Source organism: Carcharhinus amblyrhynchos, chromosome 8 (assembly GCF_965287045.1).
Source record: "Carcharhinus amblyrhynchos chromosome 8, sCarAmb.v2.hapA, whole genome shotgun sequence".
Classification (NCBI taxonomy): Eukaryota; Metazoa; Chordata; class Chondrichthyes; order Carcharhiniformes; family Carcharhinidae; genus Carcharhinus; species Carcharhinus amblyrhynchos.
The window spans coordinates 120692481-120764569 of NC_137331.1; the positions used below are offsets into that span (position 1 = coordinate 120692481).

A 72089-nucleotide genomic window follows, 5' to 3' on the forward strand; every position below is an offset into this window, starting at 1 on the left:
AGTACACAGCTGTTAGGCAGCTATAGCTGAAATCTCCCATTCTTGTCCGCAGCTGGGATTTTCCAGTGTAGCTGGCAGCTAATGGGTTTGTGCCTGGAATGCCAAATTTTCCATTCTTGCTCGCAACGGGTTCCCACCATGGATGAGACTGGAGAATCCCACCCCGCATTCCCAAAATTTGATTCTTAGGTGGTGCTGGAGGATCGGAACAATAAAAGCCCCCCAGTCATCCACAGTTTGTCTTCACCATGGAGTGAGGGTGTAATGGATTTGGAACAATTATGTACAACGTGGACATTTCTGTTTCCTCGCCTAGCTGTCAGCCTTGTACACGTGATTCAAGATGTATTGCTGTGAAGATTGGAATTGGTGCATTTCATATGGGTGGCATGGGTGGTACAGTGGGTAGCACAGCATCAGGGACCCAGATTCGATTGCCCAGCTTGGGTCACTGTCTATGCGGAGGCTGCACATCCTTCCCGTGTCTGCGTGGGTTTCCTCCAGGTGCTCCGGTTTCCTCCCATAGCTGGAAAGACGTGCTGGTTAGGTACATTGGACATGCTAAATTCTCCCTGCGTGTACCCGAACAGGCACAAGAATGTGGTGACTCGGGGATTTTGACAGTAACTTTATTGCGTGTTAATGTAAACCTATTTGTGACACTTAAACAAACTTAAATCATACCTGGAATCATTTAGCTATCCTTTGAAGTGTTGCGTGTACTGTCAATGAACAACTTACTGTATCTTTCTTGTTGGCTCAGTTAATAAAAATGAAGGGGATGGATAGGGTAGAGGTAGAGAGATTCTTCCCGCTTAGAAAGGATAGCAGGACTAGAGGGCACAGCCTCGAGATAAAGGGGGTGCAGTTTAGATCAGAGTTGAGGAGGAACTTCTTCACTCAAAGGGTGGTGAATCTCTGGAATTCTCTGCCCGTTGAAGTGGTGGAGGCTGCCTCGCTAAATATATTTAAGTCACGGGTAGATAGGTTTCTGATAGACAAGGGGATTAAGGATTATGGGGAGAAAGCGGGAAAGTGGAACTGATCCACTTCAGATCAGCCATGATCTTATTGAATGGCGGGGCAGGCTCGAAGGGCTAGATGGCCTCCTCCTGCTCCTATTTCTTATGACACAGGAATCAAAGACGGAGTGCACAAGATTTATTAAACCATAAGTATTTACAGGAAAGCCTACATATACACAGACAAGTCTTTAGGAACAGTATTGCGATTTCATTCATTAATAATGAGGTGTACATTGTGCTAACAAGTGGTTCAGTTTCTGCTTTATTTAGCATTTATAAACAGCTTCTAACTGTTCGCAGTTCTGACCAATTCATGCGTTATTTTCGATCAGGGGATTAAATAGTTTTGCCCCTCGTGATTGATTTGAATGTTTGGAGTGTGAATAAACCAGGGGTGGAAAAATCAGCCTGGTGATGGAATATGTGCAAAAAAGTGAATAAAATTCAGAATCAAAGAAGATAAGAATAGAAACAAAATACATTTTAGCTTTGGCAAAGGGTCATCTGGACTCGAAACATCAGCTCTTTTCTCTCCGTACAGGTGCTGCCAGACCTGCTGAGGTTTTCCAGCGTTCTCCCTTTTTGTAACAGAGTTAATGTTTTGGGTCTGGGTGACCCCTCACCAGAGAGATAGAAAGGTGATGGATTTTACACTGTTGGAGAGAGAGGCAGTAGCAGGTGGGGCACAATAGAAGATTGATGGAAGTTCAGGAGAGATGTGACAATGGCGTGATGGGCACAAGACAGAGTGGTTAATGATGGTGTTAAAAGCTGAGACCAGTGCTAATAGTGGCATGAAGGTCAGATAGCAGGGTGTGTCCATAGCAAAGCAAGGGTCAACATTCTCTGGAAGCAAAACCTAACAACAAGTTATAGACTTTCCCTCTGGGAGGGGAGGGGTTACGGAAAAAAATTACATCAAAATGGAGGACAGAATTTGCACGGTGGCACAGTGGTTAGCACTGCTGCCTCACAGCGTGAGAGACTCCGGTTTGATTCCCGGCTTGGGGCACTGTCTGTACATGTTCTTCCCATGTCTGCGTGGGTATCCTCCGGATGCTCCTATTTCCTCCCATTGTCTGAAAGATGTGCTGTTTAGGGTGCATTGGCCGTGCTAAATTCTCCCTCAGTGTATCCAAACAGGCACCAGAGTGTGGTGACTGGGGGAGTTTCACAGTAACTTCATTGCAGTGTTACAGGATCATAGAGGGTTACAGCATGGAAACAGGCCCTTCGGCCCAACTTGTCCATGTCACTCTTTTTTTTAAACCCCTAAGTTAGTCCCACTTGCCCGCATTTGGCCTATGTCCCTCTATACCCATCTTCCTAATGTAACTATCTAAATGCTTTTTAAAAGACAAAATTGTACCCGCCTCTGCTACTGCCTCTGGCAGCTCATTCCAGACACTCACCACCCTCTGAGTGAAAAGACTGCTCCTCTGAACCCTTTTGTATCTCTCCCCTCTCACCTTAAACCGATACCCTCTAGTTTTAGACTCCCCTACCTTTGGGAAAAGATATTGACTATCTAGCTGATCTGTGCCCCTCATTATTTTGTAGACTTCTATAAGATCACCCCTAAATTTCCTACGCTCCAGAGAAAAAAGTCCCAGTCTACCCAGCTTCTCCTTATAGCTGAATGTAACTTAATGTTAATGTAAGCCTGCCTGTGAGACTAATAAATAAACTTAAATTAACTTTAATTCATGTTCTGAAGTTATTGAATTCAATGTGAAGACCAGAAGGTTGTAAAGTGCCTAATCGAAAGGGGAGGTGATGTCCCTCCGGTTTGCCTTGAGCTTCACTGGAACATTGAAGAACTCCGAGGCCAGGAATGTGAGGATGAGAGCAAGTTGGGAATGGCACGTGACAGGAAGGTCAGTGCCGTGCTTGCGGACTGAGTGAGGGTGTTGACAAAGCAGTCACCCAGTCTGCGTTTGCTCTCCCCAGTTGAGAGGAGATCGCGCAATAAATAACCAACAAATCTGCTTCACCTTGAGGGAGTGTTTGGGGCCTTGAGGAGGGAGGAGGGAGGAGGTATAGGGCCAGGAGCTACACCTTCTGCGATTCCCAGGAGGATGCTGTGGGAGAGGGACAAGGTGCAGGGTGCAATGGAACCAAGATGTCACGGAGGGAATGGCCCCTACAAGATGCTGACTGAGGAGGTGAGGGGGAGAAGTGTTTGGTGGTGGAATCACGCTGGAGTTGGGGAAAAAGGCAGAAGAGATTAGAGTAAGAATGCATGCTTGTCAAACTCTTCGACCTGAGACACTCCCAAGGACCTCAGGTTCACAACAGCCCATCAGCAAGGCCTTGGTTGGTTACCGTTAGAAGGACAGGCAGAGCAGATAGAGGAAACCAGGTTGCCTCTAGCTGGGAGGAGACAACCCTGTTTCTACAGCTCGTCAAAGGCCACCAGTGAACCTTTGCACGCAGAGGCTGGTGGGCTGAAAAGGAGAAGGATAAAAATAAATGTATTTATTTAAATATTCATATTTATTTAAATTTCCAAAATCGTGGAAAGTTTTGCTAGAATCACAGAATGCTACAGTGCAGAAGGAGGCCATTTGGCCCATCGAGTCTGCACCGATCACAATTCCACCTAGTCCCCATCCCCATAACCCCGTGTATTTACCCTAGCTAGTCCCCGTGACACTAAGGGGAAATTTAGCATGGCCAATCCACCTAACCCTCACATCTTCCGGACTGTGAAGGGAAACTGGAACACCCGGAGGAAACCCACGCAGACATGGGGAGAACGCGCAAACTCCACACAGACAGTGACCCAAGCCGGGAATCGAACTCTGGTCCCTGGCACTGTGAGGCAGCAGTGCTAGCCCACTGTGCCGCTCCTACAATGAAATAAGAAGGAACATTTTTCCAATGTTAGAAGGACTGCTTACAAGAGGTTATTAATTTGAGGCAACTGGTGAAGGATTGAAATGAGAGGGATCTTTTCTTATGAATGATAGAATTATAGAATCCCTACAGTGCACAGGGAGGCCATTCGGCCCATCAAGTGGGTTGTGATCTGGAAGGTGCTGCCTGAGAGGGCGGTGGAAGCGGATTCAGTAGTAACTTTCAAAAGGGAATTGGATAACTAGTCGAAGGGGAGAAGATTTGCAGGGGTGTAGGGAAGGAGTAAGGGAGCGGGACTAATTGGACAACTTTTTCAGTGTGCCAGCACAGGCACAAAGGGCCAAATGGCCTCCTTCTGTGCTGTTTGATTCTATGTCAATTGTACTCTAGGTGATGGGGTGGCACAGTGACACAGTGGGTTAGCACTGCTGCCTCTCAGCGCCAGGGACCTGGGTTCGATTCCCAGCCTCGGGTCACTGCTTGTGCGAATCTGCACATTCTCCCCGTGTCTGCGTGGGTTTCCTTTGGGTGCTCTGGTTTCCCCCCACAGTCCAACAGACGCGCTGGTTAGGGTGCATCGGCCATGCTAAATTGCCCCTCAGTGTACCCAAACAGGCCCCAGTGTACCCAAACAGTGGCGACTGGGGGATTTTCACAGTAACTTCATTGCAGTGTTAACGCAAGCCTATTTGTGACGATAATAAATAAACTACTACTAACCAACGACAGGTCAACGGTTGGTCCTTTGTAACGGGGAGGCAAATGCAAAATGTACAACAAAAATAAATTATTCACAATCACTGCAGCAAATCAAAATGATCTTCACATCAGCAAACTAGCTTCTTTGTAAAACACTGTAATATTCCTGTTTGGAATCAGAGAGTTCGACTCACTACAATTGTCTCCAAAACAGCAGGGAATGCTGAAAATAGGATTCAGAATTAATTTCGGAAACATTTCAAACACAATAGGGGATGATAAAACGTCGATAAATGTTCTGGAGCTATATTTCTGAAACGAGAAACCACGGCAAAACAGAAAAAAAACCAAATGGTATTTCTAGAAAGCTTCACTCGCAGAATAATGGAAATACTTCATGGAATGAAAGTATCTCTGGAGTAGTGTTTTTTTTGCTCTGATAGTGGGTGCAGGTTGCTTTGATTCTCATGTGGTTCTTGCTGTTACGATCTTTAAGCTGACATGTAAGGTGGAGGAGAATCTTTCGTAGGTATCATCATGGCTTCATCAGTGGGTGGCAAAAGGATCTATAAAGCAAACCAGAAAGACTGTTTATTATGAGAAAGGCCAGTGTTCCCAACCCTCTAGGCTCCTGTACCACTCTAATTGACTCCACTGAAGTTGGCCAACAAGGGGCTTATACACGCGGTGGGTCGTGCGAGGGCTGCTCTTGGATGTTGCTCCGAGAGTTGCCAAGTGCTTCACGTCCGCTAGTGTACGCTCAAACTGGACCATCTCATGGGCAACACGACAGCTCAGTGACTGTCACTGTTCGCTGTGCAGTTACAGGGACCCAGGCTGGAACTCCGGCTCGGATCAATGTCTGTGGGAGTTGGCACATTCTTCCTGTGTTTGGATGGGTTTCCTCCGGGTGCTCCGGTTTCCTCCCACATCCCAAAAACGTGCTTTTCAGGCTGATTGGCATCAATAAATTGCCCCTGAATTGCATCTCCCTTAATCTGGCACACATATAATTCCCTAAATTTCCACCCCCCTCTATTGTGGAGTTCCACTAGAGATAGACAGAAATGTCAAACAGCGACATAAGACTCGAATAAGACACTCACTGAATGTGTTAAAATGGGCAGCACAGGCTTGTAGGCCCAAAGATCCTGTTTCCTGTGCTGTTCCTTGTTCTTTGAAGGGTGGCACAGTGGGTTAGCAGTGCTGCCTCACAGTGCCAGGGACCCGGGTTCAATTCTGGCCTCGGGCCACTGTCTGTGTGACGTTTGTATGTTTTCCCCGTGTCTGCGTGGGTTTCCTCCGGTTTCTAATCATAGAATTCCGACAGTACAGAAGGAGGCAATTCGGCCCATCGAATCTGTACTGACCGCAATCCCACGCATTCAGGTAACCCGGCACGTTTACCCTGCTAATCCCCCTGACACCAGGTTCAACTCAGCACGGCCAATCAACCTCACCCGCACATCGTTGGACTGGGGAAGGAAACCGGAGCATCTGGTTGTGCAAACTTCGTACAGACAGTGACCCAAGCCAGGAATTGACACAGTCCACAATCCCACAGTCCAAAAATGTGCGGGTTAGGTGGATCGGCCGTGCCAAATTTTCCCTTAGTGGGATTAGGAGAGTAAATACGTGGGGTTATGGGGATAGGGATTGTTGACGTTACAAACTCGATGGGCCAAATGGCCTCCTTCTGTCCTCTCGATTCTATGATTCTACAAAGCAAAAACTTGCATTCCTATTGAGAATGTGTGCTGAGGGCTCTTCATGACCCCAGCACATCGCAAGGTGCTTTGGAGTGCACTCACCGTTGTAAATATTATTATTTTTTGTTAGTGTCACAAGTAGGCTTACAGTAACACTGCGATGAAGTTACTGTGAAAATTCCCTAGTCGCCACACTTGTTCACTGAGGGAGAATTCAGCATGGCCAATGCACCCACCCTGCACATCTTTCAGACTGTGGGACTAAACCGGAGCACCCGGAGGAAACCCATGCAGACACAGGGAGAATGTGCAAACTCCACACAGACAGTGACCCAAGCCAGGAATTGAACCCGGGTCCCTGGCGCTGTGAGGCAGCAGTGCTAACCCACTGTGCCACCGTGATGTAATAAATGTAGCAGTCAATTTGCACACAGTAATCTCCCCCACACACACAGTAACGCGATAACTTGGCAAACGTCCTTCAAAAGCACCTTCTAAACCTGCGGCTGTTCCCACAAGGGCAGCAGGCGTACCAGAATATCATCAGCTGCAGGTTTCTCTCCGTGCAGCGCCCTGACTTGGAAATATATCGGCCGTTCCTTCACTGTCGCTGCGTCAAAATCCTACCTTCCTGACAGCAGTGTGGGTGTACCTACACCACGCGGACTGCAGCGGTTCAAGAAGGCCCGCCTTCTCGAAGGAGGTTGGGTATGGGTAGTAAATGCTGGCCTAGCCAACATGGCCCACATCCAAACCACCCTCATCATCCTGAAAACAGTGTCAATTAGATCACGCACAGGAACCTGAGAGAATTGACAGGGCGTTGGTTTAACACCTCACGTGGAACTTGGCACCTCTGGCAGTGTGGCATTCCCTTGTTACTGGCACTGGAGCGTCAGCCTATTGTGCTCAAGTTTGTGAAGTGAGATATGAGGCCAGAATGTTTGATTCAGAGGCAGGACCGCTGGCCACTGAGCTGTGCCTGACCCAAGATTTACGGCATTCCACGCATTTTAGTTTCCAGACAGAAATGTTAATTTTTAACGATGTAAATATGGAAATACAAACACAACTCAAGAGACGCTTTCCACGGCCAGCGCTGGAGATGATTTAATGACAAATAGAACCAGTTTCCATCGGGATTCAGGTTGAACGAGGCAGAGAATATTTTACAAAGTTGTTGTGTAAAACTAATTGATTTCTTTGCACAGTAAATGGCATTGTTAAATTGATTTGTCACATTTATCGAAAAAAAACCTTTCAACCCAGAATGCACTGCCGGGGAGGGCGGTGGAGATGGGTTGCCTCACATCCTTTAAAAAGTATCTTTTTAAATTTATTTGCTAGTGTCACAAGTAGGCATACATTAACACTGCAATGTAGTTACTGTGAAAATCCCCTAGTCGCCACACTCTGGCACCTGCTCGGGTACACTGAGGGAGAATTTAGCACGTCTGACAAGATTCCTGCTTGAATCCCCTCTGAATCCTTCTAATCAAAGATCCACGAGCCCCCAACCAACAGGGACTGGGTCTTCCTATTCACTCAAACTGGACTCCTCATAACTTTGTTTGTTTCAATTCAATCTCCCCCAATCTCTTCTGCTTCACAACCACACAGACCATTAGGAAATAGGATGGCATGGTGGCACAGTGGTTAGCACTGCTGCCTCACAGCTCCAAGGAGCCGGGTTCGATTCTGGGCTTGGGTCACTGTCTGTGTGGAGTTTGCACGTTCCCCCCGTGTCTGCGTGGGTTTCCTCCGGGTGCTCCAGTTTCCTCCCACAGTCCAAGATATGCTGATTAGGTGGCTTGGCCATGTTCAATTAGCCCTTAGTGTCAGGGAGATTAGCAGGGTAAGTGCGTGGGGTTGCAGGGATAGGACTTGGGTAGGATTGTAGTTGGCGCAGACTCGATGGGCTGAATGACCTCCTTCTGCATTGTAGAGATTCCATGATTGTAAGATTAAACCCAAGGCTGGAATTGAACCCGGCTCCCTGGCACTTGAGGCAGCAGTGCTAACCACTGTGCTGTCCTATTTCCTTCTGTAATGGCGTAGGAATGCACAGTCCGCCTTGTTGTCCAACGAGGGGCAGGCACGCAATGGGTTGTGCGAGGGCTGCTCTTGGTTGTTCAAGAATAGCCTAGTACTTCACGTCGTTAGTGTGTGCTTAAACTGGACCAGATACTGGGCAAGACGACAGCTCAGTGACTATCGCTGATTGCTGTGCAGACACATGGATTTGGGTCGGTGTCTGTGGGAGTTTGCGCATTCTCCCCGTGCCTGCGTGGGTTTTCTCCGGGTGCTCCGGTTTCCTCCCACATCCCAAAGATGTGTTCTTAGGCTGATTGGAGGTAACAAATTGTCCCTAAATTAGTTTTCCTTCAATGTGGAATGCCATAAGCATAGATAAGGGTCATGGGTGGAGGGGGGGACTGGTAATGTTAAAATGGCTCGTTGGGCCAAAGGGCCTGTTTCCCGGGCTGTTTTGTTCTTTGTTCGTGTGTTTTAAACTGTCTCTTTAATTTGAGGTGAAACGGGAACGTGAGAGCAGACAGAGATTAAAGGTCAATGCAAAAGAACTTATTTCCAACAGTGCAATGCTCCTCCGGACTCTGTGTCCAGGACCCTGGCGCGGGGCTTGAACTCAATACTCCAAGAGCAGAGTGCTACTCTCTGAGCCACAACTCTCATTCGCTTTAACTACTTAACCATAAAATAATCTGTAAATGTAGAGGACCTTCCCATGCTGTGTGTAAATGGTACATTGTGCAGGTTGATCTAATTTTATTGACTTCACAAACTCTCCCCGTGCGATCTGGGAATACATTTCATTAGTGGAAACATTCTTTTAATCCAGTTTTAACCTCTGAAATCATTTATAGCTCCCAAAAATCACATTTCAGTTCAATGCTATATTTAAAAATAATCCCACTCAAGCCCATTCCTTGGCATAAAAATATTCTGTGCTGAATTCTTATTTGGCTTGCTGCACTGGAATAAGGCTTTAATGAGCTTTCAAAGTGATTTAACAGCATGGAAAAGGGGATTTGAGCAAACTGAGATACATTTCTGTTTATTTTCCGTACTAACCTGCTTTCAAAAATCCGTTTGAGGGATTTTGGATGCTGGGCCAGTATTTTTTGCTGATCTCTAGTTAGAATCATAGAATCCCTACAGCGCAGAAGGAGGCCATTTAGCCCATCGAGTCTGTACCGACCACAGTCCCACCCACACCCTATTCCTGTAACCCTCATTTATCCTAGCTAATCCCCCTGACAATTGTGTTAACTCAGCATGGTCAATCGAACCTAACCCATACATCTTTCAGACTGGAGGAGGAAACTGGAGCATCGGTGGAAACCCACACAGACACGGGGAGAGTGTGCAAACTCCACGCAGACAGTGACCGATGCCGGAATTGAACCCGGATCCCTGGAGCTGTGAGGCAGCAGTGCTAACCACTGTGCTACCTTGCCACTCTAGAAGGTGGTGGTGACTGCCTTCTTGAATCACCGCAGTCCATGAGGTGTAGGTACACCCGCAGTGCTGTTAAGGAGGGAGTTCCTCGATTTTGACCCAGCGACAGTGAAGGAACGGCCGATATATTCCCAAGTCAGGATGGTGAGTGGCTTAAAAGCAAATTAGTGCAGATGCTGGAATCAAAAGGGAAAATGCTGGAAAATCTCAGCTGGTCTGGCGACGTCTGTAAGGAGAGAAAAGAGCTGTCGTTTCGAGCCCAGATGACCCTTTGTGAATGGCCTGGAGGGGAGCCTTTCAGGTGGCAGTGTTCCCAAGTATCTGCTGCTCATGTCCTTCTAGATGGTCGCGGTTATGAGTTTGGAAGGTGCTTTCTCAGGTGCAGTGCAGGAGTTGCTACAGCGCATCTTGTAGATGGTACAGACTGCTAACACTGAGCGTCAGTGATAGAGGCAGTGAATATTGTAGAAGGGGTGCCAATCAAACAGTTTGCTTTGTCCTGGATGGCGTTGAGCTCCTCGAGTGTTGTTGGAGCTGCACCCATCCAGGCAAGTGGGGAGTATTCCATCACACCGGGAGTATTCCATCACACTCCTGACTTGAGTCTTGTAGATGGTGGACAGGCTTTGGGGAGTCAGGAGGTGAGTTACTCGCTGCAGAATTCCCCGTCTGTGACCTGCTCCTGTTGCCACTGTGTTGATATTGTTGGTCCAGTTCAGTTTCTGGTTAATGGTAACCCCAGGATGCTGTTAGTGGGGGATTCAGTGACAGTAATACTACTGACTGTCAAGCGGCAATGGTTAGATTCCCTCGAACAGTGGTTACACCTCAATTAAGTACTTAATTGTCTGTAAAACACGTTCTGAGCCATGATAGTACTATGTAAATCTTTTTTATTCATTCATTCAGGGGACACGGGCATCGCTGGCTGGCCAGCATTTATTGCCCATCCCTAGTTGCCCTTGGAGGGCAGTTGAGAGTCAACCCCATTGCTGTGGCTCTGGAGTCAGATGTAGGCCAGACCAGGTAAGGACGGCAGATTTCCCTCCCTAAAGAACATCAGTGAAGCAGATGGGTTTTTCCGACGACGGTTTCATGGTCATCAGTAGATTCTTAATTCCAGATATTTTCAATTGAATTCAAATTCCACCATCTGCCGTGCCGGGATTCGAACCCCGGTCCCCAGAACATTAGCTGAGCTTCTGGATTAACAGTCCAGCGATAATACCACTAGGCCATTGGCCTCCCCATGGGGGTGATTTTCCCAGCCCCCCCCCATGCCGCTCTAACATTGCTTCTCGCTGGGCACCACTGCCTCTGCCCTCTAGATTCCCCCCCCAGGCACTGCCCACAGGGCAAAGTGGCAATGGCCAGGGGGCACCTTGTAACTGCCCACCGGGCATCGGGCTGTGCCGAGGGGATGGAACCAGAGGGCGTGGGACCTCTGGGAGGTAGATTGGTGGGGCTGGGGAGGATCCCGTTGCCACCCTACACTGGTTGGTGATGGGGGGGTGGGGGGAGGCCAGCGACTGGGGCTGACCGTTGAGGTGTTGTCGGGGGGGGGTGCGGTGTCAGCCTGCAGGGGGGAGGGTGGGGGGGAGATCGGGACTGCACGGGGTTGGGGGGGAGGGTCGATGTTAGCCTGTCCAAGTCCAGAGGGCCAGCGGATGGGTCACTGGGGGGGCTCGGAGGGGCAGCAATGTTGGGGTTGCAGGGCTGGCCAGCGATCGGGAGGTCGGCAGTGTGGGGCCACTGCGCATGCGCTGTCCTTGGTGCTGACACTTCAGCGCGTGCACGGTGGCCCTCTCAGCGCTGTGCTGCCTGCCTTGTCCACGGGAATAATCCCCACCTACTGATTTTCAGTGTGATTCATACTGAGGGTCTCTGCGATGTACAGAGCGTGAGAGATTCTTTTTAAAAATCCCACTGTAAAAAAAAACCAGTGGGATTTACTCCAGATTTTACACAAATTCAACACTTAGAATTTTCTGGGGAGAGTCGCACCCCATATTTGAACTGAATTAAATTTCTAGTCTCACTCTGAGGGGTCAGACAAAGAAATATACCTTTAATCATTACCCTGAGACATTTTAATGAAGATACTAGGAGCCAATGATAAAAATACTTTTCTATTTTCAAATGTCCTTAACTTCATGAGAACAAACATTCATTGGTAGAATAAACGGGGACCAAACCTGCCTCGCTGCCTTTCCAAGAATATCCTAGTCATTTGGTGATACCAATCTTCAATATTGCTGAATAGAGACATGTTGTCGAAGCTTTTTCTCTGGTACTCATCAGGTCAAATACAAAAATACCAAATTTCAAAAGCACAATAATTTATACTGCAGGAGTGAAGGGTGCTGATTGGATGGCAACTTGGCTCTGACTGGCTGAGGCATTTGCATGAAGAAAACAAATGATAAGGCCCCCAATCTCCCAAGTAATTCAAAAAAAGGAGTGAGAAAGGCAGAAAATCCTGGCCTCAATCTTTCAGTGTCCTCGCCACACAAGCTGCTGGAAGCAGACACGGAGCTGAAGGCTGGAAACTTATTCCATTCACCTTCCCGTCCAAATCACAAGCTGCGATCAAAGTCCTCGCTCGCTGCTGCAATTAACTTGTCTCCTCAAGTGCTTGGCAACACCAAGTATTTCGGGTGCCGAGCATCAAATGAATTCACATATTGTAGCTGGCCAAAAATAATCTGACATTTCCTGCAAGTATTAATCCACATGTCATACACGAGACACAGGCTGCATTGAGACGGTATTGCTTTGAGATGGTTATATATTCAGAACAAACAGGGACAAATTGCCTGTCATTAATAAACTGTAAGGAGGGTGGATGTTTACATGACAATAGGGTTTAAGTAAAGTTTTAAATTTAAGTTCAAAGTCTAAAGTTTATTTATCAGTGTCACAAGTAGGCTTACATTAACACTGCAGTGAAGTTACTGTGAAATTCTCCTAGTCACCACAGCCCAGCACTTGCTGGGAGAGAGACTTTAGCGTGGCCAATGCACCTAACCAGTACATCTTTTGGACTGTGGGAAGGAAACAGGAGCACCCGGAGGAAACCCACACAGACACGGGGAGAATGTGTAGACCCCATACGAGCCAGGAATCGAACCTGGGTCCCTGGTGCTGTGAGGCAGCAGTGCTAGCACTGTGCTGTCCATGTGTTGTAAGGATTTCATTATTGGCAATGGGTCTTTCATCATTCTCAGTCCAGGTGTAACGGCAGATATCCTTAGCTGAAGGACATTAGTGAACCAGATGGGATTTTCCGACAATTGATAATGGTTTCATGGTCATCAGTACATTCTTAATTCCAGATTTTTTTTATTGAATTTGAATTCCATCTGCCATGGCAGGGATTTGAACCCAGGTCCCCAGAACATTAGCAGGGTTTCTGGACTTATAGTCTAGTGATAATACCATGAGGCCATTGCCTTCCCAAAGGACCATCTCAGGGACCAATCTAGTGAACATTTGCTGTGTTGCCTCCAACGCAAGTGTATCTAACCTTAAATATAGAAGCTAAAACTGCCCACACTACTCCAGATGTGGCCTCACCAGTTGGAGCAAGACTTCTTTATTCTTGAACTTAATTTCCCTTGCAATAGAAGTCAACATGCCATTAGCCTTCCTCATTTGGTGCTAATTTGGTGCATTCCTTGTAATGGCCACCAAAGCCTTTTTGAACATAACACTTCGAAGTTCCTCAACTGTTGAAAAATTTTCTTTTTTATTCTTACGACCAAAGTGAGTAACTTCAAACATCCCTTCATCTGCCGTCTTATTGCCACTCTAAGCTGTCTAAATATCTTTACAGCTTTTTCTTTGTCCTCCCCACACTTACCTTTTTTTGCTTGGTATCTCACTAATGGCATCCTTTACTATTAGAGCTAGCCCAGCCCCTCTGACATTCTGTCGCCCATTCCGAAATATTGTGCCCCCTCAAATGTTTATTTCCCAATGTATTATTTGAATGGGTGTAAATTGAGAGAGGTGACTACTCAACGAGACTTTGGTATTCTCATGTATCAGTCGTTGAAAGTAAGCACACAGGTACAGCAGGCAATAAAGAGGGCAAATGGTATGTTGGCCTTCATAGTGAGAGGATTTGAGTATGGGGATAGGGATGTTTTGCTGCAATTGTACAGGGCGTTGGTGAGGCCACACCTGGAGTATTGTGTGCAATTTTGGTCTCCTTATCTGAGAAAGGATGCCCTTGCTATAGAGGGAGCACAGCGAAGGTTTACCAGGCTGATTCCTGGGATGGCAGGTCTGTCATATGAGGAGAGACTAAGTTGGTTAGGATTATATTCACTGGAGTTTGGAAGAGTGAGAGGGGATCTCATAGAAACTTATAAAATTCTAACAGAGTTAGACAGGGTCGATTCAGAAAGAATGTTCCAGATGGTGGGGGAGTCCAGAACGAGGGGTCATAGTTTGAGGATGAGGGGGTAAGCCTGTTAGAACTGAGGTGAGGAGAAATTTCTTCACCCAGAGGGCGGTGAATGTATGGAATTCACTCCCACAGAATGTAGTTGAGGCCAAAATGTTGTCTGATTTCGAGAAGAAATTAGATACAGCTCTTGGGGTTAAAGCAATCAGGAATATGTAGGGGGGAAGGGGGGATCAGGATATTGAATTTGATGATCAGCCATGATCGAGATGAATGGTGGAGAAGACTCGAAGGACTGAATGGCCTTCTCCTGCTGCTAGTTTCTATTTAGTTTAACAGCGCAAGTTCTATCTTTACATACAATTACTTCCACCGTAAAACATACCCATTCAGACATGCAGCGGATCTGCTGTTCAATATTAAGAACAAGTGGTATAATTAAAATTGATTAAGCCAAGAGATGTGAATTGTGTTCTTGTGCTGGCGAATGCCTCCGATATTCAATCAGCCACCAATCGGAATTAATTATTGATGAAATCGCTCAGAAGTGAAATCATTGCTGTATTATATTTGTTTCAGTCAACTAATTAAAGATTAAAAATTAATTAAATGCAGGATTTGATCTCCTTTTTCCACCCACTTGTCCACACTGATAATTCTGATCCTGGCCAACACTTATCCTTCAATCAATGTCACAGAGAAACAGATTAAATGATCATTAACTTATGGCTGTTGGCAAGAGCTTGCCAAATTGGCTGTCAACTGGGGAGGCGATAGCCTAGTTGGATTATCGCTGGATTATTAATCCAGAAATTTACCTAATGTTCTGGGGACTGAGGTCCAAATCCCGCCACTGCAGATGGTGGAACTTGAATTCAATAAAAAAATCTGGAATTAAAGTTTATTTATTACCGTCACAAGTAGGCTAACATTAACACTGCAATGAAGTTACTGTGAAAATCACCAAACTCCAGCGCCTGTTTAGGTACACTGGGGGAGAATTTAGCACAGCCAGTGCACCCTAACCAACACATCTTTCAAACTGTGGGAGGAAACAGGGGCACCCAGAGGAAACCCACGCAGACATGGGGAGTACATGCAGATTCCACACAGACAGTGACCCAAGCTGGGAATTGAACCTGGGTCCCTGGCACTGTGAGGCAGCAGTGCTAACCACTGTGCCACTGTGCTGACCTCTGATGACCATGAAACTGTTTAGATTGTTGGAAAAACCCATCTGGTTCACTAATGTCCGTTTAGGGAAGGAAATCTGCCGTCCTTACCCGGTCTGGCCTACATGGTTTGGTACAGACAAGAAGGGCCAAAAGGCCTGTTTCTGAGCTGTAATATTCTACAGTTCTATGTGACTCCAGAGCCACAGCAATGTGGTTTGACTCACAACTACCCTCAGGCTACTAGGGATGGGCAATAAATGCTGGCCAACCTGAGATGTCCACGAATGAATAAAAAAAAGTATTTATAAACTCCTCTTTGAGTTTGGGTTCCAGCTGGGCCTCTCAGACCCAGCCATGGTCCAAAAATAGAAAAAAATAGAGCTGAACTCAAGACTAAGGTGAGGTGAGTGTGATTTCCCTCAGGATCAAAGTGTGTTTGACTACATTCGGTATCAAGGGGAGCGAGCAATGAAGTTAGTGGGAGTCAGGAGAAAAGGCTCCCCTCGTTGGAGACATACCATCACATGGGAAGATGGTTGTGGTGGTTGGAGGTCAATCAGTTCCAGGACATCTCTGCAGGAATCCCTCGGGGAAGTGTCCTACGCCCAACAATCTTCAGCTGCTTCATCAATGACCTTCCCTCCGTCATAAGGTTCTAATTGCTCAATGTTCAGCACCATTCACAACGCCTCAGCTACTGAAGCAGGCTGTGCCCAAATGCAACAAGACCTGCACAACATGACTGGCAAGAGGCATTCACACCACACAGGCAATGACCATCTCCAACAAGAGAGTATCTAACCCTTGACCCATGATAGTCAATACCATTACCATTGCTGATTCCCCCAATAACAACATCCTGGTGGTTACCATTGACCAGAAGTGAACTGGTCTAAGCCATATAGATATTGTGGCTGTAAGTGCAGGTCAGAGGCTGGGAATTCTGTGGCAATTAACTCACCTCCGCACTCCTCCAAAGCCTGTCTACCCTCTGCAAGACAGAAGTATTAGGATATGGAACTGGCTACCAGAGCGGGTAGTTAAGGTGTGTAATGGATAAGTGCAGCTCCAAAAACACTCAAAAAGCCCCAAGCCTCCTTTCCCAGCACCTTCCGTGACCTCTCCCATCTAGAAGGACAAGGGCAGCAGACGCCTGGGAAAATCGCCACTTGGAAGTTCCCCTCCACAAGTCACTCACCATCCTGACTTGGAAATATATTGGCCGTTCCTTCACTGTACAAGCTCAAAAGGAGTTGAGGAGGAACTTCTTCACTCAAAGGGTGGTGAATGTCTGGAATTCTCTGCCCGTTGAAGTGGCGGAGGCTGTCTCGCTGAATATATTTAAGTCACGGGTAGATAGGATTTTGGTAGACAAGGAAATTAAGGGTTATGGGGAGAAAGTGGGAAAGTGGAACTGATCCACTTCAGATCAGCCATGATCTTATTGAATGGCGGGGCAGGCTCGAAGGGCTAGATGGCCTACTCCTGCTCCTATTTCTTATGTTATGTAAAATCCTGCAACTCCCTTCCTAACAGCACGGTGGGTGTACCTACACCACATGGACTGCAGCGGTTCAAGAAGGGAGCTCACCACCACCTGTTCGAGGGTTGGGGATGGGCAATAAACGCTGGCCAACCCTCGATGCCCACATCCCATGAAAGAAAAAAAGATTTCCCACGTTGCATGGAACGATAGGAACATCTCTGCCAGTTACCAATGAGATGGATGGAGTTGATGGCTAATGATGCAGTTTGGGGCAACACCAAAGCTAATGATAATTTCACAATGAAACACCCAGAGCACAAACAACATTGGGCAGAATGGCACAAGGTAAATTATTCTCATTTTAACTGTGTGGAAATTAATTTACAACAAAAGCAACTCTGTCAACAAATATGGAAACAAGATCTCATTGAGGTCAATATCTTGCATATTCAGGAAAGAGACTATTCTAACCTTGAGTCAGTTTCATAAACACTGCATTCCCAATCCTGGCCACAGGATGAAACAAAGACAAGTTACCGTGACAGATACCAAAAAAACAAGCTACATTAGGAGTCGGTTTTCTATTGGATAAGAAAGGGCAAAAAGCTATGCTCTGATTGGTGGACAATGTATGCAAATGAAGAGTTAGAAAGTTGCTCATTTCTCATTGGCTGTAATTAACTATAAATACTAATCATCTGATGAATCGACAGAACAGCTAGCGGTGCACTGTGCTGCATGTGTGTGCTCCTTGCTGGAAAGTAATAAAACTTTGAAAGATTGAGTACTCACTGAGTATTATCTGGTTAATCCTCACAACTGCTGCAAAGGAGAAATGAACCCTGATTCTATCTCCAATGCGCATCCTATCCAATGGGCGAGGGGTTACGCTGGGGGTACAGGCATTGAATACCTGAAAAAATTATTCGGGATAGGATTTATAGTTATTTGGAGAGTAAAGAATTGATTGGAGATAGTCAGCATGGTTTTGTGGCGGGTAGGTCGTGCCTTACTAACCTTATTGAGTTTTTTGAGAAAGTGACCAAAGAGGTGGATGGGGGTAAGGCAGTGGACGTGGTGTATATGGATTTTAGTAAGGCGTTTGATAAGGTTCACCATGGTAGGCTTCTGCAGAAAATGCAGATGTATGGGATTGGGGGTGATCTAGGGAATTGGATCAGGAATTGGCTAGCGGATAGGAGACAGAGGGTGGTGGTTGATGGTAAATATTCATCATGGAGTTCGGTTTCGAGTGGTGTGCCTCAGGGATCTGTTTTGGGGCCACTGCTGTTTGTAATTTTTATTAATGATCTGGATGAGGGTATAGTTGGGTGGATTAGTAAGTTTGCTGATGACACCAAAGTCGGAGGTGTGGTAGATAGTGATGAAGGGTGTCATAGTTTGCAGGAAGACTTAGACAGGTTGCAGAGCTGGGCCGAGAGGTGGCGGATGGAGTTTAATGCGGAGAAGTGTGAGGTAATTCACTTTGGTAGGAATAACAGATGTGTCGAGTATAGGGCTAACGGGAGGACTTTGAATAGTGTGGATGAGCAGAGGGATCTAGGTGTATGTGTACATAGATCCCTGAAAGTTGGGAGTCAAGTAGATAAGGTTGTTAAGAAGGCATACGGTGTCTTGGTGTTTATTGGTAGGGGGATTGAATTTAGGAGTCGCAGCGTCATGTTGCAACTGTACACAGCTCTGGTGCGGCCGCACTTGGAGTACTGTGTGCAGTTCTGGTCCCCACATTATAGGAAGGATGTGGAGGCTTTGGAGAGGGTGCAGAGGAGGTTTACCGGGATGTTGCCTGGTATGGTGGGGAGGTCCTATGAGGAGAGGCTGAGGGATTTGGGGTTGTTTTCGCTGGAAAGAAGGCGGCTAAGAGGGGATCTTATTGAAACATATAAGATGATTAGAGGTTTAGATAGGGTGGATAGTGATAGCCTTTTTCCTCTGATGGAGAAATCTAGCACGAGGGGGCATGGCTTTAAATTAAGGGGTGGTAGTTATAGGACGGATGTCAGGGGTAGGTTCTTTACCCAGAGGGTGGTGAGGGATTGGAATGCCCTGCCTGCTGCAGTTGTAAATGCGCCTAGTTTGGGGGCGTTTAAGAGATCCGTGGATAGGTTTATGGACGAGAAGGGATTGGTTTAGGTTAGTGGGTCATTGTTTTGTAACTGGTCGGCGCAACATCGTGGGCCGAAGGGCCTGTTCTGCGCTGTAATGTTCTATGTTCTATGTTCTATGTTCTACCTACATGTTCAGGTATCTCAACATCCTGCTGTGTTTCAGTGGGATTGCAGATGGTATTGGAGGGTCTCTGATTGAAGAGGAGGGAGGGAGCACATGGATTCAGGTCGTGCTGGAGCAGGAGATTTCCATTTCCTGTTCCTCTTGACCCACAAGCAGTGCTGCAAAGTCAGTGACCCGCTGAATTCAACTCCTCTCCTCTCTTTTCGCCTGCTGGGTTTCCTAAGCCCAGGGACCACCAAAGATTAAAATAAAGTCATAGAATTCATATGGTGCAGAAGGAGACCATTTGGCCCATCGAATCTGCACCCACTCTCTGACAGACTATCGTACCCAGGCCCTCTCCCTCACCCTATCCTCATAACCCCACAGGCTAAACCATCTGACCTGCATATCTATGGACATCAAGGGACAATTTAGCATGGCCAATCCACCTAACCTGACATCTCTGGAGGAAATCGGAGCCCCCAGGGGAAACCCACGCAGACATGGAGAGAACATACACAGGCCGGAATTGAACCTGGGACCCTGACGCTGTGAGGCAGCAGTGCTAACCAAAAATCGGAGGCACACAGCCTTAATTATAGTATGTAAATGAACAATCTGTCTGCTTTGAGCTGATTGGTCACCATCTCTCCCCCTGAATACCAGGATAGAGGGGTGACGTGGTGGCACGGTAGTGCTACACTATTGCTTCACAGCACCAGGGACCCGGGTTCAATCCCAGCTTGGGTCACTGTCTGTGTAGAGTTTGCACATTCTCCCCGTGTCTGCGTGGGTTTCCTCTGGGTGCTCTGGTTTCCTCCCATTGTCTGAAAGATGTGCTGGTTAGGGTGCATTGGCCAGGCTAAATTCTCCCTCAGTGTACCTGAACAGGTGCCGGAGTGTGGCGACTAGGGGATTTTCATGGTAACTTCACTGCAGTGTTAATGTAAGCCTACTAGTGTCTAATATATACATTTTAAACTTTGTTCACTCGTGGCGTCACTGAAACCGCCCCTTTCCACCTAATAAATAACCTGTACTTGGATACAGGCCGAGTAAGGGCAGAAGCTTTTTTAAGGGCATTGTGATCAGCACAGACTTGGAGGGCTGAAGGGCCTGTTCCTTTGTTGTACTTTTCTTTGGTCTTTGTTCTCTTTGCATCCACTGAAACTGGAGCTGGGCATCTTTCACGCGGACCAGTTTGAGGGCTTCAGATTTTTAACTTGCCGCTCAAACCAAATCCATGTTTTGGTGGGGGGGGGTTAAGATCAACTATGAGCTGCCACTGAAGTATAGAGAACTATACCAGCAGTTTTGGTCGCCGTACTTACGCAAGGATATTTTGGCCTTGGAGGGAGTGCAGAGGAGGTTTACTAGGCTGATACCGGAGTTGAGGGGGTTGAGCTATGAGGAGAGGCTGAATAAACTAGGCTTGTACTCGTTAGAGTTTAGAAGAATGAGGGGAGATCTCATTGAGACGTATAAGATGATGAATGGGATGGATAGGATAGAGGTGGAGAGACTCTTCCCGCTCAGAAAGGACAGTAGGACTAGGGGGCACAGCCTCAGGATAAAGGGGGGGCAGTTTAGAATGGAGTTGAGGAGGAACTTCTTCACTTGAAGGGTGGTGAATCTCTGGAATTCTCTGCCCGTTGAAGTGGTGGAGGCTACCTCGCTAAATATATTTAAGACGCGGGTTGATGGGTTTTTGATAAGAGAGGGGATTAAGGGTTATGGGGAGAGGGCGGGAATGTGGAACTGAGCCACGACAGATCAGCCATGATCTTATTGAATGGCGGGGCAGGCTCGAAGGGCTAGATGGCCTACTCCTGCTCCTATTTCTTACGTTCTTATGTACTACTAGGTCAGCTGGCCTGGAAGCACTCACACACAGGATACGTGACAGTATCCAGTGTCAGCACTAGTCTAGTTTGTTTATGTAAGGCGAGACTGCGAATCGATAAATAATGCAGTGGGAAACTGTCACGTTCCTTTTTTGCCGGAACATTCCACGTGCAGTCGATTGTTGAACGCGGCAGGAACGAACACAGAAAATGCTGGAAAACCTCAACGGGTCTGGCAGCAGCTGCGGAGAGAGAAACGGAGTTAATGTTTCGAGTCCGTGTGACTCTTCCTCAGAGTTAAAGAGAAGGAGAAACGTGATGAATTTTTAAATGATGCAGAGAGACGGTGGAGCGAAATAGATGGTCGGGGATAAGTGGATGTTCCGGATGGATTTGACAAAGATGCCATGGACATAAGGCAAAGGGAATGTTAATGAATGGGACAGTGGCACAGTTCCGCTGTCTCACAGTGCCAGGATCCCAGATTTGATCCCTGGCTTGGGTCACTGTCTGTGTGGAGTTTGCACATCCTCCCCATGTCTGCGTGGGCTTCCTCCAGGGGCTCCGGATTCCTCCCACAATCCAGAGATGTGCAGGTTAGGTGCATTGAACCAAACAGGTGCCAGAATATGGCGACTAGGGGAATTTCACAGTAACTTCATTTGCACTGTTAATGTAAGCCTTCCTTGCGACTAATAAATAGACTTTAACTTTTTTTTTAGAGGGATTAGTGGGGCAAATGTGTGGAGTTACAGGAATAGGGCCTGGGTGGGATTATTGTCAGTGCAAACTTAGTGGGCTGAGTGGCATCCTTCTGCACTGTAAGGATTCTATGGTAGTGTTAAAGGCTAAGGCAGGTGTTAATAGTGGCATAAGTTTGATGAGACAAATTGGAACCGGGGACAAGGACATCTTGGGGAGTGGGTGAGTCGGGGCTACTGGCGAGAGAGGTTGAGTGTGTACATGTGGCAGCACTTAGCATTCAGAGTGGAGTGTGGCAGGTCAGTGAGGAAGTGGTCAATAAAGCACAAGGAAGCTTGGGCCTTGTAAATAGGGGCATGGTGTACAAAAATAAATGTTATGGTGAATTTTCATAAATGGTTTGGTCTCAACTGGAGTATTGTGTTCAATTCTGGGCACCACACTTCAGGGAGGATGTGAAGCTCTAGAACAGGAGGTCACAGGTATAGGTTGAGAGGCAGTAGGTGTGAAACTGAGATGAGGAGGAAATACTTCTCGCAGAGGGTGGTGAATTTGTAGAACTCGCTGACCCAAAGCGCGGTGGAGTCTGAATCATTGAATGGTTTCAAGAAGGAGATAGATATATTTCTGATTTAAAAAAGGGATAAGGGGATATGGGGAACAACTGGGGAGGTATATTTGAGACCAGGGAGAGATCAGCCATGATCTGATTGAATGGTGGAGCAGGCTCGAAGGACTGAATTTGTCGATTTCTGTTCCTAATTCCTATCTTCCTAGATTAGAGAGGGCGCAGAAAAGCTTTATTAGAATCTTATGGAGCTCCTAAACTGAGAATCTAAAGACCAGTTGTGATTTGTGGAGACAACACTGGTGATTTTTAACATTCTTTCAAGGGATGTGGGCTTCGCTGGCAAGGTTAGCACTTGTCGTCCATCCCTAACTGCCCTTGAGCTCAGGGGTTGCTTGGCTATTTCAGGGGACAGTTAAGAGTCAACTGTGGTTGACTCCTCACCTGCTGTGGTTCTGGAATTTCAGAAGGCGTTTGACAAGGTGCCTCACAAGAGGTTATTACAGAAGGTCAGGGGTCATGGAGTTGGGGGTAGGGTGTTAGCGTGGATAGAGGATTGACTGTCAAATAGGAGGCAGAGAGTGGGGGTCAATGGGTGCTATTCGGATTGGCGTTTGGTGACTAGTGGAGTGCCCCAGGGGTCGGTGCTGGGGCCTCAGCTATTTACCATTTATATAGATGATCTGGAGGAGGGAACCGAGTGTATGGTGTCGAAATTTGTTGATGACACCAAGATTGGTGGAATGGCAAATTGCGCGGAGGGTGTGGAGAGTCTGCAGAAGGATCTAGATAGGCTGGGCGAATGGGCCAGGAAATGGCAAATGGAATTTAATGTTGGCAAATGTGAGGTGGTCCACTTTGGTAGGAAGAATGGTAGGAAGGACTATTACTTACGTGGCGATAAACTGCAGCATGCGACGGTGCAGAGGGACCTCGGGGTCCTTGTGCATGAGTCGCAAAAACCCAGCCTGCAGGTGCAGCAGGTGGTCAGGAAGGCGAATGGGATGCTGGCCTTCATAGCGAGGGGGATTGAATATAAAAGTAGGGAGGTCTTGCTGCAGCTGTACAGGGCACTGGTGAGGCCGCAGCTGGAGTACTGTGTGCAGTTTTGGTCGCCGCACTTACGCAAGGATATTTTGGCCTTGGAGGGAGTGCAGAGGAGGTTTACTAGGCTGATTCTGGAGTTGAGGGGTTGAACTATGAGGAGAGGCTGAATAAACTAGGTTTGAACTCGTTAGAGTTTAGAAGAATGAGGGGAGATCTCATTGAGACGTATAAGATGATGAATGGGATGGATAGGATAGAGGTGGAGAGGCTCTTCCTGCTCAGAAAGGACAGTAGGACTAGAGGGCACAGCCTCAAGATAAAGGGGGGGCGGTTTAGAATGGAGTTGAGGAGGAACTTCTTCACTCAAAGGGTGGTGAATCTCTGGAATTCTCTGCCCGTTGAAGTGGTGGAGGCTGCCTCGCTCAATATTTTTAAGACGCGGGTTGATGGGTTTTTGATAGGCAAGGGGATTAAGGGTTATGAGGAGAGGGCGGGAATGTGGAACTGAGCCACGACAAATCAGCCATGATCTTATTGAATGGTGGGGCAGGCTTGAAGGGCTAGATGGCCTACTCCTGCTCCTATTTCTTATGTTCTTATGTTCTTATGCTCTTACATGTAGGCCAGACTGGGTAAGGATGGCAGATTTCCTTCCATAAAGGACACTAGTGAATCAGATGGGTTTTTTACCCATCTGGCGAGCGGGGCCAGCATCTACACATCATGGCTACCACCGACACCGTAAACCGCCGGCTCAAAGTGGAGAGGATCTCCAACAAGATTGCTTATGTCAACACAGACATCAAGCATTTACAAAGATGCAAGAAAGCAGACAAGATCCTGAAATCTCCACTCACATTGTCTATACCTGTAGAGACTTGACTACCTGTAATTACTCACATTTCCATCATTGTCTTGCAATTGCGTCTCTGTCTATATATGCCGTGTTTGTGAAACCCAACTCTCCACTCACCTGATGAAGAAGTAGCGCTCCGAAAGCTGGTGATTCCAAATAAACCTGTTGGTCTTGAACCTGGTGTTGTGAGACTTCTTACTGAGCCCACCCCAGTCCAACACCGGTGTCTCCGCATCATTTTTACAGGTGTGAGGCATCCCGCCTCCACCACCCTCCCAGGCAGCACATTCCAAACCCTCACCACCCTCTGGGTAAAAAGGTTTTCCTCAAATCCCTCCTAAACCCTCCTGCCCCTCACCTTGAACCTATGTCCCCTCGTAACTGACCCTCCAACTAAGGGGAACAGCTGCTCCTTATCCACTCTGTCCATATCCCTCTATACCCGTCGTATCCATGTAACTATCTAAATGATTTTTAAAAGACAAAATTGTACCCGCCTCTACTACTACCTCTGGCAGCTCGTTCCAGACACTCACCACCCTCTGAGTGAAAAAATTCCTCCTCTGGACTCTTTTGTATCTCTCCCCTCTCACCTTAAACCTGTTCCCTCTAGTTTTAGACTCCCCTTACATCCGGGAAAAGATATTGACTATCTAGCTGATCAGTGCCCTTTATCCTCCTGTGGGATGTGGGTGTCGCTGGCTGAACCAACATTTATTGCCCATCCCTAATTGCCCTTGAACTGAGTGGCTTGCTAGGCCATTTAAGAGGGGCAGTTAAGAGTCAACCACATCGCTGTGGCTCTGGAATCACATGTAGGCCAGACCAGGACGACATGTCCTTCCCTAAAGGACATTTACCTGATGGAGGTTTGTACGATCATCGATAATAGTTTTATTACTGAGATTTGCCGCGTGTTCCAAATTCATTCATTGAATTTAAATTCCATCAGCTGCCCTGATGGGATTTGAACCCGTGTCCCCAGAGCATGAACCCGGGCATCAGGAGCACGAATCTCGTGACATTACCACTGTACCATTACCTCTCTCTGCATTACCTCTAACTTGGCTGCATAGGTACTGCTCCAAGGGATTGCGCCACTGGTTCTTTGAGGTGTTGCCTCCTCTCTTTGGCAAGGCAGTGGCAGCTCCCATCATGGCTGCCATCTACCGTTGCCACTGGCAACAGGCAGGCACCCCCTGCATTCTGGAGACGCTTTGCACTACGCATTGGGCCCATGCTCGGTTAGGCCATTTACATTTCAAAATTGCATCTCAAGAGCAGCACAGTCGTGGCGTGGGGTCGGGACCCAAGATTCTCGGCCTTGTTTTGAAAATCTGGCCCGTGAAATGTAACCGGGCAAATTGTCTGAAGTTCATCCAATGAAGTGCCCCCTGGGGGGGGTAGCTGTGATTCACTTTGCCTTCTAAACTAAGAGAAGGCAGAGATCAGACAAACCTTCTCCTGGAGGAGAGGGAAAACATCGCAAAATGAAAAGAAATGGAAGTCTGTATGTTAATGCCTACCGCAGTGTCGTTGGTGACGTAGACTAAAACGTCTGCCGATTGTCTGCCGTTGATGTACCTGTAGCAGTTCCAGACGCAGCCAATTAGATACGCCTGGAAAATACAGAAGATGTATCTTTACATTCCTACTTCAATACGGAAAGATTGTCCACATGCTGCTGTCACACAACTACAGGACGGCACGGTGCCACAGTGATTAGCACTGCTGCCTCACAGCCCCATGGACCCTGGGTTTGATTCCCGGCTTGGGTCACTGTCTGTCTGGAGTCTGCACGTTCTCCCCATGTCTGTGTGGGTTTCCTCCAAATGCTCTGGTTTCCTCCCACAGTCTGAAAGATATGCTGATTAGGTGCATTGGCTGTGTTAAATTCTCCCTCAGTGTACCCGAACAGGCACCAGAGTGTGACGACTAGGGGATTTTCACAGTAACTTCATTGCAGTGTTAATGTAAGCCTTACTTGTGACACGAATAAACAAATTTATACTTTTACTTTAATTCTGACAAAGCCACTGAAATAAGAAGTCAAAATCCTATATCAAAGTGTGTTCAACATCTTAGGCTCTTTCCATCAAGTTGTTCCCTATTTATGTTTGTTAGTGAAATAACTTCTTCCATGTCCCTTCACCAGACTTAGATATATTTAACTAGTCAGTAACACTCAGACAGATATCTCCTCGTACAGAGTATAGACCCCGAGTGCCAGTAACCCTGACACTCCACATTACCTACACACACAGGGCTCCCTGATAGGACAAATCATTGCCGCCTTAATCTGGGAGCTCGTATTCTAAAAGGTCCACATCATGGGTCTTGTTAAAGTCATTATGGTGTTTTTTTAAGACATTTATGTGTGGGACATGGGTGTTGCTGGCTGGCCAGCATTTATTGCCCATCCTGAGTTGCTCGAGGGCAGTTGAGAGTCAACCACATTGCTGTGGCTCTGGAGTCACATGTAGGCCAGACCGGGTAAAGACAGCAGATTTCCTCTGCTAAAGGGACCAGATGATTGACAATGGTTTCATGGTCATCAGTAGATTCTTAATTCCAGATTTTTTTAATTGCATTTAAATTCCACCACCTGCCGTGGCGGGATTCGAACCTGGGTCCCCAGAACATTAGCTGAGTTTCTAGAGTAAGAGTCTAGTAATCCCACTGGGCCATCACCTCCCCATGGATGAGAAAGTCTGCTTGGTTTTTCTGAGCATGGAGTGTCGGTGCCAGAGACGGGGGTTTTAGATTGGAATGGTTTCCCTGACAGCAGGTTCTGGGAATGATAGTGGAGAAAGCTACACCAGAAATACTGTGATTAATAGAGGGGGGGGCAGTTTGCTGCCTGGTTTGGGGATTCCCTGTTGGTACACAGCTGGCAGGATGCCTTTCCTCTATTATGTTGCCTGGCACATGGAGGCAGACTCCTCTTTTGCATCCCTCCCCTCGTCCTGCCTCATTTACACCTCCTCAAGACCTATGTTTTGTTTCTTTATCCCTCGCTTTAACATCCGCTTCTGCTTTGTACCGTCAATCCAATTCTCTCCTGCCTTCCACCTTATCACAGGCCTTTCCTTTGTTTCCCTCCTCCCCTCTCTTCCCTCCCACCCCACACTTCCCCTGCCTCCGTATTTGCTTAAAGAAAAACTGTTTGTGTTTTCTCTTAATTCTACGCAACTAATCACCACGTCAACTGAACCCTACTTGATCTGTTAGCATCACTGTGGGTCTTAGATGGGGATGATAGAGCCTGCTGGAGGGTAATTTTGCCTTTCATTGAACATTCTCCAATGTGCAGTGCAAAAATGAGGATGTGGCTCGACGTAGAACCTCATACTCTCGTGATGTGATCTTACGTCACTCAGGATATTGGCTGTCGAATAGCATCTTCAACCCTTTATACTTCACGCTTGCCATTGTGGAATTAAACCCACAATTCTCTGTGTACCAACCCAGACCCACACCCACATCCCAGATCATATACACTGTGATTAGCACTGTTGCCTCACAGCGCCAGGGACCCAGGTTCGATTCCCAGATTGGGTCATTGTCTCTGTGGAGTCTGCACATTCTCCCCGTGTCTGCGTGGGTTTCCTCCCACAGTCCGAAAGTTGTGCTGGTTAGGTCCATTGGCCGTGTTAAATTCTCCCTCAGTGTACCCAAACAGGCGCCGGAGTGTGGCGACTAGGGGATTTTCACAGTAGCTTCATTGCAGTGTTAATGTAAGCCTACTTAAGACACTAATAAACAAACTGCAATAACTTTATAACATTCTGAAAAGAACAGAATTGAATGTGGAGAAGTTATGTATTGAATCGTGGCAAGGTGATAGTTAGGATTGCTGTGCACAGTTCCACTCACTGGATTTCAAAAAGGAAATTGATGTAATAAAGGATTTATAAAGATAATACCAGAACTATCGATCAGTAACAAATTCATTCATGAAATGTTGGTGTCGCTGACAGAGTATTTATTGCCCATCTCTTATTGCCCTCCCACTGTGTGGCTTTCATACAATCCATAGGATCCTACAGTACAGCCATTCGGCCCATTGAGTCTACACTGACCACAATCCTGCCCAGGCCCTCTCCCCGTAACCCCATGTATTTACTCTGCTAACCCCCTTGACACTAAGGGACAATTTAGCACAGCCAATCAACCTAACCTGCACATCTTTGGACCGTGGGAGGAAACCGGAGCGCCCGGAGGAAACCCACGCAGACATGGGGAGAATGTGCAGACTCTACACAGGCAGTCAGTCGCTTGAGGCTGGAATTGAACCTGGGTCCCTGGTGCTGTGATGCAGCAGCGTTAACCACTGTGCCACTTTTAAACCATTTATGAGTCTCTGGAGTCACATGTAGGCCAGACTGGGTAAGGACGGCAGATTTCCCTCCCTAAAGGGACATTAGTGAACCAGATGGGTTTTGACAACAATCGTTTCATGGTCATCAGTAGATTTCAGATTTTTATGACCCAGAATTTCGCCATGCGTGGTGGGATTTGAACACAGACCCCAGAGCGTTACCCTACTCCACTGCTTGCTCGTTTTTCTCCCAGATAGACTCTTAAACAGATTCAGAGAACAAAGAATAAAGAGCAAAGAAAATTACAGCACAGGAACAGGCCCTTCGGCCCTCCAAGCCTGCACTGACCATGCTGCCTGACTGATCTAAAACCCCCTACCCTTCCGGGGACCATATCCCTCTATTCCCATCCTATTCATGCGTTTATCCAGACGCCCTTTAAAACTCACTATCGTATCTGCTTCCACTACCTCCCCCGGCAATGAGTTCCAGGCACCCGCTACCCTCAGTGTAAACAAACTTGCCTGGTACATCTCCTTTGAACCTTGACCTTCGCACCTTAAACCTGTGCCCCCCTAGTAATTGACTCTTCCACCCTGGGGAAAAGCTTCTGACTATCCACTCTGTCCGTGCCTCTCATAATCTTGTAGACTTCTATCAGGTCGCCCCTCAACCTCTGTCGCTCCAGTGAGAACAAACCAAGTTTCTCCAACCTCTCCTCAGAGCTAATGCCCTCCACACCAGGCAACATCCTGGGTAAATCTTTTCCGTGCCCTCTCCAAAGGCTCCAGAAATGGTAGAATGGAAAAAGGGCATGGGGGCCTTTGTGTCTGGGCTAGCAGCCCCCCCACCCTGATCTGCTGAAGAGGGCAGACTCGCCTTGAGGATTTGAAGCTACTTCCTTTCTCCAGGGGTGCCGCTAGAATTAAGAGAACAAAGAACAGTACAGCACGGGAAACAGACCCTTCAGCCCTCCAAGCCTGCGCCGCTCATTGGTCCAACTAGACCATTTGTTTGTATCCCTCCATTCCCAGTCTGCTCATGTGACTATCCAGGTAATTCTTAAACGATCCCAGTGTGTCCACCTCCACCACCCTACTTGGCAGCGCATTCCAGGCCCCCACCACCCTCTGTGTAAAAAACGTCCCTCTGATATCTGAGTTATACCTCGCCCCCCCCCCATCTCATCTTGAGCCCGTGACCCCCTCGTGATCGTCACCTCCGCCCTGGGAAAAAGCTTCCCACTGTCCACCCTATCCATACATAAGAACATAAGAACATAAGAAATAGGAGCAGGAGTAGGCCATCTAGCCCTTCGAGCCTGCCCCGCCATTCAATAAGATCATGGCTGATCTGTTGTGGCTCAGTTCCACTTTCCCGCTTTCTCCCCATAACCCTTAATCCCCTCTCTTATCAAAAACCTATCAACCCGTGTCTTAAAAATATTTAGCGAGGCAGCCTCCACCACTTCAACGGGCAGAGAATTCCAGAGATTCACCACGCTTTGAGTGAAGAAGTTCCTCCTCAACTCCGTTCTAAACCGCCCCCCTTTTATCTTGAGGCTGTGCCCCCTAGTCCTACTGTCTTTTCTGAGCGGGAAGAGTCTCTCCACCTCTATCCTATCCATCCCATTCATCATCTTATACGTCTCAATGAGATCTCCCCTCATTCTTCTAAACTCTAACGAGTACAAGCCTAGTTTATTCAGCCTCTCCTCATAGCTCAACCCCCTCAACTCCGGTATCAGCCTAGTAAACCTCCTCTGCACTCCCTCCAAGGCCAAAATATCTTTGCGCAGGTGCGGCGCCCAAAACTGCACACAGTACTCCAGCTGCGGCCTCACCAATGCCCTATACAGCTGCAGCAAGACCTCCCTACTTTTATATTCAATCCCCCTCGCTATGAAGGCCAGCATCCCATTCGCCTTCCTGACCACCTGCTGCACCTGCAGGCTGGGTTTTTGCGACTCATGCACAAGCACCCTTCACTGTTGGAACTTTCCAGCATTTTCCGTTTTTTCCCCTTCCTGCTCTTCTTTCGTCCACCAATTCCAATGCTCCGAGCTTGGGAGTGAAAAGCAGCTCCTGGCCAGTCACCGCTGGGGTTTGAAAGATTCCAGCTTTAAAACGTTCTCCGACCGCCTGGCTGTGCACTCGGTTCAGCTGGCGGCGATATTTCAGCTCCCCGATATTTTAAGGGTTGGGTTTTTCACCTCGGTCCAGAGGGTTGACTCCTGTGTACTTCTCCCACTCCAGCGCTGGTAAATCAATCGCTAACACTGCTTAATGTAAACTCGAATCTGATAAAATCATCGTAGTCCACAGCAGGCAGCATAAGTCCTCAAATCCAGGCTCGGATCCAATCGCCAGGAGCAGAAAATACTAAACTCCGGCCAGCAATAATATTATCCCCTCAAGCGAGTGTTGATTCCAGATCCTTTAACATCAGTTTCCTCCATCGACTATGAATTTTCTTTGGCAGCTTGGAGCGTATTTATGTATAAACTTCCAATTGCGCAAACAAAACTCCTGCTATGACAGGTAGGGAGAATAAGACTGCCCGTTGTAAAACCCAGGAAGAGGCGACGGTTCAAAGTACACAGGAATGTGTTATTCCATCTTTTGAAAATTACAGTAGCCTTCCTGCTCCGTTTCCATGAATAACTCGAGAACCGAAAGCACACCCACTTCATTATCTACCTTCTCCGATGCACAATCGGTATTTGTGTTTAGAAGGTGCCACTTTATTGTATCGCAGCTTTCTGCGGCTCCTGCTCTGGCCAAGACCGAGGCACGGTGGTTAGCACTGCTGCCTCGCAGTGCCAGGGACCCGGGTTCAATTCCAGCCTCGGGCCACCGTCTGTGTGGAGTCTCCGCGTTCTCCCTGTGTTGGCGTGGGTTTGCTCCAGGTGCTCCGCTTTCCTTCCAAGGTCCGAAGATCATAGAATCCCTACAGTGCAGAAGGAGGCCATTTGGCCCATCTGATCTGCACCAACCATAATCCCAGGCCCTATCCCCGTAACGCCACATAATTACCTTGTTAATCCCCCTGACACTAAGGGGCAATCTAGCACGGCCAATCAACCTAACCCACACATCTTTGGACTGTGGGACGAAACTGGATCACCCGGAGGAAACCCACGCAGACACGGGGAGAATGTGCAGAATCCACACAGACAGTGACCCGAGCCGGGAATCGAACCCGGGTCCCTGGCACTGTGGGGCAGCCGTGCTAACCACTGTGATGTGCGTATTAGGTTGATTGGCCATACTAAATTCCCCCTTCGTGTCAGGTGGTCTAGGAGGGCAAATGTGTGGGATGCTGGGATAAGACCTGGGATTGTGGTTGGTGCAGGCTCGATGGGCTGAATGGCCTCCTTCTGCACAGCTGATTCTATGATAAGACACGACAAAGGTTTGTTAAAGTATCCCAGTCCATCACACAAACCAGCCTCCCACTCAGTTCACTCTGTCTACACTTCCCGCTGCCTCGGCAAAGCAGCCAGCATAATTAAGGACCCCACGCACCCCAGACATTCTCTCTTCCACCTTCTTCCATCAGGAAAAAGATACAAAAGTCTGAGGTCACGTACCAACCGACTCAAGGACAGCTTCTTCCCTGCTGCTGTCAGACTTTTGAATGAACCTACCTCACATTAAGTTGATCTTTCTCTACACCCTAGCTGTGACACTACATTCTGCACTCTCTCCTTTCCTTCTCTATGAACAGTGTGCCTTGTCTGTATAGCGTGCAAGAAACAATACTTTTTACTGTATACTAATACACGTAATAATAATAAATCAAATCAAAATACATTCGCTCTGTATGTTTTTTACACAATCTAGCCCATCTCCTAACCAGATATTTATCAGTATTTTGTTAAAGATGCTGAGTAATAGAGCCACTGGGCTGACGAATGGCAGATGGAGTTTAATTTAGATAAATGCGAGGTGATGCATTTTGGTAGACTGATCCAGGGCAGGACTTACTCAGTTAATGGTAGGGCGTTGGGGAGAGTTACAGAACAAAGAGATCTAGGGGTACATGTTCATAGCTCCTTGAAAGTGGAGTCACAGGTGGACAGAGTGGTGAAGGAGGCATTGGGCATGCTTGGTTTCATTGGTCAGAATGTTGAAAACAGGAGTTGAGAGTCTTGTTGATGTTGTACAAGGCATTGGTAAGTCCACACTTGGAATACTGTGTGCAATTCTGGTCACTCTATTATAGAAAGGATATTATTAAACTAGAAAGAAGAGATTTATTAGGTTGCTACTGGGACTTGATGGTTTGAGTTATAAGGAGAGGCTGGATAGACTGGGACTTTATTCTCTGGAGCATAGGAGGCTGAGGGGTGATCTTGTAGAGGTCTATAAAACAATGAGGGGCACAGATCAGCACTACAGGGATTCTATGAACTTCTTCATCCAAAGGGTTGTGAATCTGTGGAATTCCCTGCCCAGTGAAGCAGTTGAGGCTACCTCATCGAATGTTTTGAAGGCAAAGAGAGATAAATTTTTGAACAGTAAAGGAATTAAGGATTATGGTGAGCGGGTGGGTAAGTGGAGCTGAGTCCACGAAAAGATCAGCCATGATCTTATTAAATGGCGGAGCAGGCTAGATGGCTCCTAGTTCTTATGTTCTTAGAAGTATATTTCCAAAAATAGAACTATTCCATTTTCAACTCTAGTTTCCCACAATGTTCTTAGCTGGAGTGTTTCGTTGAAGGATTGCTTTCTTGAGAATGATGATGTGAGTCATTAATAAAAATGATGGATTATGGAGTTCACGGTGGAAATCACGAGTTAAATCCTGGTGCAAAGCCAAGGAACAAGAGTGACATCAATCAGGCATCACTCTCCCAGCTCACTTCAGTAAACATGAGGTCTGATAAAATGGGAGCTCGAACTTACCTTAAAGGCCAGGATGATACCGACAAAGGTGAGAACAATAAACACCAGGCATGTTGGGTTCATGGACATTATGTCCTCCTTGTGCGGGATATTACTCGGCTGTGGAAATGAAACGTAGAGAAATAATCAAACTCAGAACTCCGCCAATATTTATGCTCCACATGAACCCCCTCCCACCAATTCCATTCAACCCTAACAAGGATGGCACGATGGCACAGCGGTAAGCTAATTAGCAGCTACTGCCTCACAGTGCCAGGGACCCAGATTCAATTTTGACCTTGGGTCACTGTCTGTGTGGAGTCTGCACATTCTCTCTGGATCTGCATGGGTTTCCTCCGGGTGCTCCGGTTTCCTCCCACGCTCCAGTCGTGCAGGTTAGATGGATTGGCCATGCTAAATTGCCCCTGAGTGTCCAAAAATGAGTAGGTTAGGTGGATTAGCCATGCTAAATTGTCCCTTAGTGTCCAAAGATGTGTAGGTTCGATGGATTGACCATGATAAATGTGGGTTATGGGGATAGGACCTAGGGTAAAATACTCTGTCAGAAATCAGCACAGGCTTGATGGGCTGAATGGTCTCCTCTGTTATTTTAATAAATTTTGATCTCCTTTACCCCTCACGGTTTTCCCCGTTAATGTATTTAGTTCAACAATTTCTCTGTGGTAGCGATTCCACATTCTCACCACTCTTTGTGTAAAGAGGTTTATCTTTTTTAATTAGTTCATGGAATGTGGGCATCATCGGGAAAGCCCGCATTTGTTGGCCATCCCTAATAGCCCCTTGACTGGATCAAGAGTTAGCCACTGGGTCTGGATTTCCACGTAGGCAAGACTGGGTAAGGGCAGCAGATCTTCTTCCCTAAAGGTGACCAGAAGTGTATTTACAGCAGTAGACCATAGTTTAAGTGGGTGGCACAATGGTTAGCACTGCTGCCCCGCAGAACCAGGGACCCAGGTTCGATTCCTGGCTTGGGTCAACGTCTGTGTGGAGTTTGCACATTCTCCCCCGTCACAAGTTTTTTACACAGCGGTTGGTGGGTGTCTGGAACCCGTTGCCGGGGGAGGTAGAGGAAGCAGATACAATAGTGATTTTTAAAAGGCGTCTGGACAGATACATGAATAGGATGGGAATAGAGGGATATGGTCCCCGGAATGGTCAGGGGGTTTTAGTTTAGATGGGCAGCGTGACTTGGAGGGCCGAAGGGCCTAATCCTGTGCTGTAATTTTCTTTGTTCTACCTGTTTGGGTTTCCTCTGGATGCTCCGGTTTCCCCCCGCATTCCAAAGATGTTGGATTGGTTGCGTTAAGTTGCCCCTTAGTGTCCAAAAATGTGTAGATTAGGGGGATTAATGGGGTTACAGGCATAGAGCCTGGGTGGGATCCTGTGTTGGAGAGTCAGTGCGGAGCTGATGAACCCATTGGCCTCCTGCTGTCCTGTAGGGATTCTCTGATTCTATTGGTCACTGCGTAAATGTTCAAATTAAAAATGGAAACTTTTCAATTCCAGAGTTTATTCGTTATAATTGAATCTAAATTTCACCAGCTGACACAGTGAGATATGAACAGACACCCTTCCCCCCCCCTCTTTCTCCCACCTTTCAAAGCTTATGACTTCACACAAAAATTGCACATTTTGTACCAGCTGTCTCAGATAGTCCTGGATGTAGTTTGGATAGACGACCACGCTGATGACTACAAGGGCGTTGAGGGCAAAATCGAAGATCTGGTAACAGAAGAACGGGATGATCCAAGCGCTGAGTTGCTGGAAAACCAAGAGGAAACAAAGAGATGTCAGTTTTGCAGAGGTCGAAAACAGAAAGTGCTGGAAAAATCTCAGCAGGTCTGACAGCAGCTGGGGAGAGAGAATGGAGCCAACGTTCCGGGTGTGGATGACCCTCCGTCAGAGCTGGCCGACTTTTCCATTCTGAATGACCCTTGTGCCGCCCGTGTTTGAAATTCTGTTGGAAAATTGCTCCTGTGGGGATTTGGGGTCGTTTAATTAGGCTGAAGGCCAAATATAATTTAAGTTACTTTGGTTGTGACTCCCAAATTCCCGGGTATTCTGGAAAAGTCCCAGCGGAATGAAAAATCCCTAATGTAACAGCTCTGTTCAAGAAAGGAGGAAACCACAGGCCAGTCAGCCTAGTGCCTGTCATTGGGAAAATGGCTCAAATCCAATATCAAGGAGGCAATAGCAGGATATGTAGAAAATCGTAATACAATTAGGCAGAATTGACATGGGAGCTCTGACGAAGGGTCATGCAGATTCGAAACATTGGCTCTATTCTCTCTCCACAGATGCTGTCAGACCTGCTGAGATTTTCCAGCGTTTTCTGTTCTTTTATTTCAAATTCCAGCGTCCGCAGTACTTTGCCTTTATCCCTGTTCTGACACAGTTCGGCGAGATCCCACCTCGCTCATTTTTATTGAACCTGGAATCAGAAACAATGACAGTTTTATATACGCACTGCAGAACCGGAGACCTGGCGTCAGATTGTAAGCGCTGTCAATATTGCATCTCTGATCAATATCTTCCTAATTGATTTCTTGAACTGGGGCATGTCACTTCAACGTAATCTTGGCGGACTGTAACAGCGGAGCAATCGAGGGAACCTGTACAAGTTCACACCTCTTAACATAAAAGCCAAACACCGTCCATTAGACGAGTAATAAACTTTTCTAATATTTATTAAAAGAGGAGAGGGGAGTTCTATTTTTCGTGCTTTTGGTTCAATTCTCATCGAACAGGAGGTTTTAAAAATTCTTTTCTGGGACGTGGGTATCGCTGGTAAGGCCAGCAGTTGTTGTTCCACCCCTAGTTGCCCTTCAGCTGAGTGATCAATCAGCCAAGTTTTCATTTTCAAACTACGTTTGGCAGTTAACTGTCAGTCACCATGAACTGGTGCATTTTTGATAGCAATGTCTCCACCAGAGTCTGCTTGCCAACCAATCAGCACTCTCTTCTCATATAGTATAAAGTTGTTGTTTCCCCTGACGTTTTGCGATCAATCTGATAAGTGCAAGGCAAAAGCTTCGACAAAATGTCTTTTTTGAGCAATATTCAGCCTAGGGTATTAAAAGAAGTGGTTAGCAAGATAGTTGACGCATCGTCTTAAATTTTCTGAAATTCCCTGGATTCAGGGAAGGTTCCATTGGAAAATAGCAAATGCAGCTCCATTATTCAAAAAGGGAAGGAAACAGAAAGCAGGGACCTACAGGCCAGTTGGCTTAATATCTGTCATTAGGAAAATGTTTGAAGCCATTGTTAATAAAGAACAAAGAACAACACAGCACGGGAGACAGGCCCTTCGGCCCAACGAGCCCGCGCCGCCATTTCAACATTGTGAGTTCCCTCTTCCACCCTTGTCTACGCTTATGGTACTCCACATTGGAAACCTGATTGAGGGGAGACTCACTTAGGGACAATTTGTTACACCAATCAGCCTAACAGCACATCTTTGGGGTGTGGGAGGAAACCGGAGCACCCAGAGAAAACCCACACAAGCACGGGGACAATGCGCAAACTCCCACAGACACCGGCCCAAATCCATGTATCTGCACAGCAAACAGTGATAGTCACTGAGCTGTCGTGTTGCCCAGCATCTGGTCCAGTTTAAGCGCACACTAACAACGTGAAGTACTAGGCTACTCTCAAAACATCCAAGAGCAGCCCTGGCACGACCCACCGTGTGTGTGCCCCTAATTGGACAACAAGGCGGACCAATAATGATGTGATAGCAGGGCACTTAGAAAAGAATGAGGGTAATCAGGCAGAGTCAACATGGTTTCGTGAAAGGGAAATCAGGTTTAACCACATTATGGGAGTTCTTTGAAGAAACAACATGTGCTGTGGATAAAGGGGGACCAGTAGATGTGCTGTCCCTGTCTGTTCATGTACCTGCCAAGATGCAAAAGAAACAAATGCAATGTGAGAAGAATCTTTTCCAGTGAGTGGTTGGGGTCTGGAATGTGCTACCTGGAAGTGTGGCGGAGGCAGATTCAATCAAGGCATTCAAGAGGGCATGAGAAACAATGTGCAGGGGTATGGGGAAAAGGCAGGGGAATGGCACTAATGGTGATGTTCGTTTGGAGGGCCGGCGCTGACACAATGGGCCGAATGGCCTCCTTCTGCAACGTAACAATTCTGTGATTCTGTGACTAGCTCTTACTCTGTTTGATGAGATCACTGTTACTGAACATCTGACAATCCCTTTGACTTGACATAGATTCAAATTGAATTTGGAAAATGGGAAATCGAAAGACTTCTGTGGGCAATTTTATTTGATGTCAGAGGTGAGAATTTTTCACTTTCGCTTTGGACTTGCACAATCAGGTGTTCTAGGGGATTTTCCCTTTGACTCCTGACCAGCCTGGAACTTTCCAGATGTCAATCCTACAATTTGCGAAGGAAAAATTTCTGGAAAGCTTGAAACAAGTTCAAATTTCAATAGTTATAGTCTTGCCAAAATTGCAATTTACTTGCTCTGAATAGAATCTAGTCAAATGTAGAACAAAGAGATCTCGGGGTACAGGTTCATAGCTCCTTGAAAGTGGAGTCACAGGTGGACAGAGTGGTGAAGAAGGCATTCAGCATGCTTGGTTTCATTGGTCAGAACACTGAATACAGGAGTTGGGACGTCTTGTTGAAGTTGTACAAAATATTGATAAGACTTACAAGATAATGAAGGGGCTAGATAGAGTAGAGTTAGAGAGATTCTTCCCGCTTAGAAAGGATAGCAGGACTAGGGGGCACAGCCTCAAAATATGGTGGGTGCAGATTAGAACGGAGTTGAGGAGGAACTTCTTCACTCAAAGGGTGGTGAATCTCTGGAATTCTCTGCCCGTTGAAGTGGTGGAGGCTACCTCGCGAAATATATTTAAGTCACGGGTAGATAAGTTTCTGATAGACAAGGGAATTAAGGGTTATGGGGAGAGAGCGGGAAAGTGGAACTGAGCCACGACAGATCAGCCATGATCTTATTGAATGGCGGGGCAGGCTCGAGGGGCTAGATGGCCTACTCCTGCTCCTATTTCTTATGTTCTTATGACCACACTTGGAATACTGTGTACAGTTCTGGTCACCCTATCATAGAAAGGATATTGTTAAACTAGAAAGAGTGCAGAAAAGATTTACTAGGCTGCTACCAGGACTTGATGGTTTGAGTTAAAAGGAGAGGCTGGATAGACTGGGACTTCTTTGTCTGGAGCGTAGGAGGCTAAGGGGTGACCTTATAGAGGTCTGTAAAATAATGAGGGCGCAGGTAAGGTAGATAGTCAATATCTTTTCCCAAAGGCAGGGGAGTCGAAAAAGGGGTGTAGGTTAAGGTGAGAGGGGCGAGATACAAACATTTACAGAGGGGCAATTTTTTCACATAGAGGGTGGTGAATGTTTGGAACAAGCTGCCAGAGATAGTAGTTGAGGCAGGTACAATTTTATGTTTTAAAAAGCATTTAGACAGTTACATGGGTAAGATGGGTATAGAGGGATATGGGCCAAATGCGGGCAATTGGGACTAGCTTAGTGGCTGGAAACTGGGTGGCATGGACAAGTCGGGCCGAAGGGCCTGTTTCCGTGCTGTAAACCCCTAAATACATTGTGAAAATTAGTTACAATATCGTAATCAAAATAAAACCCAGCAAAATTTTAACTGCTGTGAATTGGATCACCATTTCTGTAATCAGGTTACCATACCTTGTATGCTCCATATGTAGCCATTCCACAGATCATTATCATAAGCAGGGAAATCGCAGTAGCAATACATATATCTGGAACAGAGAAATGGAAAGTGTTCACCCTATGAACAGCACATTATTCGTAGGTGTTATATTAAAGCAAAGAACGAGAACAGACAAACCTTAGGATGATGAGATTGTTCAAAGTAACATATTCTGTATTAATTGACATTTTTCTTACCTTTTATAGAAAAATAGGGACAGGAGTAGGCCATTCAGCCCATCAGATCTGCCTTTCAATATGATCATGGCTGATTGGATATGTCAATGTCTTTCATGCCCACTGGATGGCGCCAATGACCCTCAAGAAGCTTGACACCTTCCAGGGCAAATTACCCCAGCACGGTGGCACAGTGGTTAACGCTGCTGCCTCACAGCGCCAGGGACCCGGGTTCAATTCCAGCCTTGGGTCACTGACTGTGTGGAGTTTGTACATTCTCCCCGTGTCTGTGTGGGTCTCCTCCGGGTGCCCCGGTTTCCTCCCACAGTCCAAAGATGTGCGGGTTAGGTGGACTGGCCGTGCTAAAATTGCCTCTTAGTTAGTGTCAGGGGAATTGACAGGGTAAATACAGGCAGTTAGGTGGATAGGATATGGGGGGGGGGGGATTGTTTTCAGCGTAAGCTCGATGGGCCGAATGGCCTCTTTCTGCACTGTAGGATTCTATGATTGGCACCACATCCGCAAACATCCACTCCCTCCACCACCGACACTCAGTAGCAGCAGTGTGTACCGTCTACAAGATGCACTGCAGCAATTCACCAAAGATCATTAGACAGCACCTTCCAAATCCACAACCACTTCCATCTAGAAGGACAAGGGCAGCAGATACATGGGGAACACCACCACCTGCAAGTTCCCTTCCAAGCCACTCACCGTCCTGACTTGGAAATCTATTGCCGTTCCTTCACAGTCACTGGGTCAAAATCCTGGGATTCCCTCCCTAATGGCATTGTGGGTCAACCCACAGCACATGGACTGCAGCGATTCAAGAAGGCAGCTCACCACCACCTTCTCAAGGGGTAACTAGGGATGGACAATAAATGCTGGCCAGCCAGCGATGCCCCTATCCCGTGGATGAATACAAACAAACTTTCCCATAGCCCCTTACACTATTGTTAATCAGAAATCTGTCAATACTTGGTTTAAACACACACCTTTGGACTCCCAGACACCCAGCTAAAAGTTTCGAGGGAGCGCTGAGAGGGAGCGGTGGGAATAGCTTGCCTTGCGGACAATCACAAAGCAAAGAACGAAGATCAAAGAAAATTACAGAGCAGGAAAAGGCCCTTCGCCCCTCCAAACCTGCACCGACCATGCTACCCAACTCAACTAAAACCCCCTACCCTTCTGGGGACCGTACCCCTCCATTCCCATCCTATTCATGTACTTGTCAAGATGCCCCTTAAAAGTCACTATCATATCCGCTTCCACTACCTCCCCCGGCAACGGGTTCCAGGCACCCACCACCCTCTGTGTAAACAATCTGCCTCGTTCATCTCCTTTAAACCTTACCCCTCACACCTTAAACATGTGCCCTCTAGTAATTAACTCTCCCACTCTGGGAAATAGCTTCTGACTATCCACTCTATCCATGCTTCTCATAATCTTGTAGACCTCAATCAGGTCTCCCCTCAACCTCTGTCGCTCCAGTGAGAACAAACCAAGTTTCTCCAACTTCTCCTCATAGCTAATGCCCTCCGTACCAGGTAACATCCTGGGTAAATCTTTTCTGTACCCTCTCCAAAGCCTCCACATCCTTCTGGTAGTGTGGCGACCAGAATTGAACACTATATTCCAAGTGCGGCCTAACTAAGGTTCTATAAAACTGCAACATGACTTGCCAATTTTTAAACTCAATGCCCCGACTGTATGCCTTCTTGACTGCCTTCTCCACCTACATTGCCACTTTCAGTGACCTGTATACCTGTACACCCAGATCCCTCTGCCTATCAATACTCTTAAGGGTTCTGCCATTTACTATATATTTCCTATCTGTAATAGACCTTCCAAAATGTATTACCTCACATTTGTCAGGATTAAACTCCATCGGCCATCTCTCTGCCCAAGTCTCCAACTGATCTCTATCCTGCTGTATCCTCTGATGGTCCTCATCGCTATCCGCAAATCCACCAACCTTTGTGTTGTTTGCAAACTTACTAATCAATCCAGTCACATTTTCCTCCAAATCATTGATATATATTACAAACAGCCAAGGTCCCAGCACTGATCCAGCTTGGTGATTCATGAACACAACAGTTAATCCTCCAGTCCCTTGTCGATCAAAAATCTGTCTCCCTCAGTATTGAATATACTCACTGAGCCACCCCCCCAGTGCTCTCTGACTGACCATGGACTGAATCATTCTCCGAAAAGATAATCTCCTCATCCATCTTAAATGGGAAACTTTCTCATTTCGAAACTGTGGCTCCCCTAGTTCTAGACTCAGGGAGAAACACCCCCTCAGTGTCCATCGTCAGGATCTTCTAGGTGTCAGTGAGATCACTTCTCATTCTCCTGAACCTCAATGGATATCATAAAATCCCTGCAGGAGGCCATTCAGCCCATCGAGTCCACACCATCTCTTCAACAGAGCATTCCATCCAGGCCCTATCCCTGCATTTAGCCCACTAATCCCCCCTAACCTATATATCCTGGGACTCTAAGGGGCAATTTAGCATGGCCAATGCACCTAGCCAGCACGTCTCTTGGACTGTGGGAGGAAACCGGAGCACCCGGGAGAAACCCACACAGTCACAGAGAGAACGTGTAGAGTCCACACAGGCAGTGACCCGAGGCTGGTATTGAACCTGGGTCCCCGGCGCTGTGAGACTCAACAGCTCAAACTTTCCTCACAAGTAAATGTTTAAAGTTTATTTATTAGTCACAAGTCGGCTTACATTAACACTGCAATGAAGTTATTGTGAAAATCCCCTAGTTGCTACAGTCCGTTGCCTGGTCGGGTACACTGAGGGAGAATTTAGCATGGACAATGCACCTAACCAGCACGTCTTTCAGACTGTGGGAGGAAACCGGAGCACCCAGAGGAAACCCACGCAGACACGGGGAGAACGTGCGAACTCTGCACAGACAGTGACCCAATCCGGGAATCGAACCCAGGTCCCTGGCACCATAAGGCAGCAGTGCTAACCACTGTGCTACAGTGCTGCCCTAAGATAATCCTTCAAGAATCAGTTGAGTGATCTGTTTCTCGTGCAATTATATCCTTTCTGAGGTAAGGAGACCAAAATTGTACACAGTACTTCACATGTGGTCTCACCGCTGCTCTGTATAGCAGCAGAATAGCTTCCTACTTCTACATTTAATTCCCCTTACAACAAACACTAACATTGTCCTTACCTCCTTAATACTTGCAGTACCCACACACCAGTATTATGTGATACATGCACCAGGACACCCAGATCCCTCTGCGTCACTGAATTCTGTAACCTCTCTCCATTCGATGTTCCGCTGCCTTCCAAACTGGCCAGGGTCATATCGACACACATTATACTGCTTCTGCCAAATTTTTACCCACTCACTTCACCCATTTCAATTCCAAGTAAACTTCTTGGGTGAAACATTCCCATCCTTCTCGCCACGGGAATCATAGCAGGTAGGGGACAAACCTCACAAAGCTCTGTCGACCTCGGGTGGGTTCTTCCCAGGCGAATGTGGCCAGAAAATCCTGCTCTTTATGTCCTCTTGACAACTTAATTTCCTACCTAACTTTGTCCCATCAGCAAATTTAGATACCATACAATCCATCTCTTAATTCAAATCATTGATGTACATTGTGGAATGGTGATGCAGCGGTTAGACTGCTGCCTCACAGGGACCCGGGTTCGATTCCCAGCTCGGGTCACTGTCTGTGAGGAGTCTGCACATTCTCTCCATGCCTGCGTGGGTTTCTTCCGGGTGCTGTGGTTTCCTCCCACAGTCCAAAAGATGTGCTGGTTAGGCACACTGGCCGTGCTAAATTCTCTGTCAGTGTACCCAAACAAGTGCCGGAGTGTGGCGACTAGGGGATTTTCACAGTAACTTCATTGCAGTGTTAATGTCAGCCTACCTGTGATACTAACAAATAAACTTTAAAGTAACTGAGAGCACAGCACTGATTGATCCCTGTGGTTCTCCATCTGTTACAGTTTGCCAACTTGAAAATGACCCATTGATCCCCACTCTCTGCCTCTTGCTAGCTAACTAACCCTTTATCTGTGCTAATTACGTTACCTCTTACGTTAGCTCTTATTTTGTGAAGTAAATTTTAAGGTGAAGCCTCATCAAATGCCTTTTGGAAATCCAAGTACACCACACCTACAGGTTCCCCTCATCTATATTGTTTGTTATTTCCCCAATGAACTCGAATAAAATGGTCAAAGACAATTTCCCTTTCACAATCCCATTATAAACGCAAATTACTGCGGATGCAGGAATCTGAAACAAAAACTGAAAATGCTGGGAAATCTCAATTGTGGAGAGAGAATAGAGCCAATGTTTCAGGTCTGGATGACCCTTTGTCATAGCTACCATGTTGCCTCTGACAAATTGAATTATGATTTTTTGAATGTCCTGCTATTACCTCCTTGATAATGGATTTGAGCATTTTCCCAGTGACAGACACTAGGCTGACTGGTGTGTGATTTCTTGTTTTCTGTCACTTTCCTGTTACATTAGAGATTTTTCATTCTGCTGGGACTTCTCCAGGATACACGGGAACTTGGAAGGTCACAAACAATGCAGCTTACATTATATTTGGTCTTCAGCCGAATCAAACATCCCCAAATCCCCCCAGGAGCGATTTTCCAACAGAATTTCAAACACAGGCGACACAATGGCACTGTGGTTAGCACTCCTGCCTCACAGCACCAGGGACCCAGGTTCAATTCCATCATCTGTGTGGAGTCTGCATGTTCTCCCCGTGTCTGCGTGGGTTTCCTCTGCGTGCTCCAGTTTCCTCCCCCAGTTCAAAGATGTGTGGGTTAGGTGGGTTGGCCATGCTAAATTGCGCTACACTAAAATTAGAGTAAGGGGGATTAGCAGGTTAAATGTGTGTGGGATTACGGGAATAGGGCCTGGATGGGATTGTGGTCAGTGCAGACTCGATGGGCCGAATGGTCTACTTCTGCACTATAGGGATTCTATGAGAATTTGACTTGAAGCCATATGTGGCATGTTGGGACTGGAAAGAGGTTAGTTTTCAGGAGCATCATAAAGGAGGAGAGAGAGAGGTTGAGAGATTTGGGGAGGGAATGATAGAGCTTAGTGCCCAGGCAGCTGTAAGCACGGCCTTCAATTGTGCATCAGGGAAGCCGATGGCCTAGTGGTATTATCACTAACTCATTAATCCAGAACCTCAGCTAATGTTCTAGGGTTCCAGGTTCGAATCCCGCTACAGCAGATGGTGGAATTTGAATTCAATAAAAAATATCTGGAATTAAAAATCTACTAATTCTGTGAGATCATTGTCTGAAAAACCCACCTGGTTCATTAATGTCCTTTAGGGAAGGAAATCTGCCGTCCTTACCCGGTCTGGCCTACATGTGACTCCAGAGCCACAGCAATGTGGTTGACTCTTAATTGCCCTCCAAGGGCAACTAGAGATGGGCAATAAATGCTGACCCAGCCAGCGATACCCATGCCCCACAGATGAATGAACAAAAAAAAATCATTGAAAATTGGGGGAGGGTGGGGGTTGGCGGAATAGAGATTAGGAAATTATCGGGTTAGCAAACGGTAGAGACAGGAATGGGTAGGGGGCTTTGAACACAGAGGGGGCTATTCTGGGTGGCACAGTGGTTAGCACTGCTGCTTCACATCTCCAGGGTCCTGGGTTCGATTCCCGGGTCGGGTCACTGGCTGTGTGGAGTTCGCACATTCTCCTCGTGTCTGCGTGGGTTTCCTCCGGGTGCTCCGGTTTCTTCCCACAGTCCAAAGATGTGCGGGCTAGGTTGATTGGCCACACTAAAATTGCCCCTTAGTGTCCCGAGATGCATAGGTTAGAGGGGTTAATGGATAAATATGTGGGGATATGGGGATAGGACCTGGGTGGGATTCTGCTCGGTGCAGACCTGATGGGCTGAATGGCCTCTTTCTGCGCTGTAGGATTCTATGATTTCTATGACCGAGTTCTGGCTGTCATTTGAGATCTTGCTGCACAGTTGATATCTCGCGCATCGATGATTCCAGTGGGAAATTATTGTGGAGGACAAGAAATCAATGTGTCATTGTAAGTTTCTGTATTAGAATGGGGGAGGATCAAATAATCAGATGTGGTTAATAAACTTGACCTAACAGCCTTTGTGTTTACACAATAGGACACCCCACAGTCTCTTTTACGCTAACAAACTGAGCTCATTTACCAAGAAATATTCTGCCTGAATTACTTCAGCTTTTCGATATTTTATCCAATGGATCCGCTGAATCTATTCTTCTCCTTAATTTTGGAAGCTGGTTTGGTTTGTATCCTGGGGTCCATCTATACCAGAATGTGAACAAGTGTAGGCCCCAGCCCCCAGCCTGTAGAATGTAGAACATACAACACGGAACAGTACAGCTCAGGAGCAGGCCCTCGGCCCATGGTGTGCCGAACATGAACACCAAATTAACTGGTCCCCCCTGCCTGCCCTTGTTCCATATCCCTCTGTTCCTTGCACATCCATGTGCTTATCCTATCGTATCTGCCTCCACTGCCACCCCCCGGCAGCACGTTCCAGGCACCTACCAGTCTTTGTGTAAAAAGCTTGCCCCTCACATCCTCTTCAAACTCGCCCCCCCCACTTTCTCACTCATTCATGGGCAATGGGTGACACGGGCTGGCCAACATTTATTGCCCATCTCTAGTTGCCCGAGGGTAGTTGTGAATCAACCACATTGCTGGGGTTCTGGGGTGACATGTAGGCCAGACCGGGTAAGGACGGCAGATTTCATAGAATCATAGAACCCTACAGTGCAGAAAGAGGCCCTTCGGCCCATCGAGTCTGCACCGACCACAATCCCACCCAGGCCTTTCCCCCTGTACATTTTACCCACTAATCCCTCTAAGCTACACATCCCAGGACACCAAGGGGCAATTTTAACACGGCCAATCAACCTAACCCGCACATCTTTGGACTGTGGGAGGAAACCGGAGTACCTGGAGAAAACCCACGCAGACACGAGGAGAATGTGCAAACTCCGCACAGACAGCGCCCCGAGCCAGGAATCGAACCCAGGTCCCTGGAGCTGTGAAGCAGCAGTGCTAACCACTGTGCTACCGCTCCACCCTTCCCCTAAAGGCCATTAGTGAACCAGATGCGTTTTTTTGGCAATCGACAGCAGTAGGTTCTTAAGTCCAGATATTTTTTATTGAATCTAAATTCAACCATTTGCCGTGGTGGGATTTGAACCCAGGTCCCCAGTACATTAGCTGAGTTTCTGGATTAATACTTAGCAATAATCCCACTAGGCCATCGCCTCCCTGGCTTGCACGCCCCTAGTGCACCTGAAGTGCAAGCCCCCTATTGTCGGGCATTCCAACTCTGGGAAAAGGATTCTGCCTCATCATTTGATAGACTTCGATCAGGTCTCCCCTCAGCCTCTGCCGCTCCAGAGAAAACAACTCCAGTTAGACATTCAATCATGAATGATCTGGACCTTAACTCCATCAGCCCATTTTGGTTCCATAACCTTAATATCCATAGTTTATAGAAACATAGAACAGTACAGCACAGTACAGGCCCTTCAGCCCTCAATGTTGTGCCGAGCTATGTCCGAACACAAGATCAAGCTATCCCACTCCATATCATTCTGGTGTGCTCCATGTGCCTATCCAATAACCGCTTGAAAGTTCCTAAAGTGTCCGACTCCACTATCACAGCAGGCAGTGCATTCCACACCCCAACCAGTCTCTGAGTAAAGAATCTACCTCTGACATCCCTCCTATATCACCCACCATGAACCTTATTGTTTTGCCCCCGAGTAACAGCTACAACCACCCAAGGAAATAGTCTCTGAACATCCACTCTGTCTATCCCCCTCATCATCTTATCAACTTCTATTAAATCATCTCTCATCCTCCTCCGCTCTAAAGAGAAAAGCCCCAGCTTCCTCGACCTTTCCTCATAAGACCTATCCTCCAAACCAGGCAGCATCCTGGTAAATCTCCTCTGCACTCTCTCCAATGCTTCCACATCCTTCTTATAGTGAGGTGACCAGAACTGCACACAATATTCCAAATGTGGTCTCACTAAGGTCCGGTATAGTTGCAGCATAACCCCATGGCTCTTAAACTCAAACCCCCTGTTAATAAACGCTAACACACTATAAGCCTTCTTCACGGCTCTATCCACTTGAGTGGCAACCTTTAGAGATCTGTGGATATGAACCCCAAGATCTCTCTGTTCTTCCACATTCCTCAGAAGCCTGCTGTTGACCCTGTAATCCATATTCAAGTTTGTCCTACCACGATTTAACATTGGGATATACTACTGATAGTCGCTATATAACACTGGTGTACAGTACTGGTGTGGGGGTGATTTTACCGGTTCACCCCACCCATCGATTGTGAATTTGGATTTGTCCAAAAAATGGATCTGAAACCCTTCCACTTTCACATAAAATATTTCCCGTAAAATTCCTCCCTATGGATCTAAGTTTCAAAATGTTTGATTGAAACTTTTGTCCTACCCAGCCTTGAGAGAGGTTTGTGTTAGAGAATTCCATCCCCAGCCTGGTAATGGTTACACACCAGCCAGGTAAGCATGGCCTTGGTTAATGGCCAGTGAAGAACCTGATCCAACCCCCAGGTGCCAGTATTTTCTACGCGGTGGACAGAGGCCCGGCAGCGAACATGTCACAGAACGTTGTCAATTGTTAACATAAATCATCAATTGTCAGAAAAACCCGTCTGGTTCACTAATGTCCTTTAGGGAAGGAAATCTGCCGTCCTTACCCGGTCTGGCCTACAGGTGACTCCAGAACCACAGCAATATGGTTGATTTTCAACTGCCCTCGGGTAACTAGGGATGGGCAATAAATGCTGGCCAGCTAGTGACGCCCATGTCCCACTGTTTCTTCACTGTTGCTGGGGTACTCCCTGCCTAACAGCACTGTGGGTGTACCTACAGCTCAGGGACTGCGGCGGTGCTAGAAGGGAGCTCACCATCACCTTCTCGAGAGCAACAAGGGATGCACAATAAATGTTACCCCAGTCCCCTTGTAAAAAACCTTCCTTTACCTCCCTCACATCTCTTGGCCGCTGTGTCACGCCACAGGAATATCCTTCCTTTCCACCATACTCCTCACCCACTCCGCCTATTGGCTTCCCAACCTCCAGTCCCTTTCCCCTCTCCAATCTCTCTACCCCTCTCCCATTTGGCACATCCATCCCATCTCCTTCCTCCCTGATCGACCTTTCACCCCACTGTCTATCCCGGCTTGATCCCAACACCTCAACTTGCCCTCGATGTGCGTGTTTAAACTTTTTTACAAGTTCAACGATTTGATTGATTCGAGCCTGTGCTCCGTCTCTGCAGTTTCTGGGTGAGATTCCTTCCTTTCCCCGATTCCCCACCATGACATGCCCGTGGCAGGTGTGCCAGGAAATATATCTGTACTTACTGGCATCATCGGTGAAGTCAAAGTCATTGCCTAGTTCAGTGTGGGGCAGATGGTAGCGTTCAGGGTCACTGAGAGCAGACAACAAAATCAGCAGCACCACGCCATTGATCAGCTAATGGAGAGAAAAATAGAGCAGTCAGCAACTCAAAGCAAAGCTCGTCCATTGCAAAGGCACCTTCAAAGAGAATACAAATTGTTTAGAATGGTCTTAACCAATCGATAAATCAATTTAATCACCCAGAAACCTGGGAATGTTATGACTATCATCAAAGGTGAAAAGAGAACACCCCTACTTTCTCAGGAGACTAAGGAAATTTGGCATGTCCGCTACAACTCTCACCAACTTTTACAGATGCACCATAGAAAGCATTCTTTCTGGTTGTATCACAGCTTGGTATGGGCTCCTGCTCTGCCCAAGACCGCAAGGAACTAACAAGGATCATCAATGTAGCCCAATCCATCACTCAAACCAGCCTCCCATCCATTGACTCTGCCTACACTTCCCGCTGCCTCAGAAAAGCAGCCGGCATAATTAAGGACCCCACGCACCCCACATTCTTCCGTTGGGGAAAAGATACAAAAGTTTGAGGTCACGTGCCAACTGAAGAAGCGCTTCTTCCCTGCTGCTGTCAGACTTTTGAATGGGCCTAACTCGCACTGAGTTGATCTTTCTCTACATCCTAGCTCTGCCTGTAACACTACATTCTGTAATCTCTCGTTTCCTTCTCTGTGAACAGTATGCTTTGTCTGTATAGCGCACAAGAAACAATATTTTTCTCTGTACACTAATACATGTCCAAAGATGTGCGGGTCAGGTTGATTGGCCATCCTAGTGTTAGGGGGATTACTAGTAAATAGGTGACGTTACAGGAATAGGGTCAGGTTGGTGCAGACTCGATGGGCCGAATGGCCTCCTTCTGCACTGTAGGGATTCTATGATTCCATGCGACAATAATAAATCAAGTCAAAGAAATTGTTATGGTTCAGAGATTTGTTTGGGTACGGATATCAGGAGTATTTGATAATTTGCTGGTAAGGTGTTGCCCACATCAGGAAAGTGAGGCCCCGAAGAGGGGGTGATATACGAGAATGATAGGAAAGGTGAAGGATTCCAGTCGGGAGAGACTGGGAAAGCTGGAGCGATTCTCCAGCGAGCGGGGACACATCAGCGGCGGCCATTTTGGAGGCTTCCACTGGGCCCCTGGGCCTCTGCATGACTGCGTGGCTAGGATTTCCAGGCCAATCAACTCCGCACCAGAAATCAGCGTGGAGCAAATTACCATGAGGAGATTACAATTCCAATATCATTAGTGGGCCCAGGACTGAAGTCTCCAAGCCCACTAACATTCCCCCTCACCCCGAGCTGGGAGTGGTTCACTCCGGCAGGGTTTACAACTAGCCCCGAGGGAACCGAGGGAACTAGAGGGAACAGAGACTGTTGAGGCTTCCCCCGAGGAAGCTGGGATAAGGGGAGGTGCCCCTTGGGCAGTGCCAGCCTGGCACCCTGGCACAGCCCAAGGGGCTAACTGGCACTGCCCAAGAGCACCTTGGTACTGCCCACCAGGCATCAGGCAGCGTTGAGGGTGGGGACAGAGGGGTGGGGCCTATTGGGGGCAGGCAGAAGGGTGGGGCCTACTGGGGGCAGGGCCTATTGGGTGGGCAATCAGTGAGGGTGGGGGGGGGGACCCACTGCCACTCTGCACAGGGATTGCAGGCAGAGGGAGGGAGCTCAGCGATCGGGGTTGCTGCCCTTATCCCTTTTGAGTGGAGGAGATTGATTTGATTTGATTTATTATTGTCACATGTATTAGCATCCAGTGGAAAATATTGTTTCTTGTGTGCTATGCACACAAAGCATACCGTTCATAGAGAAGAAAAGGAGGGTGTGCAGGATGTAGTGTTACAGTCACAGCGAGGGTGTAGAGAAAGATCAACTTGATGTGAGGTAGGTCCATTCAAAAGTCTGACAGCAGCAGGGAAGAAGCTGTTCTTGAGGCGGTTGGTACGGGACCTCAGACTTTTGTATCTTTTTCCCGACGGAAGAAGGTGGAAGAGAGAATGTCCGGGGTGTGTGGGGTCCTTAATTATTCTGGCTGCTTTCCCGAGGCAGCAGGAAGTGTAGACAGAGTCAATGGATGGGAGGCTGGTTTGTGTGATAGATTGGGGCTACATTCACAACCTTTTGTAGTTCCTTGCGGTCTTGGGCAGAGCAGGAGCCCAGACCAAGCTGTGATACAACCAGAAAGAATGCTTTCTATGGCGCATCTGTAAAAGTTGGTGAGAGTCGTAGCTGACATGCCAAATTTCCTTCGTCTTCTGAGAAAGTAGAGGCGTTGGTGGACTTGCTTAACTATAGTGTCGGCATGGGGGGGGGACCAGGACAGGTTGTTGGTGATCTGGACACCTAAAAACTTGAAGCTCGCGACCCAGAGGGGAGATTTAATCACGGTTTTGATACAGTAGACACGGTTAAACCATTCCCGCAAGCTCAGATTCGGTGATCAAATTTCACAGAATTGCAGAATGGTTACAGCACAGGGAGAGGCCATTCGGCCCAGCATGCCTGCACAGGCTGTCCGTATGAGCTAGTTACCCAGTGCCACTCACTGGCTGTCTTCCCGTAACCCTGCACACTCTTCCTCTTCAGATCTAATTTCCTCTCAAACACCTCGATGGAACCTGCCTCCGTCAAACCCTCGCGCAGTGCATTCCAGACCATAACCACTCGCTGCGTCGAGTCTTCCCCTCTTGTCACTGTTGCTTCTTTTAAGTTTTAAAAGCTTTTTTAAGTTTGTTTATTAAAGTCACAAGTGGGCTTACATTAACACCGCAATGAAGTTACTGTGAAAATCCCCTGGTCGTCACACTCAGGTACACTGAGGGAGAATGTAGCGCGGCCAATGCACCCTAACCAGCACGATGGTGGAAATCTTTAACCCTCCCCGCCAAAAATATCAGGGGTCAATTGAAAAAGTCCAGGATTGCTGGGTTTGTGATAGACGGGGGTATTAAACAAGAGGCAAGAAAGGAGGATAACTGGCAGTGGAGATACAGAGTAGCGCTGATCGAACTGATAGGTGGGCGGCGGAACAGGCTCGAGGGGCCAAATGGTCTCCCCCTTGCTCGCAGCAATGTCCACTTTGAGAAGAAATGAGAGAACCTTGGGCAACGAGAGAAGGAGGGAGATTACCCACACGGGAAAGCGCCAAGCACAAACTAAAGAGGGGGGGCGAGATGTGATCCGAAGAGGAATTGACATAGAATGCTGGAGTCATTGAAAGAAAATGTCTACTTCAAGGGGGTGAAAGGTCGTGGGGGGGCTGCTGGGCAGTGATGCGGGGATGAGGTTTCATTTGGATCAGAAATGATCTTATTGATTGAGGGAGCAGCCTCGGGTGGTCAAGGGGTCAAGTGGCCTTCTCCTGCTCCTAATTCATAGAGTCACAGGACCCCAACAGTGCACAAGGAGGCCATTCGGCCCATCGAGCCTGCACCAACAACAATCGGCCCCATCCCATGCGTTTACCCTGCTCATCCCCCCGACAGCAAGGTCAATTTAGCACGGCCAATCCGCCTAACCAGCACGTCATTCAGGCTGTGGGAGGAAACTGGAGGACGCAGAGAAAACCCACGCAGACACGGGGAGAACGTGCAGACTCCACACAGACGGTGACCCAAGCTGGGAATCGAACCCGGGTCCCTCGCGCTGTGAGGTAGCAGCACTGTGCCACCGTGCCAGACCTAACTTCACATTATTTCAATTTAATCGGCTGAAACTGGTTTGTTGGAGAGAAAAAAGCCTCTTCCCAATCACAAGCAGACCAGCTCAAATATAGCTCGTGGTAGTCTTAGTATCGAACCACCAACTTACAACAAAAATACAAATCAGAAACGGTTGAGTGTTAATTCAGCACTCAATGTTTCTTCAGGAGGAACTCTTCAAATGCAGACAATAAAAATATAACAAGACTTACTCCAACTTATAAATCAAAGAAAGGGTTTAATTACTTCATACTTCATTACTCCAAACTTGGGGCCTCACCTTGGGCCACTCCAAGCTCCCCACAATTCCACACAATTCTCTTTTAATCCACAGGTACTTTAATCCACAGAGGCATACATGCGGTGGGTCGTACGAGGGCTGCTCTTGGATGTTTCGAGAGTAGCCTAGTGCTTCACGTCGTTAGTGTACGCTTAAACTGGACCTGATGCTGGGCAACACGACAGCTCAGTGACTATCACTGTTTGCTGTGCAGATACATGGATTTGGGCCGGTGTCTGTGGGAGTTTGCGCATTCTCCCCGTGCTTGCGTGGGTTTTCTCCGGGTGCTCCGGTTTCCTCCCACCCCCCAAAGATGTGCTCTTAGGCAGATTGGTGTAACAAACTGTCCCTAAATTAGTCTCCCCTCAATGTGGAATGCCATAAGCATAGACATGGGTGGAGAGGGGACTGGTAATGTTAAGATGGCGGCGCAGGCTCGTTGGGCCGAAGGGCCTGTTTCCCGGGCTGTGTTCGAACAGGTTGCTACTTATATTGAGTCAGCTGACTATTACATCATAATGGGTTCCATGGTTTACTGGGTCAGCTGACCCTTACAGCTTGTTATCATTGGTCACATTACATCCAATACAAAGTTGTCACCTTTCTAACGCCCGACAAGAGTGTTATGATATGGCGGCTTCATTGCCTCGTTGATGTGTGTCAGTTATCTAACTGAAGATTAAGGAGATTGTGAAACTTTAATGAGCTTTGCTGTTTCAGCTCCCCAGATTAGCTTTCCCAATGATTCATGTCCATTGAGACATATCATTGGTGGGTCTACATTTCTATTCATGTGCTGTGGGCAAAATGAACTCATCTCTCTTTCTGAATCATTGGGCAGCTACTATTGTTGCCAGGGAAGCTTCTCAGGATACAAAGTGGTAATAGATACCAGGTAATGAATCTAATCTTCCTTGCTGATCAAATTCGAGTTACTCGCATTTCCAAAACAATTGGAGCTCATGTTTCTGACAGTTTAAAAACCCCGTCAATCATTTGATGACCTGCCCGAAATTAGACTTTTAGTTGAATACTGAGCCATTGCTCGACTGCGCAAAAAGAAAACAGCAAAATGAGCTTAGATGCTCGAAATCAGAAGCATCAGAGACACAAAGTAGGTCAATCAGCTTTGGTGAAGGGTTCAGTCAAAGGGTAACTCGATAAACGCAAGGGGGAGAACGGAATAAGAGGATACCAAAGGTCTAATACAGGTGGGAAATATACAGTAAATGGCAGAACCCTTAAGAGTATTGATAGGCAGAGGGATCTGGGTGTACAGGTACACAGGTCACTGAAAGTGGCCACACAGGTGGAGAAGGTAGTCAAGACGGCATACGGTATGCTTGCCTTCATCGGCTGGGGCATTGAGTTTAAAAATTGGCGAGTCATGTTGCAGCTTTATAGCACCTTAACTAGGCTGCAGTTGGAATGTAGTGTTCAATTCTGGTCACCACACTACCAGAAGGATGTGGAGGCTTTGGAAAGGGTACAGAAAAGATTTACCAGGATGTTGCCTGGTTATGGAGGGCATTAGCTATGAGGAGAGGTTGGAGAAACTTGGTTTGTTCTCACTAGAGCAACAGAGGTTGAAGGACAACCTGATAGAAGTCTAGAAGATTACAAGGGGCAGAAACAGAGTGGGCAGTCAGAAACTTTCTCCCAGGTTGGAAGAGTCAATTACTAGGGGGCACAGATTTAAGGTGCGAGGGGCAAGGTTTAAAGGAGATGCATTTTGGGAGAAATAATGTAGGGGGGAGTTATATGATAAAGGGTAGACCTATTAAGAGTATAGAAACGCAGAGGGACCTGGGGGTGCAAGTGCACAAGTCTTTGAAGGTGGCAGTACAGGTGGAGAAGGTTGTGAAGAAAGCTTATGGTATGTTAGCCTTTATAAGAACATAAGAACATAAGAAATAGGAGCAGGAGTAGGCCATCTAGCCCTTCGAGCCTGCCCCGCCATTCAATAAGATCATGGCTGATCTGTTGTGGCTCAGTTCCACTTTCCTACCCTCTCCCCATAACCCTTAATCCCCTCTCTTATCAAGAACCCATCAACCCGCTTCTTAAAAATATTTAGCGAGGCAGCCTCCACCACTTCAACGGGCAGAGAATTCCAGAGATTCACCACCCTTTGAGTGAAGAAGTTCCTCCTCAACTCCGTTCTAAACCGCCTCCCCTTTATCTTGAGGCTGTGCCCCCTAGTCCTACTGTCTTTTTTGAGCGGGAAGAGTCTCTCCACCTCTATCCTATCCATCCCATTCATCATCTTATACGTCTCAATGAGATCTCCCCTCATTCTTCTAAACTCGAAGGGGTATAGAGTGCAAGAGCTGGAGTCTAACGTAGCAGTTGTATAGAACGTTGGTTAGGCCGCATTTGGAGTACTGCGTCCAGTTCTGGTCACCTTACTGCCAGAAAGACGTGGAGACCCTGGAGAGAGTGCACAGGAGGTTTACCAGGATGCTGCCTGGTATGGAAGGACTGGGTTATGAGGAAAGATTGGGCAAATTGGGGCTGTTTTCCCTTGAAAGATGGAGACTGAGGGGGAGATCTAATAAGAGGTATATAAGATTATGAAGGGTATAGATAGAGTAAACAGTGGTAAGCTTTTTCCAAGATTGGAAACACACATTACAAAGGGCCACGGGGTTAGGGTGAGGGGGGGGAGGTATAATTTGGATGTTAGAGGGAGGTTTTTCACCCAGAGGGTAGTGGGGGTATGGAATGCTCTGCCAAGCAAGGTGGTGGAGGCAGGCACGCTGGAGATGTTTAAGGGATACTTAGACAGGCACATGAGCGGGATGGAGATGGAGGGATATAGGAGACTGTTTTAAATAAGGTTCAGGAGCCTTGGGACATCCCTGGGAATCAATTGATTCCTATGGACCTTCCAACATATTTTCTGACTCACTTGTTTTACTTTTGAGCTTCTGGAGATTCCCTTGAATGTTTGTATCAGGATGTGGATGGTATTGATGTTTTTCTCTTTTAATCCACAGGTGATTCGGTCCGCCTTGTTGTCCAACAAGGGGCTTATACACGCGATGGGTCGTACGAGGGCTGCTCTTGGATGTTTTGAGATTGGCCTAGTGCTTCACGTCATTAGTGTACGCTTAAACTGGACCAGATGCTGGGCAACACGACAGCTCAGTGACCATCACTGTTTGCTGTGCAGATACATGGATTTGGGCCGGTGTCTGTGGGAGTTTGCGCATTCTCCCCGTGCTTGCGTGGGTTTTCTCCAGATGCTCCGGTTTCCTCCCACACCCCAAAGATGTGCTCTTAGGCTGATTGGTGTAACAAACTGTCCCTAAATTAGTCTCCCCTCAATCTGGTTTCCAATGTGGAGTGCCATAAGCGTAGACAAGGGTCATGGGTGGAGAGGGGACTCACAATGTTGAAATGGCGGCGCAGGCTCGTTCACAGCTCCAGGGACCTGGGTTCGATTCCCGGCTTGGGTCGCTGTCTGTGTGGAGTTTGCACATTCTCCTTGTGTCTGCGTGGGTTTTCTCCAGGTGCTCCGGTTTCCTCCCACAGTCCAAAGATGTGCGGGTTAGGTTGATTGGCCATGCTAAGTTGTCCCTTAGTGTCCTGAGATGCGTAGGTTAGAGGGGTTAGTGGGTAAAATATATGGGGGTAGGGCCTGGGTGGGTTTGTAGTCGGTACAGACTGGATGGGCTGAATGGCCTCTTTCTGTACTGTAGGGTTTCTATGATTTCTGTGAAATTGTGGGGAGGTCACCTTGCAGAATTTAAAGCACATTAGTTACTGAAAATGTAGCCCATCCAATCTACATCAAATCAAGTGTTGCACTGTGCTTGTACCTCCATGCCCACGCTATAGTTAAGAAAGCTCATCAATGCCTCTACTTTCTCAGGAGCCTAAGGAAATTTGGCATGTCCACTACGACTCTCACCAATTTTTACAGATGCCCCATAGAAAGCATCCAATCCAGGTGTATCACAGCTTGATCTGGCCCCCTGCTCCAACCAAAGCTACAAAAAACTACAAAAGGTCGTGAATGTAGCCCAATCCATCACGCAAATCAGCCATTGACTCTGTCCACACTTCCTGCTGCCTCAGCAAAGCAGCTGACAGAATTAAGGACCCCACGCACCCCGGACATTCTCTCTCCCACCTTCTTCCATCGGGAAAAAGGTACAAAAGTCTGGGGTCAGGTACCAACCGACTCAAGAACAGCTTCTTCCCTGCTGCCAGCAGACTTTCGAATGGACCAACTTACATGAAGCTGATCTTTCTCTACACCCTTTGGGGCACCACGGTGGCACAGTGGTTAGCACTGCCGATCACTGCGCCAGGGACCCGGGTTCAATTCCTGCCTCGGGTCACTGTCTGTGTGGAATTTGCAGATTCTCTCCGTGGGTTTACTCCAAGTGCTCCGGCTTCCTCCCACAGTCCATAGATGTGTGGGTTAGGTGCATTGGCCGTGCTAAATTGCCCCTTAGTATTCGGGGTACTAGCTAGGGTAAATGTGTGGAGTTATGGGGATAGAGCCTGGGTGGGATTGTGGTCAGTGCAGATTCAATGGGCTGAATGGCCTCCATCTGCACTGTAGGGATTCTATGATTCTAGTTATGACTGTAACGCTGCATTCTGCACCCTCTCCTTTCCTTCTGTCCCGTGTACTCTATGAACAGCATGCTTTGTATAGCGCGCAAGAAACAATACTTTTCACTGTATGCTAATACACGTGACAACAATAAATCAAATCAAATATTTACAAAGGTAAGGAGAATATTGCCAGGGCAAATCCACTTAAAATAATTACTTCACTTGCTGGAAAATGACAGGATATTCTACTCCAGTGCTGTACTTTAATCTGCATCTTTCAGAATGAATTTAAAATGAAGCTGGCTTCCTCTGGCTTCTGTGAAGCTAATTGTCTCCTTAATCAGCCTGCCTCCCTAATCAATTCACATTTCCAATATCCACTTTCATTCGGAGGGCTGCACTTATCGCCGCTCTGACACAGCCCCGGTTATCCAGTAATACACCCCGGGATGTTCCATCACTCAGCCAGCAGCTTCCAGGAAGTGTCTACCCTGGAGTATTATCTCAGTGAGACTGGGGATGTAAAGCCAATGTGAAGGTTACACAGTTCCACAAATACCCTCCCAAGGCCATGGGGGGTCCAGCTGCTGACGTGTGGCACCCCGGACCAATCCGGTGAATGGGGGATGAACGGTACGGAGCGTACAATCCCGAATTTATCCCCATCACCAGGGAGGTCTGACCTGATCGGGAGTAGCACCGGCTGACACACCATCGCAGTGTGTGAAACACTCGCCATCTCTCAGGCTGGGGGTGAAAGTTCACTCAGGACACTGCACAGCAACGAGGGCCAACCGCCTGCACTCAGCTCACTCCCTCACTCCCCTCCGCCTCACTCCGTCCCGTCCCCGCACTCCTCTCCCCTCCCCTCACACCCCACTCTCCTTTCACTCCTCTCCCCTCACTCCCCTCTGCCTCACTCCGTCCCATCCCCGCACTCCTCTCCCCTCACTCCCCTCCACCTCACTCCGTCCCTTCACCACACTCCTGTCTCTTCACTCTCCTCTCCTCTCCCCTCACTCTCCTCTCCCCTCACTCTCCTCTCCCCTCGCACTCCTCTCCCCTCGCACTCCTCTCCCCTCGCACTCCACTCATCTCCCACCCCTTTCTCCTCACACCCCACTTCCCTCATTCCCCTCCACCTCACTCAATCCCCCCCCTCAGTCTCCTCTCCCCTCACACTCCTCTCCCTCACTCCCCTCTCTCCTCGCACTCCTCTCCCCTCACATACCCCTCCCCTCACAACCCTCCACCTCATTCAGTCCCTCCCTCAGTCTCCTCTCCCCTCGCACGCCTCTCGGCCCCATTCTCCTCTCCCTCCCTGCAGTCACTCTCCCTCATCTCACTCTCTTACCCCCTCACGCACTTCCCCCTCCATCCCCATCATTCTCACCTCACTCTCCACCAGCACCCTCACCTCCAATACACTCCCATGGGCACCACTCCCGCACACTCCCCTCCCACACACTCCCCTCTCGCACACTCCCCTCCCACACACTCCTCTCCCACACACTCCCCTCCCATACACTCCCCTCTCGCACACTCCCCTCCCGCACACTCCCCTCCCACACACTCCCCTCTCGCACACTCCCCTCCTGCGCACTCCTCTCCCACGCACTCCCCTCTCGCACACTCCCCTCCCGCACACTCCCCTCCCACGCACCACTCTCCCTCGCACCCCACTCCCTCGCATCCCACTCCCTCACACTCCACTCCCTCACACTCCGTCACCCCTTCTCCTTCAATCCTCCCCTTCATCTCCTCTCTTCCTCTCTCACACCTCTCCCTCGCACCTCTCTCCCTTGCTCTCCTCACACTCTGCTCCCTCACACTCCGCTCCCTCACACTCCGTCACCCCTTCTCCTCCAATCCTCCTCCTCACTCTCCTCTCTTCCTCTCTCACAACAACTCCCCCTCCGTCACCCTCCTCTTCACCTCTGTCCTCTCCTTTCTCCCTCCCTCATGCCTCGTTCTCTCTCCCTCCCTCACCAACCCTTCCTCCCCCTCCTCGTAACCCCCTCCTCATAATCCCCTCCCCTTCTTCATATCCCCTCCCCCCTCCTCATTCATACTTGCCCTCCCACTATCCCCTCCCTTTCCCAATCTCCCCCTCCTCCCCCCTCTCCCCCCACCCCTCTCCTCCCCCCCCCTCCTGCCCCCCCCCCCCCGCCCTCTCCCTAGCTGTTCCTCCCCCCACACACTCCTCCCTCTCCCTGGCTGCCCACCCCCTCAGCACTCAGAGATACCCTCACACCCAGCCGCACTCACCATGGACCAGACTCCCAGGATGATGGTGCCTGTACGAACGTGGCAGCAGAGACAGCAGCTGTTGGAATACCAGCTTCCCAAAGGCAACCCAGTCCTCATGGCTCCCGGCAAAAACACGGCGGGGAGACACAGAGAGAAAACAGAATGAGGGAATCAAACCAGGAAGGAAGCAGCGCAGGCAATCGGAGCTCAGAGCCGCAAGAGCTGATCCTCTCATCAATACTGACACTGACTGCACTGCCCGCCCCACACTGAGCTCCTCCCAGCACAAACCACCCCCCCCCCCACACACACACACACACACACACACGCAGACCACCACCAACCTCCCCACACACGCACTGCCTGCAACAGGGGGAGGACGGAGAGAATTTAACCCTCGCTCCACACACACATTCACACTCACAAAAATATTCACACACACACAGTCAGACACACTCACACACACACAGTCAGACACGCTCACACACACACAGTCAGACACACTCACACACACACAGTCAGACACACTCACACACACACAGTCAGACACGCTCACACACACACAGTCAGACACGCTCACACACACACAGTCAGACACACTCACACACACACAGTCAGACACACTCACACACACACAGTCAGACACGCTCACACACACATGGTCAGACACACTCACACACACACAGTCAGACACACTCACACACACAGTCAGACACACTCACACACACATGGTCAGACACACTCACACACACATGGTCAGACACACTCACACACACACAGTCAGACACGCTCTCACACACAGTCAGACACACTCACACACACATGGTCAGACACACTCACACACACACAGTCAGACACACTCACACACACACAGTCAGACACACTCACACACACTCTCTCACACACACACTCACACTCACAAAAATATTCACACACAGTCACACACACACACATACTCTCATTCTCACACACAACATACACACACACACAACACACACACTTACTCACACACTCACATTCTCACACACAACACACACACACAAACTCTCTCTCAAACACACATGTTCACACACACACAATGACACATACTCACACGCACACACTCTCATATACACACATGCAGACTCAGACAGACACACTCACACTCACTTACACACACACTCACACATAACACACACTCACACACCACATACACTCACACACACACACACAAAACACATACAGTCACACACACAAACACACATACTCATACATACACACACATGCTCACACACACACACAATCACACACACCAAACTCTCTCATGCACTCACACACACACTCACACAACATACACACACACTCACACATTCACACACACAACACACACTCACACTCACTTACACACACACACACACAAAACACACACACCTACTCACACAGTCACATTCTCTCACACACACACAAGACACACACACAAATTCTCACTCTCTTACTCACACACACACTCATGCACACTCTGACAGACACTCACACACACTCTCACACTCACTCACACACACTCACACACAGGCACTCACACACACATATACACACATTCACACACACTCACATACATACTCACACACTCACATTTACACACACACACTCACATTCACACACACCAAAACACACACACTCATGCACACATATACACACACACACACACACACACACATTGTTGTCGGTGCAGACTCGATGAGCCAAATGGCCTCCTTCGCAGGGTAGGTGATTCTATTAAATTCTGCTCTGGCCAGTAATGTCCACACCCTGAGAGATGAATAACTCCTTGGAGGCAATTCTCCCAACCCACTGCTCTGCTCTAGAAAATAAACTGCTGGGGCCATTAAATATTTCCAAACTGGGATTTTGTATTATGTATAAAAGAACCCAAGATTTGATTTGATTTATTATTGTCACATGTATTAACATACAGTGAAAAGTATTGTTTCCCGCACACTACACAGATGAAGCATACCGTTCATAGAGAAGGAAAGGAGAGAGTGCAGAATGTAGTGTTACAGTCATAGCTAGGGTGTAGAGAAAGATCAACTTAATGCGAGGTAGGTCCATTCAGAAGTCTGACAGCAGCAGGGAAGAAGATGTTCTTGAGTCAGTTGGTTCGTGACCTCAGGCTTTTTCAGATAGAGTTAAGAGATTGACCCTGACTTGCTTTTATCAGTCGTGGTCTGGAGTATAAGAGTAAGGTGGGATTGTAGGAATTGTACAGAGCGTTGGTTAGGCCACAGTTGGAGTAGTGTGTACAGTTCTGGTCACCTCATCATAGGAAGGATGTGTTGGAGGGGATTTAGAGGAGATTGCCTGGGATGTTGCCTGGGACACAGCATTAGAGAAACTGGATAGGCTTGGGTTGTCTACTCTAGAGCAGAGAAGGCTGAGGGGGGACTTATTGAGATGTATAAGATTATGAGGGGTATGGACAGGGTAAGCAAGAAGTAACTCTAATTCATGTCAGGTCAATCATGAGGGGGCTTAATTTTACGGCGAGGAGCTGGAGAATCAGAAGGGATTTAAGAAAAAATCTTTTCAGTGGGCGGTGGGAATCTGGAATGTGCTGCCTGGGAAGGTAGTGGAGACCAAAAACCTTCCAATCTCTAAAAAATATTTGGATGAGCACCTGAAATATCATAACATTCAAGGAAAATGGGATTAGCGCGACTTTAGTAGTTATCACTGACTTGATGGGCCGAAGGGCCTTTTCCGCAGTCTACGACTCAATATGATCTAGCTGAACACTCAAACAGGATGGAATTAGAAAATAATGACATATGATTCAGTGAGAAGTAGGAGATTCAGGATCTGAAGATTAGTAATCGGCACAACAAATGGTTATGTGTGAACGAGGTTTGTGTTAGGTGAGCATGGTTGGGTTTTAGAATATTTGAAAGATCTACTACTTTTTTATTCTTTGTGGGACACGGGCTGGCCAGCATTTATTGCCCATCCCTAGTTGCCAGAGGGCAGTTGAGAGTCAACCACATTGCTGTGGCTCTGGAGTCACATGTAGGCCAAACCGGGTAAGGACGGCAGATTTCCTTCCCTAAAGGGCATTAATGAACCAGATAGGTTTTTCCAGCAATTGTTTCACGATCACCAGTAGATTCTTACTTAATTCCAGTCTTTTCTAAATTCAAATTCCACCATGTACCCTGGCGGGATTCGAACCCAGGTCCCCAGGATTGGGGATTAACAATCTCAGGATAATCCCACTCGGCCATTGCCTCCCTCAGTGGCTCTGTGTGATTGAGCCTTGTGCTGAGATCATCCAGACTTCCAGGAACAGACACAGCAGCAACCTGACCGTCCGAGCCATTATCTAACGATGGGTAATCTCGCCCTCGCTCCTGAGGGGAGGTACAACAAATAAGATCCGAGGCCAGTTTAGAGAAGATTCCCAAATCTCAAATCTTAGGATTCTCCAACGTTACTCCTTTAATTCAATGCTACAGCGAGAATGCACCGAACTTCCTTATCGAGATCTTTGGGGAATTTAAACTGACCATGTGCCTCGGTAATCTGTTGCAGAGGGCGGAGAATGTTTGTGAAAAGAAACATTGTGCCCTGAGATCCAAACTAAGACATCCTTTACAGATGTTCAACACATGATCTTAGACACACACCACTACCCATCTCAAATGACTAATCCAACTGGTTAAAGTCAATATCGAGGCTCGAGTATATAGAGCATAGAACACCACAGCGCAAACAGGCCCTTCGGCCCACAAGTTGCTCCGATCATATCCCTACCTGCCAGGCCTATCTATAACCCTCAATCCCATTAAATCCCATATACTCATCCAGAAGTCTCTTAAAAGACCCCAGCGAGTTCGCCTCTACCACCACCGACGGCAGCCAATTCCATTCACTCACCACCCTCTGAGTGAAAAACTTACCCCTGACATCTCCTCTGTACCTGCTCCCCAGCACCTTAAACCTGTGTCCTCTCGTAGCGACCATTTCAGCCCTGGGAAATAGCCTCCAAGAATCCACCCTAACTATTCCTCTCAACATCTTATAAACCTCTATCAGGTCGCCTCCCAACCTTCATCTCTCCAGGGAGAAGAGACCGAGCTTCCTCAACCTATCCTCATAAGGCATGCCTCCCAATCCAGGCAACATCCTTGTAAATCTCCTCTGCACCCTCTCAATAGCTTCCACATCCTTCCTGTAGTGAGGCGACCTGAACTGCGCACAGTACTCCAAGTGGGGTCTGACAAGGGTCTTATAAAGTTGCAGCATTACCTCCCGACTCCTAAACTCAATCCCTCGATTAATGAAGGCCAGTACACCATACGCCTTCTTGACCACCTCCTCCACCTGCGAGGCCAATTTAAGAGTCCTGTGGACCCGGACCCCAAGATCCTTCTGATCCTCTACACGCCTCTGAACTGCCTCCAATACCACTATCTCTTCTAACCCTACATTTCTCTAACCAAGGGAAAACCTCACCTCCTGGAGCCTATCCTGTGAATTGGGCTTTTTGTTCTAAGTATTGTTTTCCTTCTCTGTACTTCTCAACAGTTTAAAGTTTATTTACTCATGTCACAAGTGGCCTTACCTTAACACTGCAATGAAGTTACTGTGAAAATCCCCTAGTCGCCACAGTCTGGTGCCTGTTCAGGTACACTGAGGGAGAATTTAGCGTGACCATGCACCTAGCCAGCTCGTCTTTCAGACTGTGGGAGGAAACCGGAGCACCCGGAGGAAAGGGTGGTGAATCTCTGGAATTCTCTGCCTGTTGAAGTGGTGGAGTGCGGGTGTACCTAAACCACATAATAGAACATAAAACATAGAAAAGCTACAGCACAAACAGGCCCTTCGGCCCACAAGTTGTGCCGATCATATCCCTACCTATCTATAACCCTCAATCCCATTAAATCCCATGTACTCATCCAGAAGTCTCTTAAAAGACTCCAGTGAGTTCGCCTCCTCCACCACCACCGACGGCAGCCGATTCCACTCACTCACCACCCCCTGACATCTCCTCTGTACCTGCTCCCCAGCACCTTAAACTTGCGTCCTCTCGTAGTGACCATTTCGAGAATCCACCCTATCTATACCTCTCAGCATTTTATAAACCTCTATCAGGTCACCTCTCAATCTTCGTCTCTCCAGGGAGAAAAGACCGAGCTCCCTCAAACTATCCTCATAAGGCATGCCTCCCAATCCAGGCAACATCCTTGTAATATTCTCCCATAGTTGAAGAAGGCAGCTCATCACCATCTTCTCAAGGGCAATTAACAGGGAACAAAGACCAGTACAGCCCTTCAAACCTGTGCTGATCATAACGCCCTAACGAAACTAAAAACAAACCTTCTGCCCTTACTCGGTCCCTATCCCTCTATTCCCTCCCTATTCATGCACCCACCCAGATGCCTCGTAAATGTTGCTAATGTGCCTGCTTCCACATCCCCTCTGGTAGCGCGTCCCAGGCAGGTGAGTTATAGTGTTCTATGTTCTATTGCTGTATTCTGGATGGCACAGTGGCACTGTGGTCTCACAGTGCCAGGGACCCAGGTTTGACTCCCCGTTTGGGTCACCCTCTGCATAGAGCCTGCACGTTCTCCCTGTCTACATGGGTTTTCTCCGGGTGCTCCGGTTTCCTCCCACAGTCTGAAAGACGTGCTGGTTAGGGTGCATTGGCCGTGCTAAATTCTCCCTCAGTGTACCTGAACAGGCACTGGAGTTGACAGGTTGACATGCCACCGCTCTGCACATCTCGCTTAAACTTTCCCCCTTTCACCTTCAACCTGCACTGTCTTGTAATTAACCCTTCCATCCGGGGAAAAAGCCTCTGACCATCCATAGAATCCCTACGGCACAGAAGGAGGCCATTCGGCCCATCGAGTCTGCACTGACCACAATCCTACCCAGCTCCTATCCCCATAACCACATGCGTTTACCCTCGCTAGTACCCCTGTCGATAAGGGACAATTTAGCATGGCTAATCCACCTAACCCGCACATCTTTGGACTGCGGGAGGAAACCCACGCAGACACGGGGAGAATGTGCAGGCTCCACGCAAACAGTGACCCAAGCCGGGAATCGAACCCGGGGGTCCCTGGCGCTGAGAGGCAGCAGTGCCAACCACTGTGCCACCGCGCTGCCCCTGTGCCCTTCCAGTTTACCGCAATAAGCTGGCAACAGCCAGCACTGCCTAGGACCCCCTGCTCAGCTGCAGCAACTGAGGGGCTACATCGGGGAATCATTTTAGCTCCTTAGCAGCCTAGTGTTTTAACAACAGCTGCCTCCCCGCCCCCAGCCCTGCGCCCTGTGCCCTCCACTCCGTTCCCCCAGCTGGTCCCTAACCCACCACCCAGGGATCAGCCAAAGCTTATCTCCTGCGTCAGATTCTGAGAAGCCAGGCTGACTACAACGTTGGCTTAAACCTGATTTGGTCGTTCGGTGTTATTGGACCATCACGTAAAAATCCTCTTACCTGCGTTTCGGGAAAGCTGTTTGTTTGGCAGAGTATAACACGAGGGATTAATTAGAATCTGCTGTCAATGGGGGCTGCCCGTATAAACATTAGGCCGATATTATAATAGGGATTCATTATTTAGATAGCTGTTCAAATCTAATAAGGCTTCAATATATTAAAGGGAATTATGAGATTCGAACGGATTATTTTTGGAAAAAAATAACTCGGAGGGAATAATTTGCTGTGTTACTGGTTGCCAAACCATAACTTATACTGATGCACAAAATAATAGTTACTGAAGTCAGGTCTATTAACTGATTTAAAACATTTTTAAAAAAATCAGGGTGTATTTCTACGACACAAAATCCATTCCACAAAAACACAGCTAAATTAAGACAAAATTGATAATATTTAGTAATATAATTGACAAGTTGGGCCGAAGGGCCTGTTTCTGTGCTGTAAACTTCTCTGACTCTAAGACTCCATGTAAACTTCATTTTAAAATTCACCGATGCTTAAGAAATGAAGGAATGTAGGAACAGGAGGAGGCCATTCTGCCCCTCTGGGTTCTGTTCTCCCATTCAATGAGATACAAGTAAGGAAACAGGCCCTGCGGCCAAACGTGTCCATGCCACCCAGATTTTACCACTGAACTAGTCCCATTTGCCCCCATTGGGCCCATATCCCTCTACACCCATCTTACCCATGTAACCGTCTAAATGCTTTTTAAAAGACAAAATTGTACCCGCCTCTACTACTGCCTCTGGCAGCTCGTTCCAAGCACTCACCACCCCACCGTGTGAAAAAATTACCCCCCTGGACACTTCTGTATCTCTCCCCCTCTCACCTTAAATCGATGCCCTCTAGTTTTAGACTCTGACAAAGGGTCACCCAGGCTCGAAATATTGGCTCTATTCTCTCTTCGCAGGTGCTGTCAGACCCGCTGACGTTTTCCAGCATTTTCTGTTGTTTTAGTTTCCAGCATCCGCAATATTTCGCTTCTGTTCTTATCTTGAAGCCTGGTTAACAAACTTCTGAGAGCCTCCCACTTACCAGTTGTTCCTTTGCCTTCCCCCGGACTGCCCAAACTGCTTTTGAAAGTTTCTGTCGAGTACCATCAGGATTGGCCTTGCTCCAGTTTAGAATTTTAACCTTTGGGCCAGACCTATCATTCTCCATAGCTATCTTAAAACTAACAGAATTATGGTCACTGCTCCCAAAGTGATCCCTCACTAACACTTCTATCACCCGCCCTTCCTTATTTCCCAAGAGGAGGTCAAGTTTTGCCCCCTGTCTAGTCGGGCCATCCACAGACTGAATGAGAAACTCCTCCTGAGTACATTCAACAAATTTCTCTCCATCCAATACTACGGCTGTCCCAGTCAATGTTGGGAAAGTTAAAATCTCCGTCTATTACCACCCTAATTTTCTTGGAGCTATCTGTAATCTCCTTACATACTTGTTCCTCAATTTCCCGCTGATTATTTGGTACAACCCTATCACAGTGATTTACCCCCTTCTTACTTCTCAGTCCTACCCAAATAGACTCGGTGGCCGAACCCTCAGATACGTCAGCTGTCAGTCCCTCCGTGATATTCTCCCTAATCAAAAATACAACTCCCCCTCCTTTCTTACCTCCTGTTTTATACTTCCTACAGCATCTGTGCCCTGGAACTGATTAATAAGGGGGTCACGGGTTATGGGGAAAAGGCAGGAGAATGGGGATGAGAAAAATATCAGTTATGATTGAATGGTGGAGCGAACTCGATGGGCCGAGTGGCCTAATTCTGCTCCTATGTCTTATGCAATATTGAGCTGCCAGTCCTGTCCCTCCCATAGCCATATTTCAGTAATTGCTATAATGTCCCAGTCCCACATGCCCATCCATGCCCTGAGTCCATCTGCCTTGCCCATCAGGCCTCTCGCATTGAAATAAATACAGTTTAATCTGGACCTCTCTTGCTCCCTGCCCTCTCCTGCCTGACCTGTCTAGTACTAGGATTACTGACATTGCCTCCCATCCACTGACTCTGCCTACAATTCCCGGCGCCTCGGCAAAGCAGCCAGCGTAATTAAGGACCCCACGCACCCCGGACATTCTCTCTTCCGCCTTCTTCCATCAGGAAAAAGGTACAAAAGTCTGAGGTCACGTACCAACCGACTCAAGAACAGCTTCTTCCCTGCTGCTGTCAGACTTTTGAATGGACTTAACTTGCATTAAGTTGATCTGTCTCTACTGTATAGGGCATTGGTGAGGCCGCAGCTGGAGTACTGTGTGCAGTTTTGGGCGCCGCACCTGCGCAAGGATATTTTGGCCTTGGAGGGAGTGCAGAGGAGGTTTACTAGGCTGATACCGGAGTTGAGGGGGTTGAGCTATGAGGAGAGGCTGAATAAACTAGGCTTGTACTCGTTAGAGTTTAGAAGAATGAAGGGAGATCTCATTGAGACGTATAAGATGATGAATGGGATGGATAGGATAGAGGTGGAGAGACTCTTCCCGATCAAAAAAGACAGTAGGACTAGGGGGCACAGCCTCAAGATAAAGGGGAGGCGGTTTAGAACGGAGTTGAGGAGGAACTTCTTCACTCAAAGGGTGGTGAATCTCTGGAATTCTCTGCCCGTTGAAGTGGTGGAGGCTGCCTCGCTAAATATTTTTAAGAAGCGGGTTGATGGGTTTTTGATAAGAGAGGGGATTAAGGGTTATGGGGAGAAAGCGGGAAAGTGGAACTGAGCAGCGACAGATCAGCCATGATCTTATTGAATGGCGGGGCAGGCTCGAAGGGCTAGATGGCCTACTCCTGCTCCTATTTCTTATGTTCTTATGTTCTTATGTGACTATAACACTACATTCTGCACTCTCTCCTTTCCTTCTCTATGAACGGTATGTTTTGTTTGTATAGCGCACAAGAAACAATACTTTTCACTGCATGTTAATTCATGTGACAATAGTAAATCAAATCAAATTTACTATTTAACATGATCGCTTTGACTTCTGTGTTGTCCTCAGCCTTCTTTTCTGTCTCCCTACTGCTTTGGGTCCCAACCCCCTGCCCCCTAGTTTAAACCGTCCCGAGTGACTCCAGCAAATCTCCCCACCAGGATATTAGTTATGAGGAGAGATTGAATAAACTGGGATTATTCTCCTTGCAAAGATGGAGACTGGGGGTGGGGGGGTGACTTAATAGAAGTTTACAAAATTATGAGGGGTGTAGATAGGGTGAACATTTGGAATCTTTTTTCCCAGGACAGAAATGACAATTACAAGGAGGCGCAAGTTCAGGGTGAGGAGGGAAAGGTTCAGTGGAGATGTACGGAATAATTCACAAGGATGTTGCCGGGACTTGAGAAGCTGAGTCACAGAGAGAGATTGAATAGGTTAGGACTTTATTCCCTGGAGCGTAGAAGAATGAGGGGAGATTTGATAGAGGTGTGTAAGATTTTGATGGGTATAGATAGAGTGAATGCAAGCAGGCTTTCTCCACTGAGGCTAAGGGAGAAAAAAACCCCAGAGGGCATGGGTTAAGGGTGAAAGGAGAAAAGTTTAAAGGGAATATTGGGGGGGCTTCACACAGAGAGTGGGGGGAGTGTGAATAAAGTGGTAAATGCGGGGTCACTTCTAACATTTAAGAGAAACTTGGACGGGTTCATGGATGAGAGGGGTGTGGAGGGATATGGTCCAGGTGCAGGTCAGTGGGACTAGGCAAAAAATGGTTCGGTACAGACAAGAAGGGTTTAGGGTTTCAGCCACCACCCTCCAACTCAGGCAGTGAATTCCCACCACCCTCTGCATAAGTGAAATTCTTCCTCATATTCCCTCTACACCTACTGCTACTTATTTTGAATCTATGTCCCCGAGTTCTCGAATTGCCCACCAAGGGAAACAATTTTACCCTGTCCCCCTCTATTCTTCTTCCCCTCGTAATTTTCTACACCTCTATCAAGTCACCCCTCAGCCCTCTTTGTTCCGAGGAAAATACCACCTACCAACCGACTCAAGAACAGCTTCTTCCCTGCTGCCATCAGACTTTTGAAGGGATCTACCTCAGCCTAAGTTGATCTTTCTCTACACGCTAGCTACACTCTACACCCTACATTCTGCACTCCCTCCTTCCCTCCTCTATGAAGAAACAATACTTTTCACTGTATAATAATACACGTGATAATAATAAATCAAATCAAGAATCAAAACCCCAACCTATCCAATCTCTCCTCATAGCTTAACTATTGGAATGCTTTTATAACAAAGTTTAAAGTAAATTTGAGGATGTGCATCATCAACTGTTACCATGACAATTTCACATTTTAACTTGCTTGGACTATTCCTAGGTGAACCTTTGCCATCTTGTTTTTGTTGCCTCCAGATTCGCAAATGCGACGTGAGAGAAACCTTTCCCACCCAGCGAGTGGTTGGGGTCTGGAATGTTCTGGAGGGAGGTTCAATCGAGGCATTCGAGATGGCATTATTTACGGGGGGGGGGGATTTCCTGTTCCGCCCTCCATGGGAACCATAGTGAGCGGGGGAGGACGGACCATGCAAATGTCCATTCGCCTCTGTGATAACGTCAGCCAGGAAATTGGGCATTGATCATGGAGCAATCAGTTATTGCAGTAATGTGTTCCAGATTTTTATCATGAGGTGGGCTTGCCAGAGTATGAGCTACCTGATGAATCCTAATTAATGGTTAAATCAGGGATCCTCATGCTCCCTATTTAAAGCAGGTATGTCAGACTCTCAGCCTGCATTCAGCAGGGAGCAACTGGAGAGCTGGCTGATGTATGGTGTAAATAAAGTAACTTGGTGACGGGACTTTCACCTCCGGGGAGTTATTACAACCTTGGGCGGGGATTTTCCGGTTTTGGGGGTGAGCGCGGCTGGAAAATCCCACCCACAGTGTGCAGGGTTACGGGGAAAAGGTTAGGAGAATGGCTCTATGTCAAAATAGTCATTTGGTGGGTGAGTGCAGATGTGATGGGCCAAATGGCCTCTTGGGCCATAAAACCTCTGTGATTGTTGACACTGTCAATGCTCCCCTCTCTGTCTTCCCAACTTTATTCACCTTTATCATCACAAAGTGCAAAGTACATAAGCACAATATTAAAAGCAAAAACCTCAACATTAACATCAGACAATATATATCTAGAAAACAGACTCTGTATCTCATAACTCTTCTAAAAGTCACTTTCAGCATTCACAACAAAGTCACCTAAAGCATTCCAAGTATAAACAACACTATGTGAAAAAAAATTGCAAATCATAGAATCTGCACAGTGTGGAAGGAGACCATTCGGCCCATCGAGTCTGCACCGACTCTCTAACAGAGTCCCTTTCCCAGGCCTTCTCCCCTTCTCTATATTCATAAACCCACACATTTATCATTTACCAATCTACCAAAAGGGATTGGTATAGGTTAGTGGGTCATTGTTTTTGTAACTGGTCGGCGCAACATTGTGGGCCGAAGGGCCTGTTCTGCGCTGTAATGTTCTATGTTCTATGTTCTATGTACCTAACCGACACATCTTAGGACATTAATGGGCCATTTGGCAAGGCAGATCCACCTAACCGATACATTTTTAGAGCTTGGGAGGAAACCGGAGCACCCGGAGGAATCCTACCCAGACACGGGGAGAAAGTGCAGACTCCACACAGACACACCCAAGGCCAGAATTGACCCGGATCCCTGGTGCATCCTAGCAACGTTTAAAGAGTAGCTTACCAAAGATTCCTTTTTAACATAGGAACAGGATTAGACCATTCATCATCCCTCAAACCAATCTGTACTAAAAAGCATTGGCCAGCAAGACTAAGGAAAATCCCAAGGCTTTATATACATGTATAAAGAGCAAGGAGATAGCCAGGGAAAAGGTTGGCCCACTCAAGGACAAGGGAGGGAATCTATGTGTGGATCCAGAGGAAATGGGTGAGGTATTAAACGAGTACTTTGCGTCAGTATTCACCAAAGAGAAGGAGTTGGTGAATGATGAGTCTGGGAAAGGATGTGTAGATAGTTTGAGTCATGTTGAGGTCAAAAATGAGGAGGTATTGGGGTTCTTGAGAAACATTAAAGTAGACAAGTCCCCAGGGCCTGATGGGATATACCCCAGAATAC

General features: G+C 47.6%; 1 protein-coding gene across 1 annotated transcript; it reads right to left on the bottom strand.

Moving 5' to 3' along the window:
• Nucleotides 1-1146: 1146 nt before the first annotated feature.
• laptm4b (lysosomal protein transmembrane 4 beta) lies at nucleotides 1147-59781 on the bottom strand. Its single transcript, XM_080194731.1, has 7 exons — nucleotides 59541-59781; nucleotides 48659-48770; nucleotides 39020-39093; nucleotides 34967-35089; nucleotides 33329-33427; nucleotides 25623-25715; nucleotides 1147-5149 (listed from the first exon to the last, which is right to left on the bottom strand). The coding sequence occupies exons 1-7, from the start codon at nucleotides 59637-59639 to the stop codon at nucleotides 5075-5077; spliced, it is 675 nt and encodes a 224-aa protein (XP_080050857.1). The 5' UTR covers nucleotides 59640-59781; the 3' UTR covers nucleotides 1147-5074.
• Between the last annotated feature and the right edge of the window lie 12308 nt (nucleotides 59782-72089).

What these genes read in the sequence shown, in the direction of transcription:
- laptm4b (XM_080194731.1), bottom strand. Translation starts at nt 59,639, where the DNA reads ATGAGGACTGGGTTGCCTTTGGGAAGCTGGTATTCCAACAGCTGCTGT. An exon ending in TGACTTCACCGATGATGCCA is followed by an intron (nt 39,094 to 48,658) that starts GTAAGTACAGAT and finishes TCTCTGTTCCAG; the next exon opens with ATATATGTATTGCTACTGCG. An exon ending in CTACATATGGAGCATACAAG is followed by an intron (nt 35,090 to 39,019) that starts GTATGGTAACCT and finishes TTGGTTTTCCAG; the next exon opens with CAACTCAGCGCTTGGATCAT.